This window comes from Chelon labrosus (assembly GCF_963514085.1).
Source record: "Chelon labrosus genome assembly, chromosome: 2".
Taxonomy (NCBI): Eukaryota; Metazoa; Chordata; class Actinopteri; order Mugiliformes; family Mugilidae; genus Chelon; species Chelon labrosus.
The window spans coordinates 14741296-14813384 of NC_140338.1; positions in this window are offsets into that span (position 1 = coordinate 14741296).

The window sequence follows — 72089 nt, forward strand, 5'->3', positions numbered from 1 at the left end:
GTTCTCAAGAGAGCTGCAAACTTCACAAGACGGACGGCTCATAACTTCAGGGAATCCCTGTCCTTGAGTTTGTTGACATCTGAAGGATTTATTCAGTGAGGGTGAATAAGATGCTCTAAACATCCATCTCCAAAAAATGTAAATATAACCCACAAGCCAGGTCCGTGACACTGAACACAGTTGTGTTTTAAAAAGGACAATGCCTGGGCTCAAGCTACAGGAAACGATAATTAACTCAAAACAGCCAGTCTAAAAAAACATCCAGTGCAAAGTGGACTGGCTTCACAAGCAGCAGACCCTGGCATTCGTTTTTTTTTTTTTGCCTTTAAGCCCATTTGCAAGGCCACCATGATTTTCCCATATTTGTCTCCTAATAGCCTAAGATCAGTGTGGCTTACAGCAAAATAAGTGTCTGCTATCGTACTTACCACTGTATGAAATTGTGCACAGCTCAGTGACAATGTTAGCAATAGCGGCATGGTCACTACAGTAACATGCTAATTTGCACCATATTTGCTCAGTTTGTTAGCATTAGGGGTTGTACAGACTAGTCGACTAATCGATTTTACTGCTGTGCCGTGATGCTTTAAGCATCAAGCTGACTTGGATGCCTCCGAGATGACAGGTGAGGAGCCCACTGGGTCATTGCAGCAAAGTAGCAGCGATTCATCAAGTGTGTGGAAATAATTCACTAAAGATGAAGCCGATGCAGAATATATAAGTCAGTCCTGAAATACAACAAACAGTACTGATAATCGCATGTGTTTATGTTCAATTCTTCATTCATCTTCTATACCCGTTTTTAGTCCTGTTAAGGGTCACGGGGGTCTGCTGGAGCCTATCCCAGCTGTCATCAGGGCTAACATAGAGACAGACAACCATTCACACTCACACTCACACCTACACCTATGGCCAATTTAGAGTCACCAATTAACCTAATGAGCATGTCTTTGGATGGTGGGAGGAAGCCGGAGTACCCGGAGAGAACCCATGCAGACACAGGGAGAACATGCAAACTCCACACAGAAAGGCCAGCCAGCCCATGGATTCGAACCGGTGACCTTCTTGCTGTGAGGCATCAGTGCTAACCACCTCAATTCAATTCTGTTGTGTTCAATTAGTTGACATTATTGCTGTGGTTGTAGACCATGTTTTTTTTCTCCTTGATGTCAGTGAATGCACCATGAGAGATATGGAAGTTATGGTAGAGCTGAGAGTTTGCCACGCGAGATCCACGTGTTATAAGTGTCAGGCTGACGGTGTGTATGGTGATGACTATGGCCGACACTAGTCTGTGTTCAAGCTTCAGAAAACTTGCAGAAAAGCCTCCGTAGGTTCTTTTGTGTGAAGCACTACAATATGTATTCAGGTCAAAAATATAGATTTCATTGTTGCAAAGCATTACTTTCTACTTTGTTTTTATTAGTGACGTCATCTGTGACTAGTCGACTTTAAAAATCTGAAATCGCTCAAACCCTAGTTAACATGCAAATGGAATTAAACACAGAGAGTGTAAGACCAATGTAACGTGGAACTGGTTAGAGGGGGGGACTCAAATGCATGACTAAGAATTCAGAAGGTGGTGGATAGAAAGTCTTTATTTCCCCAAGATTCCAAAGACAAAGTCCAAAAAAAAAACAAGAGGAAAAAAGGTACAAAGCACACAAGAAAAAGGCTAGAACAATACTGACATGGAGTACAATGACAAACTGGCAAAGATGGAAGGAAACAGAGACTAAATACAAAGGGAACAATGAGGCACAGGTGAGACACATCAGGGCGGGGCAAACAATCAGGGACAGCAACCACACGGGGGGAGGTGAAGACATCTGCAATGACAGAGAGTTAGTGACTTACAGGAAGTGCCCAAAACACGGGGAAGCAGTTAAACATGACCAGGTGCCAAATTGCTGAATGTGACAGATGTTTCAATAATATGTTAGATTTGTAAGTGCATGGTCTTAAAGCAAAATAAAATACTTGACACTTGACCAGATGATGCATTTATCAGAGTTTAGACCGTGGAGCTCTTGTGTCTGGCAAAAGTCACAGAGATATTTTGCTCTAAGTGCAAAGACCAGGCAAACAGATGAGGTAAGTGGAGCAGCTTGTCCAGACTACAAGCTCAGATCAAAAAACAAAAACAAAAAAACATGCTGTAGTCCCACTATATGGCAAAAAGAGAACCTGGAAGAGAAGGAATGGTGAACTGCAGCTATTTTGTAGGGGGAACTAACGAGTAGAGAGGCTGCAAGGGAATAGGGAGGTTAGGATGATCAGAAGAGTTAGTCATTCAGTTCTGGTTGCTTTTTCATCCATATTCTATGTGCACAAAACATCCCATTTTTTGCCCTTATTCCAAACAACAACTAAACCTTATTTTTTATTAGAAAAAAAGAAGAATTTCATTAATAATTCTGTTTCCACCTAACCCTTACCCTAATCTTAACTATAACCTAACTGTAACCTTTGTCCTAAAACCCTCGAACAGCCTTGTAAAGAAGTGAGGACAGGCCAAAATGTCCTCACTTTGCACAAATGTCCTCACTCCAAAGGTGTAAAACTCAAACTGGTCCTCAGAAAGAACACACACACACACACACACAGTATATGGTCCATTTGGCAAATGCTTCTTTCCTGCGTGGGGAAAATAACGTTGAAGAGGGGTTTGCCAACTGAGAGCTGGCTAACTGTGCAGAGGAGAAGGAGGAGGAGGAGGAGGAGAGGAGGAGGCTGAATAGCGCGGCCATATAGCACACCACAGCCCGCAGCACTAAAGCACAGAAAGAGGCAGTAGCCATCTACATGCTCCATCTGCGGAGGAGACAAATGAAGTACAGTTTTATAGCTTATCCTGCTGAGTTGGAACATAAGAATGCGCTGGAGGTTTTTTAGAGGCCCGATTGGTAGGAAAAATGGTGAGGGAAATGCTGACTGGTGAGGAACTACAACGAACACCAAATAAACTTTGCTGAGTGAAATGGATTTGGCCGCATGTTTGAAAGGCAATGAAACAGTATAAATAACTGACACACATTAAACAATCGTTTTTCTCTTAAGCAGACTTGACAGATATTACAGACCCCGGTAGTTAACGTTTCTCCGATACAGAGGAAACTGTTGATCATAGAAAATCCTTCCTGTACGTTTCTCATCATATTTCTGTGCTGCAGTCTCCAGTTTGTTGTAGCAGCATTTCTCATATCATGCTGCCAAATGCATCAAAGATTAAATGCAACAAAGATTAAATGCTGGCATCTCCTCAACGCTCACCTGCACAGCAATGATTTTAAAAATGATAGTGCTCACTTTAAAAACATGATTACACGGCCCCAAGCTGTTGATTAATTCTCACCGAGCCGGGGTGCAGCCTCGGATCCACAGGCTCCTTTAAACTAAAGGTGTTGAAAGGCTTTGAAACAAGCATCGTAAATCACAAAATTACTCCACATTTTAAAGACTAAAAGAACTTCTCAATACAGATTTTTTTTGTTTGTTTAAATATTTTATTATAACTTCTATTTCATTATTTATTTTTTACCTCTTAAGGCGATATAAATGAGATGACAGCCTTGTCTAAAAAGGCAAAAGCTAGAAGGTTTATTAATGAAAGGGAACCATGTGCCCACACGTTTTCTGTTATGCACTTTACCAGAGTCTCCCCTGGACTGTGTGGGAGTGTTTGAACATCTTTATTTTATTTTTTTTTGCTGCACATGATACGACTTAAATAAGTTTTTATTTGAGTTTCCTAACACCACGGACCTTACTCTCTCAAGTATTGGAGTCGATTTACTCTATTTTTAGGTCATGATGCAATATCAAATTTTGGAAAGGCGTTTACTTGCATTAGCGTCAAAGACAAACGTAAGTCTCATCCACTCGGTGGTTAATGCCGTTTGCATGCTAACAAACTGAACTACGGGTTTTGAGAGGAAAAAAAACTATAAATTACTTTTTTTTTAGCATAATGCCTGCAAGCACAATTGCGCTGCACAGCAAAGATTGTAGAGCTGGTGTGTGGAGTGAAGCTGAGACACAGCCCTGTTGAGCTCACGTCGTTTTCAGACCTGAGCAGTGGTCTAATCAGCCCTAAATGAAAACATCTGTGTGGGCGCAAGTAGGTCATTTAAAAAGCGATCCTCCACCCAGACTTAATCTCTTCAGCATGAAACACTCTGTCCTCACTGACTGACCTGGACGCTGGCTGTGAAACACTACGTAGCTCCCCTCTTGGGCTGCGATCATTTTGCTCGATACCGTGAGGAGTTTTGAAAAGATCTGAATATCTACGCAAACGTGCAGAAGCCCGTGTTCTCCACATTTCCTCAAAAGTACAAAATTTTCTTGTCAGCCCTGTGAAGCTGATACTGGACACGTCCACAAGGACACTAGTGTTACGCTACCAATCTGAATAAGTAGCCTAATGACTTAAAACTAATTCTGTTAGAACAGACCGGCCTGATCAGGAGGAGTTTGGACTGAGATGGGTGGCCTAAACCTTTGATAAATGTATTCAAAAAGTAAATATTAACCGCTAAGAATGCATGTAAGCTAATGATCTGATCATTTCTCTGTGGGTGGAATAAATACATTCTTTCTGCACTTCATGTGACGTGAAAGGTTGTTGTTTAGGCCAGATTCCTGTTGTCTTTAGCTATGGTTAGCTGCTGAGCGGGCCATACAAGCCAGCAGCATTTAGTTAGTTTATGTTTTACAATGTTTGAAGTATCCTCTGCTGCTTAATGGGCTTACAAGCCAGCAGCTTTTACTTAGGGCCCGTCCACACGTACGAAAACGATCTTTTCCCTCTCCGTTTTCGAGCATCGTTTCAAGAAATATCCGCGTCCACACGGATCCGTTTCAGCACGACCGAAAACGCTACTTCCTATTCCAGGCCTATAAGTGGCGCTGTTTCGGTTTCAGAAATTCACCAAAAATGGAGAGGAAGATGCGGAGCATGCGCATAAAGCTTGAGCGCTGTTTACAAATCGCCTTTTTTGCTCAGCGTGGTGGCACAGGAGCATGATATTTTGCCCTAGTAACCCTAATAGGCTCAACATCGTCTCCAGCATGAAAACTAGCATGTAGTCCGCCATTGTTGTTGATGTTGTTACGAGACGTCTCGCGGGAGGTGGAGGGCAGCTCGGGAGTGTGGCGATGACGTCATCGTTTTCCCCGTATTCGCCGTCCACATGAAAACGCAAGAGCTGCGTTTTCGAATTTCTCCACCCTGGGACCCGTTTTCAGAAAAGTGCGTTTTAGGGCTATGCGTTTACAGGATACGTGTGGACGAAAGGCCAAAACGATGAAAAACTTATGCGTTTCGGCGTTTTTGCGTTTCCGTGTGGACGGGCCCTTAGTTTATGTAGATTATAGGTTAATCGTCATATCACATGACCATAGGTTTGGCAGGGCCTCTTAGTTGAACAGGGCCTCTAAATGTGTTTTGCCTGGGATCTTGGCACAAGGGATTGTAACATCTTATCCTGTGTATTACTGAATTTCAGGGAGGAACAGAAACGAGTTTTAAAACAAGTGTTGAAAAGAGAAGCAGAAGTTGAAGCTATGTAGGCAGCACCATTGATAATGTGGGTCTATCTCAATCATCTTCTTTTACCATGAATTAACTGTTGTCGGTTAAGTTGGGAAAAGTCCTTCTATTCTGGCAGATTCAGTGGTGCAAATCATTCAGGAGTGTCCTGGGTGATTTTTGAGGGCATGCAAACATGCAGATCAGATCATTTTATATTAATTTAAACTGGAATCCCTAATTCAAATGATTTCTTTTGAGTTGAAGTAATATCGTCCGTTGATATCATCTCCAGCTCTGGTTTCTGCTACAGTCCCGAATCCCACTGTGGGATAAATTAAAGGATTATCTTTTGTCTTGAATGATCGCAGCGATATACATGAAATCATTATCATGTAAAACTTTGAACAAATCCAAGTGAAAAAATCCACAGAACATTTTTACAGAACTAAAGCGTTTGCAGCAAAACAAAAGCAGCAGTAACTCACACGCAACAAAACGCTTACTTCAGAATATACCTGAGCAAATGCCTGTGCTTAGAGTATAATTTAAAAACGCTCTGAATGCACAATAAGGCTCATTATCCATGCTTTTCACGGTTCGTTTTGATCAAGCGCGCGGCACCGTATCATTTCCCCCGTTCTGCTACATTTTGCTTTGAAATAAACAGGAAAAAAATAAATAAAAAAACTCCTTTTTGTCTGAATCGAGTTCTGAGAACATCAGACGTCAGGCTCGTTTTAATATTGTGCTGCAACTTCATGAGAAACTCTTTTTAAAAAAAACAACGTCGGTGCAGTGGTGTCCGTGGCTTATACTGGCACGATAACGCAAGGTGAGTGCGGGGAGTAAATCTTTCTAGAAGTACTTGGCTCACCTTCTTGGTGCTAGCTGCACACCTGCAGAGCATAGATTAGAGCTGAATTATCTGAAAAGCGACCCTCTGCTGCTCCTTCTCCTCCCTTAATCTCGGCTTTCATCTGAGCCCCGTTATTGCTGTTTTCCTCGTACCGAAGCTGCTGCTACTTCGCCGGACTGTGTCTCTCCCAGGATGTGGGTAGCATGTTAACGGCCACATAAAATTTCTGAATTACAACAACAGCAAATGCATTACGGCGAAGAGAAATGATAGGGCACCTCCGGATTAATAATAAGGTGTTCTCTGATGCCGACCGAGTGGAGGAGAAGAACACGGATCCAATAAAACCAGGGTTACAGGGTGACTTCTATGGATGGGAGGTCAACCACACGCTGCTGCGTTTCCCTCGGTAGAGACGTTTGGCTGGGGAACATGTTTGTAAGGTCAAGTAGATGTCGCAAAGCAGACAATAGTCGGAAAATAACCCTGCGTGCGCCAGATGTTACAGGTTCGGAAATATGGATAAGAAGTGCTTGATGCTGAGTCGGAGCACGCCCATTTGCTGATTGCTAAGCTTACCTCCGCATATCTCTCTGCTTTTCCTAACAATGCAACACGTGTCTGATTAATTACAGCGAAGCAAACAATAACCGTCACCCGCTGGGCTGAATCTGTAGAGGTGATGGCCTCAGCAATTGACTCATTATTGTTTCCTGTGCTTTGTGAACCTCTGTTTTCATTTCCCAGGGATGCATAGCTGCTGAATTATACTTATATGAATTGTACTTACTAATAACCCCCATTCCATCTAGCTGCGCAGTGAAGCTTAGGATACAACACAGATACCCCATTTATGACTTGTTGTGGAACGCTGCCACGGCCGAGCTCAGCAGTTCAGGGGTAATTGGACCCAAAGGATGACTCGGACTCGAGGCAGGTGCCGTTAAAAGCGGTCCTACCAGCACGAAATCCTGGCCTCCAGACGGCGGCGAGCAGGCAGGTCAGAATCGAGAAAAAACAAATGCTCAGCAGGTGAGCGAGGGGTAAAACTGAGGAAAGTGGTGTCGGGCACAGAACAGAAAATAACAATAATAATATAAAAAAAAAAAGGCTAGACTGCTCAGGTTCAGAAAGAACTCTGATTATTAGAGAGAGAAGACTGCGAGTGGTTCGCTAGCATGCTGGTGAGGATGAATAATGGAAAGCAGCTGTGCCGGCAGAGGATTAGGTCAGGTGGTAATCACGACGCTTGGCTGAGGGTGGTGAGGAATATACATTTTTCCACAGCAGATATTGAGACGTGTCACCGGAGCAAACAGCGCAAGTGTTACTAATTACATTAAAAATTCATATTCAAGCGTCCCATGACAGTGAGGCACCATACACAGTGGATACTACCGGCGAATACCATCACTATGTTTTAAAACGCATAACACTTAACAGCTATACTTTCACCCCCTGAAACTGACACTTGGAAAGGCTACTGACCCCATTTAATTTTGATAATGGTGGGATTGCATTTGAGTCGTTTTGTGTGTGTGCCTGTGTCAGGCTGCATCCTGCTGGGGATGGCTGCTGCCATCAAGGAGTGTCATTGCTATGGGGTGAGGGTGCCTGCTCTGGTCTAGGTGGATGGTACATGTCTAAGTAACATCCACATGAATGCCAGGTCCAAAAGTTTCCCAGCAGAAGATTGTATTGTCACAAGATGGTCAATGTTATTTACTTTTCCTGTCAGTGGTTTTAATATTGTGGCTGGTCGGTGTGTATATCTGTATGCGCGCTACAGGAAAGCTATCATAAGGGTGATTTGTGACCATAATTTGTAGAAAACCGTGTGTTTCTGACATGAATTTTAAAATGAAAATGTAGTCAAATCCATGTCGGGTCACACTTCAGGCTTCTCTCTTGACTTAACTACCAGTAGATGTGGTCACATGTCAAAGGTGATATTAGAGGGAGGGAGGGTGATAGTTGTGAGAATTAAATAATATCACATTATTAGATTATTAGATTCCAATTCATCTGACCCATCATGGTCCAAATGCATGTATTTTTACCCAACCGGTTCTATCAATGATGGACTTGGGACAGCTAGGTGTCCTAGAATGTGTTTCATTGGTTTCATCAAGTACACTGTTGTTCCAATAACAGAATGAGCGTCCTCCCAATCTGTACTTCAGGGTTGATCTTGAGAAACATGAGAAACCTACACAAGTACAACTTGGTATTGATAAACGTCCTTTGACTTGTCACAGCAGGGAGAGCATATGTGGGTTAACAATAGCTGCAGTCCACTTGTACATTTGTCATACATTTGTGCATGCTTGTTCCCTGTCATAGCTCACTGAGAGCCATCATTGATACACCAATACCGTGAAAAAGGTCTGTTTTTTTACTCGAGTTCTTTGGATCAACCAGTAGTGAGTAATGTGTCTGGGGCTTTTGTGTGATTTCTATGTCCGATACTGGATGTGCCAGATGTGTAGAGGTGATCAGATGTTCACTATGTGATCATCACTTTAAGGGCATTATCCTCAACATGTTCCCCTTTGTCTGGATCCGTTTCACAACACCAATATCCCCAGCGGGGTTTGTCCTGAGCTTGTTTCTTTGTTTAGATACCCCCAAATGGTATTTATTTTTTTCACTGAACGATCAACCCATTAAGAACTCCATGTGAGGCTGCATGAAAAGCTCGAGATCGGTCAGTATGAGCCCATACTGCTCTGAACACCCCCCACCTCTTTTTCAGCGGAGCATTTCAAGACACAGCAGGAGGCTGCTGGCCGTAATCTAGGGCTTTCAGTTGGCAGTCAGGTGTGAAGTGTCTGAAAGACTGAGAGGTCAACTGAAATGGCAGGGAACAAACCTCACTGCCCACTATTAGCGAACAGAGGGCAGACAAACGGCTGCAACAAATGGCAGAAAAAGCAAGGGGGGAAGAGGAAGTCACAGTTCATCAAGGTGAAAGAGAGAGAAGAGAGAGAGAATTTGGGAGTATTAGAGAAGTTCAAAATGAGAATTAAACCCTTTCACATTTATTCTAGCTTTCAGAGAATAGAGACGAACATAATTACATACGTATATAAGCATGCCAAATATCAAATCTATTGTCGTCTTTGTTATAATTGAGATACAACCTAAATGTCACTGCAGTAATTTATGAAATTCTAACAAGCGCATTGTTCATACATACGATGCCTTGAAACAGCACATCATGATGTACTACAGTCGGTATTTGCCTTTTCACCCGCTAGCTTCCTGTTTTCATGTTCCTATTTTCAGTGTATTCTATATCCATGCAGGTCTTGCACATTCATGTATTTGAATACAGATTCATGACTTTAAGTTTCAATGCGTGGCCAAACTAATGGATTCTAAAATGAACCCTTTTTCTATGTGCCTGGGTCCTTCCGCTAATGGACAGTTATTGTGCCATGTCCATGACCACCGTGTTCAGCAGCCTTTTAGTAAGAGAATATTTTAATGTTGAGAGTCATTTATCAGGCCTGATGGCTCCTCGTACAATGACTGTGATTTCAGGACCCCACTGACACAAATGGCTCTGGCAGCCTTTTCTCTGCAGGAACACATTCAGAGGGGATGGCCAGGCTCCGATCTTTTGGTCTTTTTTTTTTTCTTTCTTTTCCAAAGACACACTACAGCTCTGTGTTCTCAGCCCAATTAGGAGACGGAGAGGATCACGTGGACAATTAAATCAAATGGTTGTGGCTGAAGATGGAGCAACATTTTTTGTGGAGCTTTGCCGTTGCAACCATGTAACTGTTAAAATGTTTTTTACCTTTCTGAGCCTGTCACGTGATGAGGACCGTGGACCTGTACAGCTGTCGTTCTAAAAGGTCCGTCCATCTGCCGACTGGGGCCTTTCTGTGTGGAGTTTGCATGTTCTCCCTGTGTCCCTGGTTCACGTGGACCTAGGTGTGCATACGAGTGTGAATGGTTGTCTGTCTCTGTGTTAACCCTGCAATAGACAGAAGACCTGTCCAGGGTGTACCTCACCTCTCGCCCAATGACTGCTGGGACCCCCCTCGACCCTTCACCAGAGAAGCAGTTACAGAAGATGAATGAATGATTTTGAAATGCAGCTCACTTTTATTTAGTCACTGAGAGAACATTGTACATATCTGCATCTCTATACATATTTTGGATACCCCTGGTATGGACCAACATCAACTCATTTTGCATATTAATGCTAATATAACATTTTTATCCTAACAACGTGTTTTACTCCCTATTGCAAAAGAGAAATTGCTTTCTTATAATTTGAATAATCGTTTTCCATATGTTGTTCTATTGTGGGGAAATTCTGGTCTGTTTCTGTTCACACAGCAGTGTAAACACTCAGAGAAGTGGGCTGCCTTGCTGAATGCAGAGGGAGCAGTTTGCCGGTTGAACTCTGCTTCTTTAACAACTACTCCATGGCTCCCCCAATATATGGGTTTGGAATACCCAGTGCTTTTTCAGATAGCTGTATTTCTGCAGGGTTGGTTAAGTGCTTCTACAAAAATCCCCTCCAAAAAAAAAGAACTTGACAGAGCTACCGTGTTAGTGGCACTGAGGAACGTCTCTCATACAGTGGAGGTCGACAGCAACGCAAAATCATCTCCTTTGCTCCTGAGCTGTGGTCGTACAAGGACAGATCTGATACTTCCCACCCGACGCCTGGAGTTGCACTTGTAACAGAAAACAGTCCATTGTCAGACGGAGTATAAAGCAGCTACGACGTCTTCAACATCATCAATCACACCATTCGCTCGCTGTGGCTTCAAGACAATTACTTGCTCTATCGACACACAGGCTCAATCAGACATTACACAGACATCGTCATCCGGAGCGTAACTAAATTAGATGTTTGCCTTTACACGTGCTGCTCTTCGAGGCTCCGTTGTTTGTGTGAAATGGGAACTGAGAAAAACGCCCCAAATCTAATGAAAGCCTGGGATCATTTCTGTTACGTGACAGGGTGCCACTAGAGCGGATGTGCAAGTTGTGAAAGAGGATTCTCTTTGAATGTATTCTGTAGTCGCACCACTAATGAAATGTCCGATGGCTTTGGAGATAACGGGGTCAAGTTTATACTGTGGATAGTGAGGCAGTCCGCCAAACACGGCAACATTCGCAGCTTACGTTAGAGTAGATAAACGCATTGTCTAATCAGTTCCTTTACACATTTGTTTGTGTATAAACTACTTAGCATAGTACTTAGCATTTCCTAAAGCCTAATTCACTTTGACACGGACAGAAATGCAAAACTTGACAGTCCTGCCATTCTTAGCATAAGCTGACCAACTGAGCTTGAACCAACAGTAATTATGCAGAAGATTTCACTGCATGTTTCCCCCCAACACTTCTTTATTATCAGTATTCTCTTATTCCACTAACAACAATGAGAATATAGACTCTAGTAATAACTGGAAATATATATATATATATATATTACTACATTCCTTGGTAATACAAAAGGAAAAAAAAGGAGGAGGACTAAATTTCAAGATATGTGACCCTGCAAATAGTCTAGTCGTAAAAACCGTTAAAGTAATGATGGCTTGAAAAACCTTGCCGCATAAAAACAACATCAAAGTGCCAGCGAGCGCTGAAGAATGGACAAGACATACGACTTTAAGGATCTCTCGGCTCGGCTCACAGCTGAGACACTTTCTCCATCAGATGACAGACAATAATTGAATGCACCCGCCGCAAGAAAGTTTCCTCTTCACATTGTGACACTTTCTGAGTTACTGTGATGAATTACTGTCTGTGACCCTACACTGAGACTCGGATAGTTACTCAGTAAAAATCAAAACCAATAAACTGCAACAGGAACACTGCAACCGATTCTGTACTGTTTAATACTATTTAACGGCTAATATCCTCTGAGGGAAGGTTAAGCGGCTTGATGTACAACAGTTTGGCCAAACCAGACCTCCACTGACTGCAGAGTAAACTCGCTCAGTGGCTGAGGACTATCCTAATGACTAGATAATAACTTTAGTGTACCTGTGAACAGATTAGCCCAAAACAGAGTCTAATAAATCCTCTTTGTATCAACCACTTTGTGGATTTGCTCATGAGGAAGAGCCGACGTATACCTCTGTGGCATCCGCCGATAGGGCTTATGGGAGGTAATCAGGGCTGAGCTCCCAATCCATTTGTTTAGAAAGCTTTGCACCTGTTGCTCTGCGGTAGCTCACGAACTGCTGCATGCAGTATAAACCATGAACCAACGACAAAACTACTTTCTAAATTAATTATGAGCGCTTTATTCTAACAGATGGCAGAGCGATATAAACTTGTGAAATTTTTATTGAAAGTTTATGTCAATAAATGTGCTTTCCCAGTGGTTTCCAATTCCTGTGGTGGTGGAGAAGATTAAGACTCAAATCAGTCTTAGGTTGGGGTGCGGTTGCAGTGTAATTGGAGGGGAAACAAACAATCTAGGAGGAGTGGGTGAGTAGAGAACGAAAAGGAAAGGGTGAATAATTTTCCACAGCATGAGAATTTATTTCTTTTTGCTTGCTAAAATGTGATGATATGAGGTGTGGTTGTTGTAAATACAATCTGCATTCAGAATCTATGAGGAGGGGATAGAGGCATTGCACAAAGTCAAGGAAACAAAGCATGCTGCGGTTACTTCAAATAAAGAACACACCAGACAGATGGTTACAAAATTAAATTTTTGCTAACCTCACTGGAAACCCACCCTGCCATGCTGACACTTCTTGCGCTTTTAGCTTGCTGACTATCTCTCTCTTCGGGGCTGCTTAAATCACAGGAGCCTCTTGACAGTGGAGGGAAATGGACCTCAAGCATTTTGTCAAACACTTGTCATCTCACTTAGAAGAGTACCATGACTTAACACTCAATGAATGTTCAAATGTGATCCTCCGGCTTCCACAAAGAACCAGTGGATGGATTCTGCGCAGACCTACAATAGTACAGAGAAATTGTTTAGTGATAACAGTTAGCGTTGATTAGCCTGGTTTGCCTGCCCACAAAATGTTTGTAGCTGAAAGCTGGTCTGGGGTCACTCCACTGGGAATTGTTTATGCGCTGGCAAAGGTCTGGCAGACCAGTCAAATTGTTTAAGTGGGCTTTAAGTGGTGATGAACAGAAAAGTAACTGCATTTGATTAAAACAAAAGGGCACTGATTGGTTGAAGGACTATCTAATTGTGTGCAGAGTTTGTATTTTTCTCTTTATTGGATGACACCCCCCCCCCCATATTGAAACAAAACGTGCAGCAGAGTATGAGGGTATCCAAAAACACAAATCCAAAAACCAAAAGCTAGACAACAACTCTGGATGACAGGGAAGCACGAGGAACTCAACTGAACCATCAAAGGAGTAACTCCAGAAGACTTGACAAGGGACAAAGCGAAAGGCAGGTCTATATATACACATGGGGGTGAGGGGTAAATGAGACGCGGGTGACACCAATGAGGGAGGAACACACAAGGAGAAACCATTCATAAAATCAGAGGAAAACCAGGAGCCAGGATATGAAACACCAACTCAGTCCTGTCTGTGTCAAATATTGGCCTAAAGGACTCAGATCAACATGGACTTTGGAGGCATCACTAGGCCTAAACAACTTAAATTTTTGCAAAGCACTCTAGCAGTTGGTTCACAGAAAAAGCATTTTCCTGTTTTAGTGGCCCATAAATTTGACTATCGTCGACATAAAAATGTAACGCAATGTCATGTTTTTGGGAGAATTGATCCAACAGGAAGCATGCAGAGAAGAGAAGTGTGCCAAGTATAAAACCTTGAGGCACTCCGCACGTTAGAGGCACTGCATAAGACTCGGCGGCTCCAACATGGATGCAAATCTCTGCGTTGAGTAGTACCTGAACCAATCTGAATCCCCACCCAGTTCTCCAGGCGAGATTGGAGGATCTGATGGTCCACTGTATTGAAGGCAGCTGTTAGGTCCAACAGAACCAAAACAACACAGTGACCAGAGTCTGTGGCTAAAAGAACGTTGTTAAAAACCCTCAACAGTGCCGACTCAGTACTGTGATGGATTTTAAACCCAGACTGGAACACCTCAAGAATGTAGTGCTCATCTAAGGAGGTTACAATATAAAAACAGGAAATACAAGAAAACCCAAACAGGGTTACAGAAAACAATCTCAATTATTTTGACCATGAGGAATAAGGGCTCCTAACCTTAATGAAAAAGTAGCTCAGACCATGTTTTCCCAACCTTGGAAGTTTTAGGATAGTGCTAAGAAATCACATTATGTGTGGAGTAAACTTCAAAGAGCCCCTGCAGATATGCTTAAGACATAGAGAAATATTCTTAATTGAATAATGATGATTTGTGTCTGAAAATAGTTCAGTCATCCAGTTGACCCTGAAATTAAATCTTTGAGAACCCTATGAATATGCAAAAAAATGTTTATTTAAATAAGTTGAGAAGAGCTGCACGTTCTAAACTAGTTGCAGTGTCACACGTGCAAATCTTAAAATTTCATTTTAAGCATAGAGAAACTTTCCAACCTCAGCAGCAGAGAGGGAAAAACACCCATGTAGCATCAAACTCTGCACATACATCATTCTGCGAAGTGGAGGCCAAACATCCAAATGAAGTAATTGCACGTTAAGACACATCTTGAGCAGAGAGTGATTTATTTAGTGTACTCAGATAATTCCCTCCATTTTCCTAATTTCCCTATGTGAGCAAAGGACTGTAATAGTTGGTTGCTGCTGCATCGTGCTGAGCTGTTTCAAGTGACAAGTCAAGTGTCCAAAACAATTAAGCAGTCACTTAAGAACCATTTGCACTATTTTGACAGTTGTACCTCAATTAAAAGTTCAGAAAGGCTTTTACACAGCACATTCGAATTCAAGTGATTTTTTTGTAATTAGATGTTTCATTGTGGACTTTTTCAATTCTTTGTGTGTAAGTTTTGACTTTGCTTGTTAAGGTGTCCTGAATACTTGAGCGAGGCATGTAAAAATGACTCATGTAAAATTGAACTGGGTATGAAGACAAGCAGTATCATGAGTATCAAGATGCCATTTTTTGCACCAAATGTGAACGAGAGACAGGAAGTCAACATGTCTGATTTGAAGTGATCAAGCAAGATAGAAATTGTAAGAAGAGAGGGAGCGGTGTTGGCATAAACAAATCAGAGAAATAAAAGATTTTTTTCTGGTTGTTTTAATGGCAATTATGTTCTAAACTCAGCAAAATAAGAAGAAAACACAGGCAGTGTCTGCGGATACATAGACCACCAACATACTTGTAGTGGGTCATGAATGGTGATTCAGATTATTCAGTTACTTCTATACATTGTTTCCTAAGAAAGTGCTGCAACTGTTCACTGTTGATTTTCTTTAATCCTTCTGCTGACAACAAGAGTACTACTGAAAAAACTGTTGGAGGAAAAAGACTAATGAACTGCTCAGCAAAACCCTGCCGGTTTCGCAGTTTCTCACTGGGACTGGACGGAGTTCAGACAAGGCAGCGGTCTCTGATCAGTACTAATAGGCCTTCTCAAGGCTGATTAATGTATCGACAGCCTCGGGGAGTAATTGATTGCGGTCAAAATAGGACTGTAGTCATCAGCAATCTACAAAAACATTGACATCTGTGATTCATTAGTTCTTATAGTGAAAAGCACAGCCACGAGAAGCCAGGCGATATGAAGGAAGAAAAGGGGATTAGGCTGGTTTAAATGAGTTTATAGACACAACGTCTTGATGTAAGTGAAGCTTTATAACCCTGTTAAAAAGAGGGTTATACAGCTTGTCTCTAGAATACATTAAAAAAATCCCAAAACCTCGAGTGGCTACGGTTGATACATGGAGCATGAACTTTTGTCATTGTTTGCTAGTTTGTGTATTTAAATTGTGCAATTACCCTCTCTGTACTGACAGATATTTTTATCGTGAGTAGTGTAGTCTGCCATCCCAGAGCTGCATTCAGATTTAGGCTTTAGGGAAAAAATCCACATTGATATCAGCTTCACTGTTTCTTTACACTGTTGTCAGACTTGATGAACAGACAAATGATCATTTCCTCGTGCTTCTGGTTGGCATTAGCTGTTCTAAGCTAAGATACGATAAGATAATCCTTTATTTATCCCACAGTGGGGAGTACTGCTTAAACATGCGGTGGCTTTTGTTATGAAGCAGTCACTAGAAAAGCACGAGACAAATGTCTGTCACTGAGGTTAGCTCTGACCACAATTACGATTCAAGCTCAGTGACTGTTGTTGTTCCCTCCAGTCAAAGCAGGAGTTGCCAAGTCAACCACAGCTAATTTCTTATGCCTGACTTTAATGAGAAACCAATCTTTAACCCTCTTGCAGGAGTGAAAGCAGCACACAAACTGCAGTCAAAGCAGGTTTTTCCAAAGGTTCTGGTTAGCATTTGCCATAACTTGATATTTTTAACTTGATATTTTAACAACTGTTATTCAGGAAACAAACAATGACACGGTTTGACGGTGCTCGAAGATCTTGGCTAGCGATAGCGTGCCATATGTCACTGGATCAGCAGAACACTGGACCAAGACAGAAATAACCTTTGGAAACCACTAAACCAGTTGGCCTTCTCACCGAGACCAAGATTAGCAGCATAATCGCAGCCTAATAATGTCACATTCTGCAAGATCAGTATTAAATCACGGTAATCTGTGCGCGAGCAATGCTGCTTGTTTTGGCTGCGAATGATTATTGTCCCATTAGTGTGAGGAAGTTGGTTTAACTGTCATAATCACACACACTTTAGACCTTAAATGACTTTGGGTGTACTTGCAGACAAGAAGTTGCACTGTTGCTTTAATCTAATTTGTGAAATACTTTTGGCAGAGTGGCAGACTGCTGTGATAAAATCCTGATAGACATCAGGAGCGGTACAGATTATCAAACTAGGTTAAAGACATTTCAGTAATTCGGGGAAGTTAAAATGTTCTACTGGACTTGTCTCTATACTGACTGCCTCTCTCTGAGATCCCTGTAAAAGCACAAGTTTTCTATATAGTAAATTAATATTATATAAATACGTATATGTTGCAATAATGGCCAGGTTGGACTGCAAATGCTACCGGTAATATTTAGATCTAGACTCATATACGTGTTTTTTTTTTTTCTTTTATACTGAAGCAGAATAGTAGGTTATCCAAACACAACACAAGTGTATTTAAGTGTAATTCTATTTTTTCTTGTGACACTAGCTTCAGGCTGTAAATAGTTTGACAGAAAAGGTTGTTTTTTGATGACTTAAGTGTGGAAATGGTTCTGTGTGAGTATTTTGAAAGTATTTAATTGTTGGTGTGGATTAATATAAAGGCAATTTCTGGTGCTTAGTAAAATATTCTTTAATCTCTTATTTGATGCAATGCATCTTCCTTCTTATCATTTACCAGTATTTTTCATTTTCCATCGAGCTTAGTTTTTTTTTATTCTCTATTTTTGGAGCATCACATCAATTCTAAATGAATATATAATGACAACATAGTGTATTTTGAACCTACTGTCCTTATGCAGTTCATTTAGGTTAGGGTTAGGGTTAGGTTATGTTAGCAGACTATATCACGTGACCCTTCATGGGTGCTACCAGAATGTAAGTTTGCTCTCAAACACACAAGTTGTTGTTTCTCTTTTCTTTCTGACTAGGGTTTATTTTGGTCACGGGCACTTGTGTCTACTTTGTTTTTTAGAAAATGTCATACTAGTATGGACACAAAACAGGCAAAAGACTTTATTGTGAGAGAGAGTAGCTACCTCTGGCTACCTCTTACCCTTTATCTGGACACGTTTTCAAACCCATCAGCGTTTTCAAGCCCTTTGTGGGATGAGGAACCATATTTTGTAACTTCAGCACACATTTTAATTTGTGTCCCCGTGCCTCTTGGTGAGGTTTAGAAGCATCTGGTTTTCAACCAGCCAATCAGTGAAGATCAAGGAAACATTCTCAGGTCAGATCAGGGTCAAATGTGGTCTGCAAGATCCACCTCTGCATGAACCCTGAGCATAACTGCTTTATTAGGTACCACGAAGAAGTGGCCTAATGTTGTCTAGTGTGATAATGTTAAAAAAAGTGTGTAATAAAGTTAAAGTGACAAAAACTGATGTAACCTGATTTCAATTATTGTTACTTTAATATGTAACATGAGGATGCATTCATCCACAAAATGATTAAATAACTTGAGTTGGTCATTCAAAACTGTGAATAGGCTTCATGGTCATGTAAAAACAACAACCTGCGCTGTATTTATTCGACTGGTAATTGACCTTGAGACATTCTGAAATGCTGCGTCCTATTTCTGCTTTAGTACATGTTTCACTTTCATGATTTATTGGGACGCCTAATGGAACTATCATTAATCCTACCCGAGCCTTTGCTACTAAGTCAATATCTCTGCTGCCAAAAGGGTTTATTAAAGACGAGAGATAACCATCATACACATTTACACTTTCAGAGTATTATGTTTATTTTTAGCTGTTATTGCCAGGGGTATATTCAGGCAGCTAAGAGGCATGTGCGGTGTGCTCGTATGAATCTGGAGGTAGATCAGTAGATTCTGTCCACAAGAGGCCACGAAAGCAGACCAGGGCACAGCAAAAAAATAAAAAATAACATCAACATTCATGTTGGATTAATGCGTGTAGACAGAACAAAGAAAAGTTATTTTCCTGTGTGATGAAAAGTCAATGGAAAAGTGATGCAAGCATACCGTGGTAGACAACACAACGCAAAAGCAACCAAAAAAAGGGGAAAAGAAAATATATGCGTTGCCAACCTTCATTGAAATGAATGCTTATCATCTTACAGTTAGCTTCCAGATTCACATTCAGATCCCTTTTAGATGTAAGAAGAGGCACTGTGCAGGGAAAGGCCAAACCAACCAGGAGTCTGTAATGTAACAACAAGAACATGATCTCTTACCAGCTCTCTACTCCAAACACACCTCTCCAGCATTTCGATTATTAAAACAAGAAATGCGGCACTGTATAAAGTGATGGCTGTGTTCTACTCACACATGTTTATCAGCTTGTTTTCTTGTGAACTTGTGAAACTTGCTGCCTAAGTGCTCTTCCAGTTCAAAGTACGTATCTGACTGATGTTCAGTATGGTCCAAATGCTCGGACGCGTTCTCGCCCGTCTGTGTTATTGAGGTTGCACAGGGATGTAAGTTGTGCAGACTTTGTGCGTATCCCAGAACACTTTTTCAATAGCATCTTCAAGTATGCTGCTGTCCCAATTGCAGAATGATCATACTGCATCCTACCGTCCTCCAGAGTTTGTCCAGCAGAGTCAAACTCGGCAAGTTAGAACTACCCAAGTATGCAAGTCAGAAGTTCATGTACTTGGTATTGATAAATGCCCACAATGCCAGAGCCATAGCACTCCCACATCTGAAAGAAATGCAGTCACTGTCAATGTAATTAGTGACATCTATGATTGACAGATCCTGGCCAGTCCTTTGAGTGAATGTGCCCCACTCCTCCTTGATTGATTTGGTAATTTTCTATGTTTGCCCAAAACCAATTTTGCCAATGAAAAATAAAACTGGGATGTGAGTGCCAGTGCTGACATTTAACTCCTAATCTTCAAATCCTTATCTTAAATCTGGTATGTTACTATGAATATGAATCAGATGAAAAAAAATATATACTTCAGGAAGAACAAGATATAAAACTGAAGGATGGTATTTGTGACTCAGAGTTCGGTCAAGTGTGGCAAAAGTCTTAAACTGTTTTTGTCGAGGAGTATATTGCTGTAACTCATTTTTACTTGTGTAAATCCTGTGATTTCTAAAGGAATTGGGTAATATAATACAAAATAACACGAAATGAAGTGTGTGTGTGTGCGCGAGTGTTTCAGAGATTCGAGAGAAGCTTGAAAAGCTCAATTTGCACTTGAATGACCTTTGATAAAATCTTGCTCTTAGAGGAGAGCTCATTTTAACAAGTGCTCCACAAAATCATGACATCTGTGGCAGCCTCTAATAAATGTTTGAAATATTTAAATGGAGATTTAGCCAGAACTGCCAGAACCCATTGGCGTTTGGTAGAAATGCTACTAAATACATATCCCCTCTTTAAAGTGCGGGAAATGTTGCATGAACCACAATCATTTTGACATATTGGCGTCGACAATACCAAGTCAGCATATTCTTGCCATTATGAAGGGTGACCGTTTGATTGAAATGAGCGTTAAGGGTGATTAAAGCCTTAATTGCGTTTGCAAATTCATCACGCATGTAAAGAATACTTAGCAATATTAAAAGAGGCTGATACTTTAATTTTCTGAAAATGCAAATGACTCATGCCACATTCATCATGAACCACCATGGTACCATATGGCCTGTGACACCGAACTGTAATTTCACTGTGGATTACCACAGCTAGATTAGCTGCGTCGGGTCGTTTAATGCCTGAATGAATGATTGTAACCGACTCGACTAACTTTTAAATGAGTTCAATCAACATCTTCAGTCATATAGTAATCTTTATGAACATAAGATTTTTACACTGTAGTTATTCTTGCAAGTGGGTTTGCACAAGGTACTTCAGTCAGTCAGTGTTTCACCTACAGTTGATGATGGTCAGCACGCTCTCAGAAACACAGATGAGTACTTGTACAGAAGCTAAACAACAAACTGCTGTTCTGATGGGATCAGCAGAAATATGTACTTTATCCACATAAAACAAGGCCCAACTACAAAAACAGTATCACCATATTATAATTATTATTATATTTATCCTATTATCAATGCTTGACCTTGCAAGCAAGTTGATAGCAAGTTGCTGTCGCTTACTGAATGACAGGTAACGGAAGTCGTTTGTATAGATCTGTGCCAAAGCCACCAGACTCCACTGACAAAAACTGTAATTTAGACTAAACAATCAGTTTTGAGGACTGATCAGGCATAACATTATGACCACCTTCCTAATATTGTGTAGGTCTCCATTGTGACTCATCAGAGACATGGACCTTCTGACAGTGTCCTGTGGTGTCTGGCAACAGAATATTTTTAGTGGATCAGGCTTGTTTCAGTGCATCCCACAAATACTTGATCAGTTTGGGATCTGGTGAATTTGGAGGCCAGGTCAACACCTTGTGCTATTGTTCCTAAAACGTTTTTGTGTATGTGCCTGTATCAGCCTGCATCCTGCTGGGGATGGCTGCTGCCATCACGGAGTGTCATTGCTATGGGGTTGGGATACCTGGTCTGCTCTAGGTGGGTGGTACATGTCAATGCCAGGTCCAAAGGTTTACCAGCAGAACATTGTATTGTCACAAGATGGTCAATGTTATTTACTTCTCCCGTCAGTGGTCATAATGTTATGCCTTATCTGTGCAGAATGCAGTGGTAGTGAATAAAGTAGACTTACTTGATTTTTCATTATTCTTAATCACACTCAGGTGAGAGTTTACACATTACTGAGGTGTTCTAGTTTTGTGATTTTACACAGATGAGTCTTGTTTTTTCAGACATTCTTGTGGACCAGATCCTTACATGGCAAATATATATATATATATTGGCTTTTAATGATCAAAAAGTCTAACAAAGAAAGCAACTGGATTTGCTTTGTATTTGATTTGCAGGCACAATTCCGTCCCTGCATTGTGTTGTCAATTCATACAGCTTCAGTTTCTGCTTTCAGTTGCGCTGAGCCATAACTTGATGTACCATACGGTTTGAGTTATAAAAATAATTACAGTAGACGCTCTGCCCTCCAGCGTTCTCCATTAGGGAGCCACTCCCTCAGTCTTATCTGCTACACATCTACACTGTAGTATAGGTCATTCTACTTTTACACTAATTACATTTCTCACCACGAGTCAAGGAGGCGAGGCTTTGATGGTTTGTTTTTTGCAGATATAAAATTGTCTCCTACAAACCATTGTTTTTCTGTTGTTGTTATTTTTATCCAAGTGAGGCTTCAGGGGTCAATTTATTTTTTCCCCTAAATATATTTAGAAGATATTTGGACTCCACTAACTTGAGCATCTGTGCTGCTTTGCCTGCAGAGAGACTCCACAGTGGATAATCCATCACTCCTTTGTGGACATGTCAGTGTGAAGAGCTGCCAGAAGGCTCTCCACCACACTTTCCCTTCATGTTGTCAGTGTATTGTGGGTGTGTTTATAGCCCACTGTGGCTTATTTGTTCTGGTTTTAGCGGTTTGCTCGTGTTGTATCCAGATACATCGGGGAAAAGCTGCCTGTAAGTCCTCATCACCAGAGCTCAGAGGTCCAGCTTCTACTGCAGTTCTGATTGGAGTAACATGTCTTATCTCTCTTCTGAAGTTGCTATTACTGACACTATTGATTAGTCCCTAGGAACACCTTTGACCTCTGATATAGATCTTTCCAGCAAAAAAAAAAAAAAAATTTTTATTGTGCTTAACCTTTGTATTGTGTTGAGTTAAATAGCCATAATTCAGATTTCAAGTCAATCAAACTGATCTGCTTAAAGTTCCTGAAGTTCTTTTTCTTCCTAGTATTAACACTCTGCCTAAACCTTTCACTACAGTTTCTTCAAACTCAAGTCCATCTGAATGATGCGGTTCAGTAGTCGTGGGACTGGATGGTTGTAGAATTTACAACAAGGCTTTGAGCAGTTGTCACAGAATCGCACTGGAATAGAAGCAAATATTGGCGCCCCTCCCCCCTTTGTCATGTTCCCAGCCGTACCAGCTGAAGGCAGAGCCACCAGTTACGTGCAGCAACTGCAGAGTCATTTGACCATCGAAAACGAATACTGAAGCCAGATGTTAGTGGTTGTTAGTAAGTTGTTTCTGTCCAGTGTGAAGGGGGCTTAACTGAAATGCTCAGTCTGACTTTGCAAAACTCTAGCATCTCCAGTATTACACATACACAGAGGATGATACGAATGCCTTAAAGATAGAAAGCAAAACATGGGACTGTGCATTCACACCTGAACATGTGATATGTGTGTATACGCCCCAGGGAATACTGTGACAGACTTCTTCAGCAAACCATTATCACACAAATAATCAAATAGCACAAATCAAATAGATAGCTAAATAAGTCCACAGTGTAGCCCGGCGACAGACTGGAGACACTAGAGAGAACCATACGGGAGACACAGTAGAATACACTGATCAGACATAACATTATGACCACCTTCCTAATATTGTGTAGGTCTCCCCTGTGCCTCCAAAACAGTTGTGACTCGTCAGAGAATGGACATGGGCCTTCTGAGGGTGTGGTGTCTGGCAACATTCTGTTGTTAGTGGGGGTCTTTGGTTTGGTTTAGGGGAGGGGCCTCTGTGGATCGGTCATGTTCCACTGCAACCCACGGATACTTGATCAATTTGGGGATCTTGTAAGTGTGTGATGAAATCTGATTTCAAAATCAGGCAGGATTTATAAACTCCTGAAGTCTGAGTCCAGCTTAAAAATGGACAGAATAGTTTTTAGGTTGCTCATGCGGCTTGTAGCTTTGCTGTTTCTTTTGAAAATACTACTCTAGTCTGGGTCTCATAGTATGATGGATATGACGATGAATATGATATTATACTGTGCATTAAGTCAGATCGCATTCCACTCAGTGTGATAATTGGTGGCCGGCCCATTACACCTAATTACATCAATCATCACCCGTAGATTTGAAATGGCATTTTCACCCGCTGGGAGCGTTTATGGCCTTGTTTTCATCAAATTGAAATTCAAAGCACGTGAAGCGCAAACTCAAATCACACCTCCCGCATCTCTTCTGAATATGTCTTTTATTTGCAGTATCAGTTTAGACAGAATGAGTCCTATAGGAACCAATCCAAAAGCTTCTGCTGAAATACATCAACCCAGTTAATAAGTCTGGGATACTTGTTATGTAGTAACATACCACACAGTTGGACTGGTCCTTTTAAATTACCTGAAAGGTAATTTTTATTCTCCTTTAGACAATTTAATTCATACCTCTCTCCACCTTCTTAAAATAATTCAATTTACAGGAGTATGTTCAGGAGATTGTCAAATCATTTATATAAGTTCTCACCATATTAGAAGAAATCATGCACCAAGAAGAGCTGATGGAAAACTCTTGCAATGCCAGTATGAGAAATAGAACTAGAACTAATAGCATTATAAATATAAATTATTGTTATTATTGTTGTACAGTATGCAGAGATGCTAATATGGATGTGGACAGACCTGTTAGTGTAGTGGAGTAGATCAATTTGACTACGCAAAATGAATTACCCACTCACACAAAACACAGTGAAATTTATCCATTTGTCTTTAGGAAATTGGTGGTTTCAGATGCCTGATATGGTTGAAACCCGTAGGGCTACTTTGTTAACTGCTGTAGCCAAGATGCTAACTGCCAACGTGTTTTCCTGCCAGGAACATATCAGTCACAAACACAATGGTCGCAGTCGCTCTTCAAGCTTCCCTCGTTTTTGTCTGGGGCTTTCTATTCCCTCCTGGCTGTTTGTCCTCAGAAAAATAGTTACAGAAAGTTGAGTCATGTAGCATGTTCGCTAGCTTGGTTAATGAGCACAGGACAAGTTTCTCACAGTATGAGTGGAGTGCTACACAGCTTTTAAGCTATGTTTTAAGCATCCTCCTTTTTGGTCTCTCCAGCTTTCTGTTCTATAAAATATCAAGACAAACAAGCTTTCTGATGGCCTGGTACAAATTTGCATTTTTTCAATGTTTTAACTTAATGCAAAACATTACTTGGTGCTCCCACCAAATCCACTGAGTACCGCTTTTGCAGAAAATGTTGCATTTTAAATGTTTTAAATAATAGCCCGCCACCTTTTTATAGATGTAGATTACTCCACACCATTAAATCCCCGTTGTACAGCTGATTAAGTACCACAGCTTGTCGACAAATACCATGGTAAAGGAGTGATTGTACAATTCCAGCAGAGGGAAAACTAAATTGACTTTTATGCCAGTGCAACAGCTGTTCCCTGAAGCATTATGTATTGTCCGTAAGCCTTGAAGAAATTTCTGAGAATATGGCACAAATGCAGAGGAAGCTCCGGTCCAAATCTGTCATGGAGAAAAATGCTGGCAATGTTGCAATAATTTCTAAGCAAACTCTTTTAACGGTAAATAGAAAGCAGGCTAACATTGGGTGGAACAATTGTTCTTCGCTGCTCAGTACCACCAGTTACCACTAGACGGTTGCTGTATATCAGTTAAGCAACTTTGGGTGTAGGCTCTAATGTTAGCTGACCGACAATCATCCGATTCAGCACGCGATGTACGTTTTAGGTGAAGCAAATCCAGAATAAAGAGCTGTGGCGCTGAGGTTGTAAATGTAAAAGCTTTGCACTGATTGGACTATATTCAGACACACGAGGACAAGATGTCAACAACAGCGACAGTCGCTGACGGCAAGCCAAACTCTGCGGTTGACTGCGGTAGAAAAAAAAAATCCCCTTTGGCCGGGCGTCGCCCAGTATGCCCAGATGGAGAAACTGCCTGTGCGTAAACACTGACTCAGACTCTAAGGTGAACTGATTAGAATATGGCGGTCAAAAGGCAGTCTTACACAAACGTGTCACACAGATGTCTAAATTATAACATTTTATGTGCTGCAGGTCAAAGATGAATTTTACTGGGACATCTTAATGCTCTGCAAAATTCTTCATTACATGTATGTACTTTTGTAAGACTGGACAGACATGTGGGTAAACTGCAACTGAGTTAGTAATCAATTTTATAAAAAATATATATACATATAAATAGTACTAAAGACAAAAATGCTGTATATGTATATGTTGTTGAGTGTATTATTTCTCATACTTGTTGACGCAACACCCCAACTCCGTGCAATGTAAGGCTATGACTTTGGTTTTCCCACCTTGTAGGTTCAAAGTAGGACTGTGTTGGACTAAACTGGACTCTGCTTTTCAGTCAACATGTTAAAAAATGTCCATTTAAATGGATCTGGTGAGTAGTAATAAAGGTGGCTTTTTTTAGACCTCACCACCCGTCTCATGAAGAGCTTCTTACCAAGTGAACTCTGCCATCTGCTGAACTCTGCTGCTGCCTACACACACTGACACAGTAAACACACAGTGTACCCATAACTTTCTTATTTGTTTTACTATTGCAGTTCTTATGCTAAGATTTGTCGTACCAGGTCAAACATTTGGACAGACAAATCTCAAACTTATTCTGATTTATTTAAGACTTTAAGATTACTACATAATTCTGTATGCATTCATTTGTAGTGTTGACGTGTTATTAATCTACTAATGTAGAAAATAGTAAAAAATAAAGAAAAATCACTGAATGAGAAGCTGTGTCCAAACTTTGACTGGTTCTTTGTTTAATTTATCATCAGCAAAAGACTTTTTTTTTTTTTTTTTTTTTCACATTTTGCAAAATAGTCAAGGTGTCAAGGTGTCCTAATTTGTGAAATTTGTCTTGGGCAGAGGGCTCTGCTGCACAGACAACACATTAAACACATTCCACTCATGTATTCAGAATCAGTAAAAAGAAACGCACGATTACATAGTAAATAAAAATACACCTAACCTCAGACTGCTCAGGTTCTGCTCATTAATGAGCTTCACTGACAGCGGGATGAACGAGTGCTTGTATCTGTTGTGTTTACATAGAGGAACTCTGTACCTCCTTCCTGAGTTGAGTAAAACATATTCAGAGTGCAGTACACGAGCCGCATCAGATAGAATATTGTCTGAGGGTTGTTTGTTCAAACAGATCTTGGGGAGTTACAGGTGCTGTACCGCAATGGTGTACCGTAACACAGACTCAATTGTTGCTCTGTAGAAAATCAACATAATGTTCCTACACACACCAAACACTCTGAGTCGATGGAGAAAATGCACGCGCTGGTGGATTCGCGCACAGACACTTTCCACTTGCATGTGCCAGCTTAAGTCGTTATCAATATGAACCCCCAGATATTTGTATGAATTGACCTGCTCAATGTTACGTCCATGTATCGCTAGTGGTCCCCAGTTGACCTGAGGTCCACCAGCATCACCAACAGTAACTTCAAAGGGAATAATCTGAAACATAATCTTCCATTATTCATAAAATCAGAACATCTATACAACAGTATACACAGAAAGGTATTAAATGCATGCAATGTCATTACGATGAGATCCACATTTCCTTTCTTTGACTGCTGAGGAATTACATTCAGTTCCTAAACTGACACCAGTTTCGCATCTTAAATGGGAATCAACTTCAGTCATGGGACTGTGACACAGATTCATTTTGTAGCATAAGTAAGTTCATTTCTAAAATACTTCATGGATCTAGCCACTGCTATGTCGTCTACTCGACAAGGCTTCTTCGCTGAGTTTTAAACTAAGAACTACTCTCCTATTTTACAGTTTTCCAGGTTTAGTACATTCCTTTAAACTAGTGCCATTGTGGTGCCCTCTGGTCAGCCACAGAAAATACATGTCTGCCACATTCCTGTCACAGACGGATTTGGAAAAATCTAATTTAGAAAGTAGGTTGTCCCCACACACACACACACACACAAACACACACACACACAAGCATCCATGTAGGCTTGACTCCATGCATGCCTGCGTGCGTTGTGACTTCCACTACATCTTGGTTTCAGGTTACCAGGCCTCCCTCACTCGTCTCTCCCGTATTTCAGTCTGCCTTTTTCTTTGCCGGCTCCAGGAGTCTGGCTGTCTGCTCCCCAAATAGAGTTGACCTCAATGCAAACTCGCTGCTGCGGCTGTCCTGAACTCTGCATGGGTGGTGGTGATGCATTTGCAGTCCCTGTGCATGCATGAGCCTATAAGAACAGGAATAAAAGAAAAGAAAATGCATAAAATAGGTGACGATAAGCACGGCCATAATTCATTGCCTCACTTGTGGAATTCGAGTGTGCTTTTACAAACATGCAATTGTGCTAAAACTGTATTCTCTGCTGCTGAGGTTTTGTATGATGCAACAAAATGTAAACTTTGTCATTCTCACCACAACACCATTGTGCATTCTGAAATACACACACACACACACACATGCACACATAGTTTGAATAAGCCAGCAAACCACTGTAACCAACAGTCGGCTTACATACAAATCACAAGCTTTGACCGAGGACGAGTTTACACTGATCTGTATGCGCCTAAGAAAAGACACTGGACATGATAAAGTTACTGGAATGATACAACCTACAATGGCATTGGGGAGTTTTGTCCTTCAGGAGCTTGTCCTTGCATTTTCTTGCCAAGGAAAGTATGCACTGAACTGAATGAATATATATCATGAATGGGCTCGTGCTATTATTTGCTGAGAAAAAAGTACATAGTGCATTCTGGAAATAGGATTCGGCACAAAAGCTTTCTTTATGAAATAGGAAGTATGTGATAAATTTACCTTTGCACACCCTATTATAGATACAGTACGTTCCAGTAATGAATCATTGCAACTCTTTAGTTACACAGGGCTGAAATCCTCAAGGTTTTGCACGAGTGAAAGGTCTGAAAGAATACATCACAGTGATACTGTTGTTTTTCTAAATACTAAATTGCTTTGGGATGACACAGGATGACCTTTTCATTGCTTTATAGTTTGCTCATTTGCCCTTTAAGCCAGCCTCAATTCAAAAAGTACATTTCAAAAAAGTGTGAAATTGAAACATTTCATGGCGTACGGACTTCGGGATCCACTCTTATGGGAGCAGATTAACACAAAGCTGTCCTCCCTCTCCTCATGGTTTGCTAAAAGGAAACTCCAATCAATACAGATCAAGTTTGTGGGGCAAATGAAACGGGAAAGCGGGCGCACTAACTACAGCTGATGTGAGTTCAGGCAAAGGGGCTAATTAGGTTTAATTCAGAACTGTTATTCACTCTCACTTCCTCCAGAGGTGCTTATTCAGCAAAACAAAGAGAGGTGCTGCCACCGCTGCAGGATCGATAATGAGAACTCTGTAAATCTGCTCATATTGCAAGACTTATAGAAGACAGAGGCAGTTGCCAAAGATGGAGGTGCCATGGAGAAGAGATGTCCAAATGATCCTCAGAAGCATTCACAGTATAGGTGTAAAGACCTAATTAGCAGAGGAGTGGTTTCCATTGAAGACTTTCAAAATGTCAGACTAAAATGAAACAACAAAAACTTGACCTTAGATTCAGACGCTAAAATGTCATGTGGTAACACATCCCCCGGTATGCTTCATTGTCCTTTTGGTGTTTGAGAAGCCGCCTAATTATTACGTCCATTAAAACTAGCCAAATAAATTCTGTGTTACTTGTGACACGCTTTCCTGAAACCGCACATGGACAATTCTGACCCCAGAAAAGAGGCTGCCGAGGGCCAACAGCTGCTGCTGTGAGCTGATAGAGAGGTCACAGGGAGAGATCAGCCTCCCGAGGTTTCAGGAGTTCATAATTAACACATTTCCACCTGGTACATTCTCCATCCTTTAGGTTGTCAGACCACAAGGCTTTGAAAGCTCCACATAGCTTTGGCAGATCAAAGCTGTGGAGGGAGGCTCCCTCAGACTGAAAGACATCAACCCAATTAACTTTTAAATATTCGCTCTACACATGTTACCAATTAGAACGGACTGGAATTCCTCCAGGTGTATGGAGCTAGAAAATAAAACGGATACAATGCTACTACTACTTGGGTAGGTTAAGTAAATGAATGTAAAGGCTTTTAGTATTTCATGCGAGCTTCGTTGCTTGTTTTGCTAGCAAATAAATCAATAGCACATTAATATCCTCCTTTTGAATATAAAGCCACGGCAGTGAGCCAAGGTTAATATAAACCAAATTACACTTTGTTGTTTTTATGTATATTATATAATATCGCACTGTCTATAATGTGTTAATAAGTTTAAAAAGTGTGGGTGGGTGTTTGATTAGAGAGAGCTAGGAAGGCTATTCCAAGCTAAGCTAATTTGCTGCAGGCTGTAGCTTCATATTCGCTGTGCAAGTACAAGAGAGGTGTCAAGCTTCACGTTTCAATTTTCGGCAAGAAATTAAATCAGCTCATTTTAAAACATGTCAAACTATTACTTTAAGTTGTGAAATGCTCAAATGTGCATATGCAGTGGCAAGGATGGCAGATTACAATACCTATATTGCTGATAGATAAGAGTAGTTTTTACGGAAGCTGAAAAAGATTGTCGGACAAATTGTTTTCTATTTTCATGATTCTCCAAAAAAGGGAAAAAGAACCGGACCACAAATGACAGTGTGTGCGTGGGGCTGTAGAAACGTTAACAATAACTCTTCAGTCAATGGAAACGATGACAACGGGAAGAAACAGACCACTCAGAAGGCATCTCGGGGAAAATATATGAGTTGTGCCGCTGTTGCATGTCTTGTCTGATTGCAGATGATTAGCAAGGACTCTGTCAACGTGGAGCTAAGCCTGCATAAAACCCCTCACTCCAGCTTCTCCCTCCTGCATTAAGCCACTCTGGAGAAGACGGAATCACTCGCTGCGCTAGAGATGTGCCAGCGTGCTATCAGTGTTTGAGAAATGGATTTTGAATATTTGGATCGGAGGAGGCATCTGGGTGGAGTAATGCCTGATCACACTGTCACCAAGGTAATCACCCCTGACTAAGTCTTCCTCGGCTGAGAAGTGGACAGCCATGGATGCTGGGGGAAATAAATGTTTTTGGAGGTTTTTCTGGGGAACTGTCAAACCAGCAGTTAGTTGGCTCCAGTGGCATGCGGCTCACACAGCCAGACTTTCTCTGAAACCTTCTGGTAGCAGAAAAAAAAAAAAAAGCAGAAATCCAACTTAATGATTCCAGAGCCTTCCATTGGTTCCCTTTTTGTATTCTGGCCTTTGGCGTGCAAATTTACTTTTAATTTCTCTTAAATCGCACATGCATCTTAAATTAGTTTATTACTTTCGCTACATTTAGTAATAAGACTGCAGAGCATAGCAGTTTTAGACATTTAAAGCTGTTGGCACGCAGGTACTGTGATTTAAATGCATACGCCAGATTGGTACCATCCTCTCAATGTGGTGACAAATAAAGGATTATCTTGTCTTAGCTTAGCTTAGCATCTTTGCATGCTGATATTTATCAATTAGCACTAAACACAAGATAACAGATGAGGGTGATAAGAATGTGATTATTTTGCAAGTATGTCTTAAAACATTTATTAGTATCCAGTAGTAGCCCAGATTTCTTAAGTCTGAGAGTTTGAAAGCTCAGTCTACCATTTCATAGCAACCCATACTATATATCTGCAGTGATACCGCGTAAACAGCATGGCACTATCAAGGGAAGGTCAGGAAAAGCCATCCTCCGTCAGTTTCATCCTTGAGTGGCTGTGTGAAATTTAATTTTTGTAAGATTTTCTGTTTATTTCTTTCGACATACTGCAGTAAAGACCAAAAAGGGCAGGGCTAAGCTCAAGGTCTTGTTGGGACTTGTGGTACCACGTCCACACGGGGCCAAAAGCCTCAGCCGCCTCGGCCAATAACAGTAAACTGTGGTGTGTCAGGTGAAATTTGAAGGCACTTTTTTTTTCTTTGTTTGGGCGGGTTAGGGGTCAGCAAAAACAAAAATCATAATGTTACACATCCAAAAAACTTCCAGTTCCCAGTGAAAAATGTCAGGTCACTCAGAGCATTGCAGATGAAAGAAACTGTCCATGCCTATCCATCACTTCAACTCCAATAACCCCACTTCGTCACTTTATTGTTTCCACATAGAACGACAGACAGTTTATTTCTTATTATTTATTTTCACATTATCATTGAAATTACAGCAAATGAAACATAAACACATCAATATATACCAGAATGGCAGTGGCACGGCCACCCTTCTCACCGTACCTTGCACGTGTTTAAAATAAAAACATGAATATGTGAACCTGTGTATTATTTGAATAGCTTAGTATTGAATGCATCATGCTTCTTGGCCCCTGTTAAAGCATTTGAGGCTAGCACAAGCTTCAGTTGATAAGATTCAGTTCTCGTTAGTAAAAAGCTACCCTGCACTTCTCATCCACAGTCCGACATTGTCATTTTCTTTTTTCCCTGTAATGTATTATGAAGCTTCAGCAAGTTATTTTTCCTTATCTTGCAGTTTTATTGGGAGTTGGCAAACCAGCTTGCAGGTGCATGCCACCGCCACCTAGTGGACTGGAGTGTAGATCAGCGAGTTGTTGAAACACATTCTCCCCTATTGTTCTTTACGTCCACATACATGTGAGATTGCGTGGAATGGGGCATTCCCTGGTCTGACACGATATTCTAGCTTATATCCTGTTCCGTGTGTTGGACTTTTATTTTCAAATCAGATTTAAGTCAAGCTTCTCCTTAAGTGTTTGATGCAACCTGATTTCACAATTAGGTAGAATTTCCAATCTCCTGGAGTCTGAGCCCACCTTAATGTAACAAAACATTTTCTATTTCGGTTGAAAGATAAAATTAGGTTGGGCTTGGCATTATTTGCGTCACTGTGCAAGCCAACAAATCGAATTTTGTAACCCGTATTAATCATTCATTTGCTTGAAATTGACATCAAACTTGGCGTGACCTGTGACTTGCATAAATCCAGATGCAGTCGATGACCTGTTCAGGTTTCTGGCATCTTGGAACGTGGATAAAGGCGTGTGTTTTTAAGAGGTACTGTACTCTCTACTTTACCGTAAGATCGAATCATTCTTGCACTGCATTTCATCGAGTCAAGCAAATGGGCATTGATTGGCTGCAAGAACATCTATTTGCATCCAGACGGCTATAATTTCCAGTTCTTACTCATTTATCACATCACTCACAGTATCCCTGAAACTCTTTTTCCCAACTTTGCAACCCTGCAGAAATGATTTGCCAGCTGAAATGTGGTAAAATAAATCAAGCTTGCTTATTCGGTCTATAATCGCATACAGTCAGAGCATATTGATTTTTGTCTATTTCACATCCTCTATATGAGAAATAATTGCCTTCTCTCCCTCTATTCCCCTTACTTCCATTCTGTGTAATACTGCTGACATACCATTAGACTGAGATAATATCATACATTTACATATATTGTCAGCTCTAAAGCAAGTCTTTCACTGTACTGTAAATCAATAAGATGATGCCCCCAGTTCAGCAAATTAGGGTTTCATCTTTTAATATGTCTATCTTAAAGGCATCATAAAAGCAACCTTTCACACAATACATTGACCTTCATCTCATCGCCACTCTTGTTGTAACCGAGTCTCTCAGAAAGTTTCGCTCTGCAGCCTTGGTTCATTTCATATTAGACTCAAGGGTGTTTGACAAAGGTCTCTTGCTGCTGTGCACTTCCTAGTCAGGATTTGCAGTGTGGTAATCAGTGGCGATCCTAGGTTTTGGGGATTCCTAGACAAAGAAGCATGCGTGCTACCCCCAAAATATGTCACAGGGCCCTCGTTGATACACTTTAGGGCTTTCATAGGTTTTATATCCAATTTATAGTACTGCTGCACATTGACACGATAACTATGGCATTCCTCCTAAACCTATGCTGGACCCTATGCCGTAACCTCCTCTGAAATGTAACTACATGCTGCGGCGATGTGGACCATAACGGCTGTGATTGGTCCAAAATGTATTTCCTTGTTCACGTGACTCAACAGCTGGACAAGCACACAAAATTCTTCTATGTTCAGGCCATAGACTGTATATAATATGGACAATGCATCCCCACTTCCTTGCATTGGCAAGGAACAACTGACACTATTTTCCCAGGGATACGGGCGGTGCCATCTCGCGAGTTTGGGGTCAGAGTCTGCACAGTACGGTCCGAGAGTGGAGCCACGAGGAGTTGCGTTATCGATGACCCGACCACACTTCCGTCAGACTCACTCGCATTTTTGTCTAATACTGTGCTCTGCTCTACCTCCAACAGTTTCAAAGAAATGTTGGATTATACACTATACTTATTTTTTTACAACTCGGCAGCACGGGCTGCTTTACGGAGCGGTTGGCATCTGATCTTAACCCTAACCCCAAACATAACGAAAAAATTGACACAGGAACATTTAGCATACAGACACATAACTGAATGAATGAACAGGGACTGATGAATCCTTAACACGTTACAATATATAATGGTTATAACCTCTATCATTATACTTTTTTTATTCAAATATTTTACCTAATTACCATGAACTCTTTGAATGAAGAAACCCTTTTCAGAAACTTTTACCTAATGATACTATTTGGTTGGTTTATATAGGCTTTTAAATCTAGCCCTAAATAGGAAAAGCAGTGTACTGTATTTTTGAAATGATTAGCATACAATGCATAATGTTGCATATGATTTAACTTCCATGGCTTCCTCTGATTTTAATTGGCATTCACCAACTTTCAGTGTAGTGTTAATAAAAATGTAATTTCATTTCATGGGTCTATGTACGCATGTACAAACTGCTTGCGAGTGGAGAGCAGTGTTGCCGTACTAGCCGTTAGCATCTGCACTAGGGAGTCTTAACTGAGTTGTTGTGTGAAAAATAACAGATAATGACACAAAGATGACTCCCAGGCACTGAACACCAACCAACAATCGGACAAAATGTCATTTTCACTGTAATAATCCAAATTCTAACACTGCTGTCTTGGTTTTTTGAGGTTGGACAGCTGGCAGATCTTGTCTGTTGCCATGCTTGTGCACCGTATCGTACTGATAACCTCAGACTGAGACAGCCTGGATGCACACTGATATTAAATATTTGTTTCTGAACGTATTTTTTGACTCATTTCACTTGTTTTCAGATCTGATAGTCACTGCTGATGTTTTACTTCTCAGACAGATAATTTTAATGAAATTTCGAAGAAGGAAACAAGTAGCATCAATCTTAAAGACTATAAGCTATTATCCATGTTATCTTTGTCCAAATAAATCTCTTTGTGGCAGACTCATACATACATCAGTGGGTAGACCTATCAAGGTTTTACATTTGTTCATTCTAAACACCAGAAAATATTAACAACTCCTGCTCCTTTACCATCAGGTCCTTGTCAGTATGATAACGGAGGCATAGACGATTTAATCTGCAGTGAAGCAGAGCACAGGCGTTGTCAAAACTGTCACTGACTGGCACTTTTATAGAGAGAATCGGAAATATTAGAGGCGACATGAGTTCACTTTGGTTGTTTAATTGTGGCTTTTACAATCTGTTATTCATGAAGTTAATTAAAACAAGGATCAGTTTGTTTATAATGGAAGAAAACATCAGTGTATTATCAGTGACATGTTGACTCTTCTGTAGTAAACTCAGTCACGGCTCGCTGCTGCAGGTGTATTAACTCAAGGTCAGTTACTTCAAGGCCTCCATGGCGACTCATTTATCCATTTCAAGCTGGCTGTTACACCTCTATCGGTATACAGAGTCCCATCGAGCAAACTGGCCCCACCGCTCTTTCTTATTTTGTTCAATTTGAACTGGTATTTGCTGGTGTGCCCTGTAAAATGCCTTCCATTTAAAGATATTATACTTTTGTTAGAGATAGTGGGAGCATACAGAATTGCGAGATGGAGGGATACTGGTAGCCTGGAGGGGCCTTTAGGCGGGTGATTTTATTTCTGAGAACACTTTTCTTTAATGTGATCTTTTTTTTATGTCCCTCCGTATCAGTATTCTGCTTAACACCGACAGGAAATTAAGCAACTCCAGTAATTGGTCCAATTGAAAGCGGAGCCACACTGGGGATAATTAGGAAGGGGTAAAAGAAAAAAAACTTCCAGAAAACTCTGATGTAGCCAAGTAATTTCTTCTGATCCAGTAATAGTCCAGCAGACTGTTATGTTTTATGTGACACCTCAAATGACAGCATTTCCCCTTTAATTTTCTATGGATTACACACTGAATCTTATTTAGTGAACTTTAATGTGGTGATATGTAGATTTGTTATCGTTGGATAGTTCTACTCTAGTTGGTTGCCCTGAGTCAAGGTCTCCTGGCTATAGCTAGCTAGATTAATGTTTGATGTAAGCAGCAACCTCCGATGTACACACCACCAAGTGCCAAAAGTTGCAATTCCTCAATCTGCCACTTGAGGCAGACTCCAAAACTGACTCACTCCTTATGAGCTCCATGCTAATGTGCAGGGTTGGGTAGTAACTGATTACATGTAATCTAGATTACGTAATCAGATTACAAAAATCAAGTAACTGTAATCAGCCCAGACTACAATACAAAAATGCGTAATTAGATTACAGTTACATTGTTGGGGATTACCTGATTACATTTTATCATGCAAACAATGCAACTTTTTTATGATAGCCTAGCCAGTGTTTTCATTTGACAAGCAGCCCATTTGTTTGTTCACCAGATGTCATTATCATCCATTTGCCTGTGTAGTTTCTTGACAAGAAAAAGGTTCAAATCAAAACCCAAGATGGAGGCACCGTCAACGTCAACCAACCCAGATAGCAAAAAAACAGATTGGCAGATAGCAGACCGCTGGTGGCATGCCACTTGTGGTCCACCATCTCTTGAAATTTAACTTATCATGAATATTAAGAAAATACATGAAATGTTATTAAAGTGATGGATGAAGTATAACTGAATAAATGAAAAAGGTTTTAGACCAATAGTGACAAAATATTGGGGCATTTGACGACAACTCGCTCGCGGACCGCCAGTGAACCGATGAGCAAAACTCCAGCGGACTGCCAGGTCTATCCCCAGTGGGCTGACGGTGGTCCGCCAGCCTCTTGCTATCTGGGAATAGACCTGTTCCAGTCGGCAAAAATACGTTCAGTACTTGGCAACATCGCCACAACTTTGAATTAAAGACAGAGGAAAATAAGATTGTGTATGTCTTGTACAAGTTGTGTAAAAAGTAATCCTAAAGTAATCAGATTACGTTACATGTTTTGGGTAATCCAATAGATTACGTTACTGATTACAAAATTTGCCATGTAATCTGTAATCAGTAATCGATTACATTTCAAAGTAATCTGACCCAACCCTGCTAATGTGCCAGACTTTGCAAAACAAATAAACATGTTTACTGCCTGATACAAAACATGCTTTTCTTCAACTAATTTGCCATTCATAAAACAGTTCAGAGTGATTTTTATATTAAGGCTTAAAGTTATGCACAAAGAAGGGAACCCACCAGTCCCAGGCCACTGCAAAGATGTCAACAGCTGGAACCACACACTCTGAACTTTAAAACTTTAAAACTTCACTCTTTGTCCATCTGTATAAGCACTGATCAGCCACAACAATAAAACCACTGACAGGAGACATAAATAACATTGACCATCTTGTGACAATACAGTGTTCTGCTGGGAAACGTTTGGACCTGGCATTCGTATGGATGATACTTAGACGTGCACCACCCACCTAGACCAGACCAGGCACCCCCACCCCATAGCAATGACACTCCTTGATGGCAGCAGCCATTCCCAGCAGGATGCAGCCTGACACAGGTGGACACACAAAAATGATTTAGGAACAATTAAAAAAAGAAACGTGAAAAACAGCACAAGGTGTTGACCTGGCCTCCAAATGGGAGGGATGATCCACAGAGGCCCCTCCCCTCAACCCATAGGAACCAAAAGGCCCCCCACTAACAACATTCTGTTGCCAGACACCACAGGACACCCTCAGAAGGCCCATGTCCATTCTCTGATGAGTCACAACTGTTTTGGAGGCACAAGGGAGACCCACACAATATTAGGAAGGTGGTCATAATGTTATGCCTGATCGGTGTGCAGCTATTTGACATGAAAATGGTATTGATATTCCAGGCCAATAAGCAGGTTCCCCAGTATGTCACATTATTTCTTTAAGAATTTATTTACATCCCAGTAAATCTCATTATAGAGCTAAATGCATGATGTTAATATTGTATGTAACAGTGACCTCAATTACAGAGGATACCAGGCCTTTATTTGAAGCAGGCTTCTCACCTCAGGCATTTATTTCTAATTTTCTAATTTCCCCAGATTGATAGAATAATATTTCAATAAAATTTCTCAACATTTTAAAGTGAAGCCCAATACATTCACATTTCCTGTAACCAGTTTAAATTAAAAAGCCCTGTAGCGCTTCAACAGACTCAAACCCTTCGTTTTTTAACAGGGCTTTGACTGTGAAACATTTGCAGGCAGACCGCATGCAACAACAGACGCACGGCACTGATGGACAACAAAGCAGACACTTACGTGACTGACAGAGGGCCATGGCACTTTAAATGAGTAATCCACAACAACAAAGTGTTGAAAATACCATGTTTGTGTTGTTGAGAAATTCAAGCAGCAGAAAGGTTTAAGTACAATGCATATTATGTTTATAACAGGCACCAGGTGTTGCGGGTCCACCTGTATTTGTCCGTGTCGACCATGACTCCGGCCATTGTTCTCAAACAGACTGATGTTTACAGTGGTTCTAAAATATGAACAGGTGGTAAGCACAGTGGTGACACGCTGAGCGCTGACTGATTTTGACGGCCGAGGTGAAGGCGGCGTATTCAGACCCATTTCGGTGAAAACGGCACCAGGGCGAGCGTACGGATGGTAGCAGAGAGGTGGATGAAGCTGCCGTAGAGGTTGGATGAGTCTCCATTGATAATTTAACACTTTATTCCACCGTGACAGCCACCTTTCAAGTCTGCAGTGGCTTTATGCTTGAACGGTTCTGGATGGAGTACCACTTTCAACACGTTTGTGTGCACACACTGTATCTTTCACTGGGTCTGTGCAACAAGTCAATAAAAAATGAAAAAAAAAAAAGAATGATAAAAAAGGCTTTGCTATCTGCCGGTGATAAGCTTGCACACCACCGCTATCTTACAGCCATTTATCTCTTTTTTTTTCTGATTTCTTAAGCTGTCATTGCTGGTTAACAGTCTGACTTCTCGGATTTGAGTGTTGAACAATCGAAAAGCAACTGCTCGGGTTTCTCAACTGCACTGCTGCTCTGTTTGGAGGAGCCTGCATCATTAAAAATATTTTTATGGATTTTCCTTCCCCTCACAGTTACGAGCACTTAAGCCAAAGCTTAATGATGTGAGTGATTCTGCTAACAAACACAAGACTACACAACACAAGGACTCAAGAAACCAAAAAATAGACCCGAAACACCAAGAAAATAGGCTATATAGCATATTAAACTAAAAATATGGGAAAAAGCCTTGTCTGTCTTATGATTCATCAATAGCCTCCCTGCTGTTTTACTTTCCTCTTCCTATTCATTATCTTTTTCTTTTCACTTATCTGTCTGCTTTCCAGTTATTCCCTATTGCGTAGGCCAGAATTTGGGTCACATTACAGCCCACAAAACACAAAAACTGTAGAAGACAGAAAAGAGTTTCAAAACTTGTACTGAAACAGAAACAGACTGAAATATGGTATAATACATTTGCCTTTAGAGATGATTAACACGAACGAACACAACTGCATGTGTTTCGACCGAGACAGACAGATCAAAATTCAGATAGCTAATGAATGAGTCTCAAACAATAAGTGCGACTGTAATATGAGCCGTCTCGTGAAGTTAGCTGCTGGGACAGCTGAATGACAACACTGCTCCATTATTGTCAGCCATATTCTGGCTGAAGGCCACAGTTAATGTCAACATGTTAATGAGGCATTACAGAAGCAGCCATGTGTACAACCGCAATGGATTGCCAACTGTCAGACAAAGACAGCTGAGTCATGTTATAATGATTTGGGTACTGGCCTTTAAATCGGGCAACAAATGAACTGTAACTGAAAAGGTCCAACTTTGTAATCCGCAGCGAGTTATTATTCAACCATACAGAGCTGGCTCTAGGGGACGCTGCTGCAAGTCCTCAAAAAAATAAATAAAAATAATTAATAGTAATAATTTGACTGGCACCCTTTCCTCGTGCTCTGTCTTGAAAAAAAAAAAAAATAACAAACAAATACAGAAAAGATAAACAACAGCAACCCCCCATGTTGTTTCTCATTATTTGATTGACCTGGCGCTGAACTTGTCCTGCATCATGCACTGTGGAAAAGGCAGATGGGACAAGTTATCATGCGCATCTTAGGTAGCGGCTCCTATTGACAGACATCAACAACAAGTCATATTTGTCATATTGATATTGGCATCATGAAAAGGCCGTCCTAGCCCTTAGGTGCAGCTTTCAGAAAGCAGAGAAAAGGGGAGGCAGAGAAGAGGTCCCACTGTAGAGGTATGTCGACTTTTCTAACATTAACATTTGGTTTGTGTTAGCTAGAGGCTAGCTAAGTTGGGGCACCAAAGCAAAATCTTGCCTAGGGCACCAAAATGGGCACCAAAAAACAGAAAGTTTAAGGTTTGTGACTTCATAGGTTCTTAACTGTGTATTCAAGTCCACCACCCTTGTAGACATACTGTACAAGCATTCCAAATCTCGCCTCAAAGCAATCTGGACAATGTTAGGACGAGGGCAGGTGGCAGAGGTGCGACCAAGTTAGTCATGAGTAAGTCTTTTCACTCAAGTCCCAAATCAAAACAGGCATATAAATCCAAGTCAAGACCCAAGTCCTAAACATTGGGTTTTGAGTCTCAAATAACAATAATAATAGTTTTCACATAATTTATCATGTTAGAAGCTCTCAGCCCTGCTTCACAAAAACAAAGATTCACCGTTTTAAATAGCAAACATGTATTTTACAGGTAATAAAACGTAATAATAAGTCAAGTAGTGGAGAAAATAATCAGATGACTAATGCGTAATGAAAATTATTGTTAGCTGAAGACAAGACCTCAAGCAACTACAGGATTAAAAGCGTGCCAGTCTATCACAGAGACAAACAAGAATGTAGAATCAGCAGTAACACGCATGTCTTTGGTCTGTGTGAGGAAACTGGAGCACCCGGAGAAAGCCGGGTAATAAACTCCAGGTCCTGTTCACAGTTTGTCAAAACAACAGATTACATTTATTTATTACTGTTTATTTCATGAATGAAGGTCCTTGAGGCCTACTCGCATTTGCTGAGATTAGTATTCTGAGCGTGTCCCCTTGCACGTATTTTCATCAGATGTCTTTCACTTCTCTGAAGACCGTGCCTCCTGCTAAGCCCTGATTTAATGTCTTTATATTTGAGGTCAAACTCGAGATAAGTCTGGTCAGTTAGGCACCGTGAAATGGAACTACTATGGAATACAAAGTTGTTTTTATTCTTCAATGAAAAACTATTCAGAAAAAAAAAATCTCTATCTTTCTTTCTCCCATGTCTACTGGTTTTACTGTGGAGAAAAATATCAATGAGCATACGCAATGAGTAGCAATACAATGTCCCACTGATAGTTTCATGCCAGTCTTTAGATTTGATCAACAGCACATAATAACACATTAAACTGAGAAACAGAGAATATAAAACTAACTGGGCTTACTGGTAAACAACTCTGAAACAAGACGCCGCATCTTTTCCATCTTTTAGACGTCTGTAGATGTGTACACCAGAGCCAGATGTCTGACAAACACATTTCAGCAGCAGGGTGCTTATGATTTTGTGATTGTAGGAAAATGCAGTAATCTGATGTGCAATTGTGTGACTGTGGCACTTGTGACAGTTACGTGAGAAATTAGCAATCAGAGGCAGCAGGACACAATGTCTGCAGGTAGTGTTGCAGGGCTCAGAAATGGTTGTCAGTGAGGTGCAGAAATGTGTTTGTCTTGCACCGCTAGAAAGAAACCAACCAGGATTCCGGGGTACATCTTTACGTAAGTGAAGGATAGACTGTCAGTGCATGTCCTTCAGTTTGATCTGAGGACAACTGTAGCTTTAAGGGGAATTACCGTTTTTTTTACAACCTGGACCTTATTTCTGGCATAAAATATGATCGTTTACTCACCCATATAATTTTGGTGTCATTTGGAGTCGTTCGGACAATATTTAGATCTGCACATATCCATATAGTGGGAGTGACTGGGGCACCGAAACGCAGCCTCTAAATAACGCATTATCTGCTGCAAAACACGTTCATTTCACCAATATTTTGTTATGATACGCTAGGGCTATTCCCCGTTGAGTCCGGAGTCACCTATATTTCATAAAATATTGGTGAAATGAACGAGTTTCACGGCAGATACTGCGATATTTAGAGGCTGTGTTTCGGTGCCCCAGTCACTCCCACTATATGGATTACGCAGATCTAAATATCATCCGGGTGAGTAAACGATGGTAAATACTTTGTAAATAAAAAACAGGGACAGTTAAGTAGTGCCACTGTGTGTGTATGTGCTAACATGAGGCCGATTAAAAAAAAAAAAAAACAACTCATAATTAAGGCCTTGAGCAGCGCTTATCTGAACCAATTTAGCCAGAAGGAGCCAGTGTTGTCTGTGCTGTTTAGAGTATAATAGAGTGATATTAATAAAACAGTAATCACTGTGGAGTGTTTAAAAATGACTGTGAGGACATTTAAGAGACTGTTTTATGTGCACTGTGTTGGCATCATCAAGATATACGTACATATGCTTTTGACAAGACGAACAACCTGTGTGTTTTTACCCTTGAATGTATAATTTTTACAACTACAATCCCAAATCATTTATCAGCAAATTGCACTGTCATCTGCGGGTATGGCTTTTTGCCGTGATTGATTTGCTTTAACACAACATGTAAACACTGGTGTGTCAAACAATCAACGAGGCTTTCTCTACAGCCCACAAGCTTATCCTGCGTGTTATAGGCTACAACTAATCATCCCCCAAGACATTATTGTCCGTATAATATTCACTTGTTTATCTCTCCCCTTAGATCTGGATGAAATATTTTCTCCCAGTAAAAAATCTCATTGTTATTCAGTGAATGCAGCGAGGCTTTGATGCATTCACGAGAGGCTCGGTAGATAAGAATTCAGTTCCATTGTAATCCCAGTTAATAGGTTTGAGAGCGAAGGAATGACAATTTAAAGAACATAAACAAATAAAAAAAAAAAAAAATCTCTCCACGCTACTGCATCTGACAACCTCCAGAGTGTTTGTCTGGGTGATACACATGATGCCTTTGCGCAAAGGTCAAAACTGGAAAAAAAAAAAAAAAAAAAAGGTTCGCTAGTGTCAGTGGGTAATAGACTCAAAAACTGGCATGTTCAGGATTTAAGGTAAAATATTAAATGTCAACCATAATGGCATGTGCAAAAAATGTTTGCATCAAAATCATATTGAAAGTATGCTGCCTTTGAAATGTATCGCATACTACCATTGGTTTTCATCCTTGTTTATTTCCTTTCCATATTTCCCTGGAGTTTAACATTCTCTTGACTTCATTCTCTGTGTGTAATTGTAAAAGCGTTAAAGTTAAATCAGACTATAAAATGACCTGCTGCCAGAATAGAGCTTTTCTCAGTTAAAGGATAATTCAGGTATTTTTAAACATTGGCCTAGATTTCAAATTTTTGGTGTCTAAATGATTAATAGGGACAAAAATGTATGAAAGCAGTTCTGAAACACTGAAAGGCAAGAACACTACAATCAGCCATCACATAACAGGTGCAATACACTCAAACGGGGCATTTGTTGGCAGTCCACTAAAAGTGCCATGTTTTGCCACTGACAGTTGCAGATTGTTTTTATAGTGTGTCTAACAGGGTTTGAACAGACTAGTTGACTGGCCAGTTTGTCAGCTTCACTGCTGTGCCGTGACGCTTTAAGAACCATGTCGACTAGTCACTGATCACGTTACAATAACAACATGGACGCCTCTGAGAGGACAGGTGAGGAGCCCAGTGGGTTGTTGTAGCAAACTAGCAGTGGTCCATCAAGCGTGTGGAAATACTTCACTAAAGATGAAGTCAGTCCTGAAATACAACAATCTGAAACGGTCCAAATCCTCTCAACAGCCGTCAATTAACAATTTCACCAAACGCCCTGTGGTAACGGAGAGAAGGAGGCCGCAAATCAACAATGTGTTGGTGAATTTCATTTGCCGCAAATTATTAGACCTTTAGCTGAGGTACACGGAGAAGGCTTTAGAGAAATACTGCATGTCTTTTAACCTGGCTACGCTATCCCATTTTACAACACGCTGTGGGGTACTATTAAATGCTAGTGATAGTGCTGACTATCAACCTGTTTTTATACAGACTGTACATATCTGCACAGTATGTAGCACATGAGCTGTCTGCTCTCAGCTTATGTATTCAGGTCAAGAATGTCATTGTTACAAAGCATTACTACATAACATAAAAATCTGAAGTTGTGCAACAACATTATTAAAATGTTTAATCTGTTATGACTCGACTGATAACTTCGAGAACACTACTGGTTTATACTGGCTTATTCTTGGAACACAATTTGGTGTACAGTTAGTTATCTTATTTGACTTATTTGAGGAGTCATCCTAGTTAAGATACTGTCACATGATGGTCTGCAAGGCACGGCTATCCACAAACTCCTTAAAGGCAGCCTGTGAAAGCTTTGCCCAGTGTAGCACGTCATTTTGTTCCCACAATTCGGTGCACAAACATGAACCATTGCTGGATTTTAAATTTTTTAATACGAAACAGTTGCTTCACTCCAGTACGTTCAGTAGTCTTCTTGCAGCAACTCAACTCTTCCTTAAGCCAAAACTTACACGATAGATGGGCACATATATCTCTGTAGGAGTTCTGTAATCTTGAGACGCATAGATTACAATAACAATCTGAGTCTGTCAGTGGCCAAAACGAGCACTTTCACTGGCCTGTGAACAAATATCTGCTCTACATAAAGCACAGCAGAAAAACTAAACAAAAACAGCAATTCATCATTTCCTCTGAAACATCAAGCTTGTCCTTATAATGCCTGAAGGATAAGTTCCAGACACAAACACACAAAAAAAACAAGGACACAAGGACAAATGGAAATTTAAAACATGTTGGCTGCAAATCAGAATGCATAACATGATAATGTGAATGACGCAAATGAAAAGTGGGAAATCTGAATATGCTCACGAGTCATTCCAACGAATGTGCTCGCCGAGTACATGAAAACATTTCTTTCAATTTTTTATCCTGGGTGCCAGTAGTGCATTACTGTCCATCGCTGGCTAACGATAACTGATTTCCTGGTACAAATGTGGGTGGAATTAAAGGTACAGGGAATCATTAAGTGCTCAGATTGTAATAATTGCAGGAGTCCTTTCTGAATGTACAGTACATAATGCTCAGGAAATTACGTCATTGACGTGCCTGACCTTTTGGAGTGCATGCATATATATATACTCTTCCCATGAGTTTTTCATGATGTAAACTCCAAAATACTATTTTTTATTTCCTACTGTTTGCCATGCTTCATTATTATGACTGGTGAATCAAGTTTTTATTGATATTATTAATATGTTTTTGTTTAATTCTAATCTTCATTGGCGTCCAACGACATTACACTTGCAGACTTTTTTTTGGCTTCTCCGATTAATTTCAGTAATCCAACTGAGTCATATTTAATTGCAGCAAAGAAGCGTGTCATTAGTCTCAGCTTTCACAAGACCCAATTTGATTTGCAGAATTTCAGTGTCAGATTTTTCTGTAACCCCGACTTCATGCAAAACACAAATTCAGTAATTCACAAAAACGAGCCGTCTGTTTTCCACCGGATCAGCCATCACTGAATTAAATTCTCTGCTTGTGAGAAACGGTCACATTCTCTCGCCAAACAATACCGAACAATCTTAAGAAGTTCTGGTCTCTCTTTCTCCAGCTCTCCTCTTTCCCTCCCTGCAGCTCAGTAACAATTTAGGTTAAATGAGGAGGCATGGGACACAACTTAATGAGAATTTGCTTTTACTGCTCTACCAGTAATTAGTTTGTTAAAGCAGAACGGAATGAGCATGTCTCAGGAAATGTAAAATTGAATATTAATTAAATTACAAATGGAAATCATGCTTGAACTCTAAGCGCAGCCGTCAGACTGTGGATATTCGTCGGTTCATATGTTTTGAGATTAAAAATGTTTAATTTCTGGTTGCGTATCACTAAGCTATGCAAAAAAGTTTTTATTCGCTTCTCTAATTTGGTTTGTTTTCAAATGAACACTGGCAGTCAGTGGCTGTTAGTGCTACACCCCAGTTTTGTGGCTTGTAGACTTTAACTCTCCCAGACTTGTATGTGTCAGATGCATGGAGACAACCAGGTAATGAGATGTAGATATGCCACCCGCACCAGTTTCAAAGCCTGTGTTTTCATCCCATAGCTGCCTGTCATATCTGGAACAATGCCGCGCTGCATCAGTATTAGCTGTCCTTCAATCAGCGGGAGGTGGGAACAAGGAGACCGAGTCCATGACACGTAACACGGAGGGAGAAGACAAGGGCAGGAGGGCAACAAGTGTTGAGTTAATGCTGGAAAAATCAACAAACACAGGCACCGAAACACCGACTCGGATGAGTTCGCCATCAATGCAAGGTTAAAGGATCCCGTGGTAGAGCGAAGTGAAATGTGTGTGTTGTCAAAGTGTGTGAACTCTGTGTTGCTGCTAATGCATCCGAACAGGGGCTCAGTGTTGTGTAAGCACAGAGTGACAGTTTGGACTGGATGAATAATTCAGCGTCCTCACTCCATGATCTCCACTGTTCAACATGCGCTGGCTGTTTATAGCGTTCATGGGACTTAAAAGGTGACCAAAAAAAAAAAAAAGACCCTCACCTAATCATGCATATGATTATGTTTGTGTTTGTTTCAATTTACATCTTTCAGATCAGATAAAAACATATCCTCCGGGGGGAATTTACCTTAGATGCAGTGCTGCCGGTAAACATCAAAGTGTTCTGTGTAAAGGCTTTAGGAAAGCTGGATGTTTGGATTCTTGGTCGTCATCCCGTACCACTAGGGAGGCATGCTATCAATTCTAAATTGATTACTCAGCATGACAATGACCTCAATCACAGTACCAGAGAAATATCTATCAGCTATTGTGTTGATATATCTATCAAACACTATGGTCCCCAGAGCGCCCTGATCTCAGCATCATGTCAGAGTGGGATTACAAGAAGAGACGGAAAACACTGAAGCAGACTAATGCCACAAAAAAAAAAACTGAAAAATGCTCGACAGAACCTACGTGCCACTCACCTAATCCCTATATGTTTTTCACAGTAGAGCAATGTACAACACACAGACAGCAGGTCCACATCTCATTCTCTTTTATTCTATGTGTCTGTATATTTGAAGGCCATAAGCAGACAAGAATAATGTAAAAAGTATTTTTATTTTTCTTGGAGCTTAACCTTTAGTCAGGTGTTCCGTGACACTCGCCTGCAGAAAAGACTGATACTCTGGGTGGAGGGCATTTGACAGGTGAGAGATTATTTTCTGAGCCGGCCTGCATCCTGACCACAGACTCTCAGTGGCCCAGGGCCCTGTGCCGCATGACTCCTCCAACCTTCAGAGCTGAATGCATCAAATTAGATCCCCTTGCCATTTTCAATAAGTGGGGCTCACAGGGACAGAAGTGACGGCCCTGTATTGCAACCCTGTTTCTTTGACCACATGATACGCTCTTTAACAGGTCTCGGCAGACTAAGGCTCTCAGCGCAAACAATGTTAATGTGGGCATTGTTGCCCATTTGTGTACATTTATGTGCCCACATGATTTGCCAGTGATCAGTGTCTAAAACAGTCTAAATTCCCAAAGGTTACACATTAGCATGGCACGGGTGCTATTCTTGTTCCATTAACAGTGTTGTGTTTTTGACTACCTTCTCCTACTGACAAACATAAGACCCTGTGTTGGTACGTCAAATACTGAACCCCGTTCCAACTGCCCAATGGTAATCATGTCTGGGAGTCTGGGAGATAAAATGTAATTGTCCAGTAGTATTCTCACCGTATACACAAAAACAGGTTTGAGCCAACAATGGCATCAGTATTCAAAAATGTGATGGAGGGTTTATGCTTCTGCATCAGTTGACGCCTGTTATGGCCGCTGCCATTTCTGCCCTGTCAGGTGTGCAGATTTTCCTGTGCTGTCCCTCGTCGGCCATTGGACTCATCACCACACCCCTTCGAAGGACCGATTGGTTACGGTGACTGGAATTGAACTCCAACAGTTTGCCCGACACTGGTGTCCTGGACTGTGTTTTTAGACTTGTGCTTATCGTTAGCACGAATTACCTTAGAAATCTTTAGTTAGTGAGAACTTTGTTATTTAAGCACTTTGTTTTTGCTGCCCAAGAGCTCAACTTCTCACTTAAACACCTTTTGCTTCACTCTGGCCAGACATTGTTTGTATAGTCACATTTAGGATTAGGGTGTTCTTTATTGGTGTGTTCTGATTTTGGTTAAGGAGTTAGGGTTTTCTTTTGAGATTTCATTTTTAGAAAGGACTTGGTCTATATGTTTAGTTTTAGTTTTGTTTTACTAATTGCTTGCTTTCTGTTAACCTTGATCTTTCACAATAAACCATAACAAAAAGTCAGTTCCATCTGGTTTAATGTTGCTTCCCTCAACCTTAACTGAGCTGGGTCATAACAGCGGCGTAGGCAGCCCAGAACCTACACAGACCCTAATGCCTTAGCCTGACGTACCACCACCTCAGAAATGTAACTACACGTACCGTCCACGCAGACTGTAAGTGTGATTGTTTTGCTTGGTAGTAGCGTGTTTCCGCTTTAGTATTTCCATCTGCTTCTCCATCTCCGCAACTTTCAAATTGATTGTTTTGGATCAATAAAGATGGAACACATCAAGAAAAGATTGACTGAGGAAGTTTGGAGGTACAAACATTTGTACGACTCGTCTTTGGTGAAATTTCGGCGAAAGTTTCAGTTGCCATTGTTGAATGTGAAGCAGGAAGTGGAAACAAAAATTAACCCGACTGGCAAAAACACAAGTATAAAATGGCTACACCGCCATAGGCTACATGCATAAGTTACATCATCTATGTCCCTCAGTACTTTAAATGAGCCTTAAAGAAACAAAAAAAACAAAAAAAAAAAAACACAAAGACAATAAATACAGAAACACTGGGAACCTTAACTTTCTCAGCTTTCTTTCAGCAAGTCCGTTCGACCTATTGTAATATATCTTAGCTGCCTTCCAGAATTCCAGAATTCTACGGGTAATAATAAAATAAGAACAAACTGTGGATACGAACAAAAACAAGATGAATTTTGTTTATATATTTGTTCCTTCCTGTGTGAGGCTCATTGTCTGGCGATGCCAGGGTAATGAAAAGACGTAGTATGCTAAGCAAACTGGCCAAATCTGGTGGTATAAGCACCACCTCCACAACCCTAAAGAGAATTCTACAGGGGGGGATGAATGGATGGAGAGATTCACTCAGCCAATTAAAATTTGCTTAACCAAAGGGCGACGACCTCTCTAGTTCTTAAGTGTCTGTGACAAGGGAAACTAGAAAGGTGACTAATTAGAGGCCTTGACTTCTGATGGTGATCTAGGGTTTCATTATAACGCCATTTGGCTACTTCACACAGCCTTTACACTCAGGCCTTGATAAGTGCTACCCCTGGTGTGACACTAACAAGACAGCAAAACATCAAGACCTGTAACAAGTCACCCCAGAACCAAACCAAGCTGTGGAGTAGAGGCTTGAAGGGCAAAGAGCACCGCAATCTGTGACTAAAGACCCGCTGGGCGTGTCTCTGTGGGTCAACAGGTGAAAGAAAGAAAATCACCAGTGAACAGCTGTGGAGTAGATGGGAGCAACACCACATGCACATGAAAATTCTCGTCATGCCCCGCTTCACAGGCTGAAAATAGTGGTGGAAACAGGCAGCGGGAGAAACCTGGGACAAATCATCTATCCAGACGGCTAAACAGAGGGTGGCAGACCATACTGTTAACACATGCAAGTAGTGGCGGACTGTTGCGCTGTGGTCAGCCACACCTACAGCTGCTAAGAAGTACATTAAGACTAAAGTGGACTGCACAGTGATCACTCACAGGTCACTTTTTAGACCTGGACTCTGAGGGAGACCAAAACAATAGTAGATAAAACAGAATAGTCCAGCATCATTCAGTTGGAAGAGGTTAGTTTATTTGGATTTAGTTGAGGTTTTCTAGTTGTTTAGCACTGTGGCCATATTGTAAACATGGGGGCAGATGAAATACCTTGAAATTAAAAGTTGTTTGTGAAAAGTTACGATAAGTGAAGGTCAAAATTAGTCGGAATCTTTAAATGGTGATGGGTGTTTACCATAATTTCATAATTTCCATTAACTCTTCGTTTAGTTAAAAACACCCATGAATTCATTCATTCATTCATCCTCTGTACCCGCTTATTCCTGTTAAGGGTCGCGGGGGTCTGCTGGAACCTATCCCAGCTGTCATCGGGCGAGAGGCGGGGGTACACCCTAGACAGGTCGCCAGTCCACCCATGAATTATTAAGTTGAATTCTTGGATCTCACACATAAACTTGGTTAGTACAATCAGCACTGCTAACGTTGTCCATAGGGATAATAGGGGTCACTAGTCTGACATTGAGATCCATATTGTTTGAGGTCTGGCTTAAAATAAAATGCAGATGCACACAAACACAATGCATCTTAATGTTTTGGGGAGAATATCTAATATCTAATATCAATTTTTGAACCCAATATTGTAAATGGACAAGATAAATTTGTAGGCACACACACAAAAACAGTTTAGGGACAACTCAAAAAACATGAAGAACGGCACAAGGTGTTGACCTGGCCTCCAAATTCACTAGATCCCAAACTGATCAAGTATCTGTGGGATGCACTGGAACAAGCCTGGTCCACAGAAACCCCTCCCCTCAACCCATAGGACCCAAAGGCCCCCACTAACAACATTCTCTTTCTTGACACCACAGGACACCCTCAGAAGGCCCATGTCCGTTCTCTGATGAGTCAAAACTGTTTTGGAGGCACAAGGTGAAACCTACACAATATTAGGAAGGTGGTCGTAATGTTATGCCTGATCGATGTGCAGCTATTTGACATGAAAATGGTATTGATATTCCAGGCCAATAAGCAGGTTCCCCAGTATGTCACATTAATTTATTTACATCCCACTAAATCTCATTATAGGGCTAAATCCATGATGTTAATATTGTATGTTATGCCTGGTCGGTGCTGAGGAAACTCCATCTATAAGCAAAGTTAAGTTTATTATGGGGCAACATAATGACAAACTGCTCGAATCACTATTGGACCAACAAATAATAGTTGTTGTTAATAATGCTTTTTGTGGATATGTTTTTTACGAGGATCGTGTTCTTTGATTCCTCCAGTGCTTTTAACACCATTCAGCCCTCTCTGATGAGTGAGATGCTGCTCAGGATGGGTGTCAGCTCCTCCACTGTCTCCTGGATTGCTGATTACTTGTCTGACAGGCCCCAGTTTTTGTGGTAATGTGGGGGCACCACAGGGGACTGTCTTGTCTCCATTTCTGTTCACTCTTTACACCTCTGATTTCCAGTACAGCTCGGGGTCCTGCCACCTGCGGAAGTTCTCTGATGACTCTGCAGTGGTTGGGCGTATTAGAGATGGACAGGAGGTGGAGTATAGGACACTGATCGAAGACTTTTTTTGAGAGGTCCCCGGTTAAACCACCTACTCAGGAGGAAGAGGACACCAGCGGATCCCATCACTATCCAGGGCCACGTATGCAACGTATGCAGTTAGTTGCTGGAGATGTTCTACCAGTCTGTTGTTGCGAGCATCCTGTACTTTGCTGTGGTTTGTTGGGGGAGCAACACCAGCAAAAAAGAAAACCAGTAGGACCAACAAATTGACCCGAAAGGCTGGTCATGTTGTTGGCGGTGAGTTGGCAAACTGCTCCCCATCATAGACAATCCATCTCGTCCACTACACCAGACAATAGAGGGGCGGAGCTCATTGTCCAACGGATTGATCCAGCTCCGCTCCCACAGTGAACGCTACAGGACGTCATTCATACCATTTTCATTCCAGCTGTACAACAACTCACCTTTCTGTAACAGATAAGTCCATGTTAGTCATGTTAATGGACACTGTTGCACCTTACTGTCATTCCTATGTATATAATATATATTCTTTGGTCTCTATTTCTTGTACATTTGTTCATATGCTAATTCTGTACATTTTTGCTTATACTATTTTATTTTATTTAATCTTTCTTTTACTTGTGGTTCTTATGAGTGTTTTTTTATGTGCAACTACTGTGACCAAGCAATTTCTCTTGTGGATCAATAAAGTGTATCCAAGTCTAAATCCAAAATTGACATTTGGATATAAAAATGACATTAAAACACAGTCTGTGTTACTGGGCACATGCTTTTGATTCCACTGATGAACTAGTCCTGTAGTCAGGATAAGGCTGTGTTGGGAATGTGATCTTTCCAATATAGATATAAATGAACAAATACTGATAAAGATGTAAATGTCCCACCTTACCAGAGAACGGAAGGAGCTGTCAGTAAAGTGCAAGCCCAGGCTTGAGACGAGTTCTGATCAATATGAGTGAAAACAATTGTGTTAATGGACTGTAGGTTTATGAGCGCCTTACTTCTCATGTTAAAATACAATATGATGATGATAAAATAACGATTTCTGCCAGTCCGCGATTATATTCCACACCAGTTCTGACATTTTGCAAGAAAAACTGAAAAATATGTAAATGAGAACGAGTTTATGATGATATCAGCTGCATTGAATCACAGAGTACAGTGAGCAGGATCATTGACGTGCCGGCTGAAGATAACGGAGAGTGGAAAACAACCCAGCGTGCAACCAGCAACCCTGGTGGGAGCACATGCAGCAGCTAATATGGCAGCCTGCTGTCTGAACAGAGAATACAGATCAGCCTCTTTCTGAAGACGTTGAGGATTAAATGTTGTAGGGGTTTAACTGTTCAGCACAGATCCTTCTAAAAAGTGGTTTGACTGAACAAGCATCCTGCAGCCAAATACATAGACTGCACTTATTTCCTGATGAAACGACTTCTAAGGCGTCCTTAGGTTTCTGTAGTGAGACTACCATGCAGGCTGTTATGTCTGTCACGTCTGCATTTATTTGGTCACACCACCTTTGTTTCATGGATAGGCTCTACCCCCTCAGCATATTCCCCTGGGATCTTTTGCACTGTATTTACACTAAAGCCACATTTTGTCACAACCACATTGTTAGGATTGTGTGTGTGTGCTTGTGTGTGTGTGTTTGCATTGATTCAGCTGTAACCTTCTCTGTCTTTTCAGCAGGCTTTCACGAAGCCATACACAATAGCTGCGACTCCATGTGATAGAGTTGTGGAGGGATTCATTAGTTGATTCCCCGAAGACAACGACTGCGAGAATGTCAGCTCATACCTCTATTGTAGCCCCGTTTCAAACCCACCAGAGAACCCCACACTGCCATGTTTCTTTGTTTTTCTTTTTGTTTGTATATTTGGGTTTTTCTCGACAGGATGTCAACCGCGCGCTTTTGTATTCTTCACCAAAGCTCTTGGAGGAAAAAAAAACAACAAAAACGAGTTACGAAGCGATGAAAGCAATATCGCTTACAAAATCCTCTTGTTTTGTTTGTGTTTTCATGTTACGTGTGCTTCTCGAGATTTATATTTGTGTATGAATCCCTGTCTGTCTGAGGACGCGCTGATGCAACCCAGCAAAAGTACACATCCAGTGTGTCTGTTTTGTAATTTTAAATCTCCAAAGAAATAAACCATTGTGCCGATTTGGGTGGTGCGGGGCAGTGGAGGTTGTGTGTGTGTATATATAGGTGACTCACCTATATACACACCTAACCTAAGGTGAGGTGGCAGAGAGCAATTGTGGTGTGAAATTATGCTTCTATTTTTCACTGTTCAGACCACCCTGCTGCAAATGCAGTTTTAGTGGGTTTAGTTGGAGTCACGCACACACAGACCTCTTGTACTTCTATCCCACCAGTGCTGTGCACCTTTACGCATAGTGACGATGTCAACGGGATATGTTACATTTAAAAAGATAAGGTAATGGATGTTATTTGGAGTGCTCAGTACCCTCAGAAGGTGCATAACCATTCTCTGATGAGTCAGAACCATAGACCGTATAAAAATATGGACAATGTGTCACCACTTTCCTGGGGATATGGGAGGCGCCATGTTGTGAGCTTGGAACCAGAGTCTGCGGAGTATAGTCCGAGAGTGGAACCAGGTGGAGCTGCGATATCAATGACCCAACCACACTTCTGCCAGACTCACTTGCGTTTGCATTTAATTAATACTGCACTCTGCTCTGCCTCCACCAGTTACAAGGAAATATTGAATTATACACTGTACTTGTTTTGGTGGTCGCCATTATGTCACATCCTGTTTCTAAAACCTGTTTTCACAGTTAACTCTCAGGTCCATTCCTACAATACAAGACACACTGATAAACTTCATCGTCCCTTTTGCCGCACTACACAGTCAGTTTTCTTTTACCTACAGAGGTTCCTCACTCTGGAATTGTCATCTTCATGTAGCAAAAATATCTTCATCCCTGTTAAATTTTAAGTCCAGACTGAAGGCCCATCTGATACATCAAGACTCCTAATATTTTCTTTCCCTAATAGTTTCTTTTCCTAGCACAGTTTTGATTAGATCATCTTTTATCTATACATGCTCACCCACTCGCACACAATTATTTTTCACTTATACATATTTATAATCATATTTATAATTATATATATATATAATATGTAAATTGAACTGTGAATTGTTTTTGATTCTTTGTTTATCTTTGGGGAGGTGTTTTGTATAAGCCCATACAGGTTTTTTTTTTGTTTTTTAAGTCTCCCGCACTTATTATTCTTGTTTCTTTTTTTTTTTTTTTTTTGTTCTTTATTACTTTTTTATGGTGCAAATAAATAAATAAAAAAATTAAACTTATCCAAAAAATTCACACTTGAACCTGCGTCAACATTATATTAACTACCTAAATTGTCAGAAACCATACTTGAAAAAATGTATATGTATTTAACATGTATTTTAGTGTTTTAGTTTGGCACAAGTCCCATCCACTAACATAGAGGAGGTGGAGCTTATGACCTATACTGCAGCCAGTCACCAGGGGGAGCTCTACTTGCTTTAGCTTTTTTCCGTCCATCTTTAAACTGTCTATGGTCAAAACGGTTTTGGAGGCGCAAGGGAGACCTGCACAATATTCTGTTTTCATTTTGAAAATGTTTAAGTCACCAAGTTTCATCAAATGAGGCGACACAGTGTTGAGAACGTCGATGACCGATTGAAGGTATCTTAGGCTTAGACACCAACTGGGTGTCTGTTAAACATTTGTGAGAAAAATAAGAAGCAGTGCACCATTGATGAGTCGTGTTACACTACCAGGCAGTTATCTTCACGCCACAAAGGTTAGGCGGAGCTAATGAGACGACTCGCTCTTTAACTCTCCAACGTGTGAAGCAGTGTAGTGCTTTTTTCCTCTGCTAAAGTTGAAAACGAATGTTATTATGGCCGAACAAACAAAGCCGGATGACTGTTTTGTTACAATTGTATAAAGTGCTGGCCCAGCTGCCAACTCTCAACTGTTGACAAAGTCACACAGGTAACACGGAACGAATCTCTCGGAAGGGAGGTTCAAAAGCACACCTGTAATTACTGCTTGTCGCCACATGTGTCGCCAAAGAGAAATACCATAACCATAATCATGGTCACCGCGGTAATTGGGGGGGAAAAGAGGACAAGAAATCCTTCCTAAAACACGGTTTCTTTTGACGTGTTACTGGATTTTTCCTCTAAAATTGGACAAAAAATACAAGACATTTTTCTAGCTGTGCAAAGCTGTACTCAGTTGGTGAGTACTTGAACTTTCAGATTCATAATTTTGGTAAATGGTATCAAAATCAGCAGAAGAGTACGCTGCTCCTCATCACACAGTGTGAGGTACAGACATCTCAGCAAGCTTCTCTGTAACTCCACAGCCCCAGGTCTCGTAGCCCCAACTGACACCACTTTTTTACATTACTTGTGCCAGTTTATCAGACTTTATCAGAAGGCTTTATGCAAGAGTACTCCCCAAGACTTGTAAACAGAGTTTGATGTGTAAAATCTGTGTGTATACAGACACACACACGTCAAATAAAACAATAGCACTGATAATTAAGACTACTTCTTGGTTCAGCCTTAGTGGCAGTGGCTTGGTTCAAAAGTTCCTGAAGTCACACGAGGACAAAAAGGAGATCATGGTTTTGATTGAGTTGGTAGATTAGAATCTATAACTGTCTGCAGAGGCTGGTAACCATGCCACGGCTGCTGAAACCTGACACAAGCCACGTCTGAAAGCAGTCGTCTGTGAAATATGTTGAGTAATGGACAGAAAAATGGAACATGCACTTTCTTGATAGCCTGTCACTCTCCACGGCTGGTGTGCTTAGATGTGAATTTCACTGGAATCAGCTAAGTTTGCCAACTACTACGATCAAATTTGAACTCTGTTTTGGTTTCATACCCTACAGTTATTCGAGTTATGTACATGGTGGACACTTTTGATATGCCCTTTTAAGACTTAGTCATAAGGTCATTGTTTTCTTGTTTTGGATTTGGTCATCAAGGTTGATGTAGGTATGGAACTGTTGCTTCTTCTGGACTTGGATTGGTTGTGGGCTAGTTAATGATGTCTTTCTAGTCTTGCCCCCTGAAGGACAAGCTTCAGGTCTAGACAGGGCTGAGAGATAGTTTGTAGGTGAGGAGTAGAACTTTAATATTGCCATTCGGTGTAAACATGGGAGAACTAGTGAACCACACATAACAGGCTTCAGCCGATCAGCCAAAACATTAAAACCACTGACAGGAGAAGTAAATAACATTGACTATCTTGTGGCAGTTCAGTGTTCTGCTGGGAAATGTTTGGACCTGGCATTCGTGTGGATGTTACTTAGACATGTACCACCCACGTAGACCAGACCAGACACCCCCACCAAATAGCAATGACACTCCCCAGCAGGATGCAGTCTGACACAGACACAAACACGAAAATGCTTTAGGAACAACTCAAAAAAAAACATGACAAACAGCACAAGGTGTTGACCTGGCCTCCAAATTCACTAGATCCCAAACTTATAAAGTATCTCTGGGATGCACTGGAACAAGTCTGATCCAGAGGCCTCTCCCCTCAACCCATAGGGCACAAAGGCAAACCTCCACAATATTAGGAAGGTTGTTTTTATTGTTGTGGGTTATCTGTATCTTTTTAATATATTTTGCTGGCATCTTTTCACTGCAAAGTGGTGTGTCACTCACTGATCCTCCGACATCAAAGCAAAAAGGACAAAAGATCGGACATCGGTGATTAAAGGTCAATAGCGTACAGGTCCTTCCTCTCTTAACTTACTGTGCTCTGGATTAAACTGTCCGCATAAGTGACAATCACACTGACCAGAGGAAATGAGAGTTATTTCAACAGTCTGGTAAGCCTCCCCAGTGGAATAGCTCACCTTGGAATCACATAAAACCCTTACGAGTTCAACAGTACGACGTTAAAGATTTAAACCTCAAATCTTACCCTGCCAGCGGCCGTGTCCCAGTTCCGCCAATTTTTTTCTACAGTTCTTTGTAGTCTGACCCTTTGGTCGAGCTTAATGACTCCCCTCCTCTCTAGATTTTATAGTAATGTGGTGAGCTGTGTTGCGCTACTGGAGGCTTTACATCAAAGGCTGACAGTGGCAGAAAAGGTTAGAGGGAACCATGGTGTGTTTTATTGCGTGCATTTATATAAGGGATAGGAAATAATTTTGGAATCAAAAAAGTACCCGGAGTACCCGGAGAGAACCCACGCAGACACAGAGAGAACATGCAAACTCCACACAGAAAGGCCCAGTCGGCCCACCAGCCCTTCTTTTAAAACATAATTCAAGACTTGATTGATGTATGACTGTCCCGATGTTAGAAATTAAGAGCAGGTGGATGCTTAAGACCTCAAAGAACTGGCCCTGACAAAAGGAAATAGAGGTCAAATTAGTACTTTGAGGGGAAATGAGGATTTCTTTCCAAGGAAGTAATAGTCCTGAAGTAGGGAACTGTGCATTCTCCACTTCCTACCTGTGTGGAATCAGACCAGCAGTTTCCCCTCTTTACTCAATGTGTTCTTCTATTTCTTTAAAGTATATAAATTAGAATCCAAAACAATGGTCACACAATATTGGAGATGCAGATACATGTTTTTATATTTTATGTCTGACCCAAAGAGACAAGTGAGGGTACAGAGAGAGCAACAGGCTAAGCTTTGATCCTTATCAACAATGAACTGAACATTAGACTAATTTTAGACAAAAGCCCTATTCGCATGGGACTAGTACTACCCGATGTCTCCAAACAGAGGTCCTATGGTAATGCTAATCAAATATCCATCAGTATCTCTGTGATCTGGTGTGTCTTTGTTTTCTTTCCAAGGAGATTTGCTTCCTCCACAAGCGTCTTTTGCCTCTTGTCAGCACTTATGGAAAAGAAAGTGTGGACAGGTATTTGGGAGCAAAGTCAGAATGTTGCTGCACAGCATTCACACTCAATCACAGAAAAATCCAGCTCAAAACCATCAGAAGAGAGAAATTTTGAAGGATGATGAGATGGATGTTTTGCCTAGTAGGGGTTGAACGACTTTCGATTTTTTAAAGTCGACTAATATGTGGTGAAAGTAGAGTCGATGTCTACTAGTTGATGACGTCACACATAAAAACACAGTAGATAGTAATGTTTTGCAGCAATGAAATCTGTATTCTTGGACGTGTACCACCCACCTAGACCATATTGTAGCGTCTCACACAAAGGAAGCTACGGCGACTTTTCTGCAAGTTTACTGAAGCTTGAACACGGGCTACTGATGGCCGTAGACCACGTTAACACCATAAACACTGTCAGTCTGACACATCTAATATGGGGCTCTTGCTCAGCATACTCTCAGCTCTACCAAAACTTCAGTCTCTCGCATGGTGCATTCACTGACATCAAGGACAAAAAAACACGCTCTACTACCACAGCAACAGTGTCAACTAATAGGACATAACACTGAACATAAACACATGAGCTTATCAATACTGTGCGCTGCAGATATGTATAATCTATATAAATCAACACCGTCAATAGCATTTAATAGTACTTCACAGGGTGTTGTAAGATAATGTAGCTGGGATAAAAAAAATGCGGTACATCTCCGAAGTCTTTTCCGTGTGGAGCAGCTAAAGGTCAAATAACTTTGACAATGAAATTCCAGCATATTGTTGATTTGCAGCCTCCTTCTCTCTGTTATTGCAAGACGTTTGGTGAAGTTGACTGCTATCCAGAGGATATGGACCATTCTTCCACTAGCATTGGCAGATGCCTTTTCAGATGAGTGTGTAACGCAGAAGTACTTGTGTTGTATATCAGGACTGACTTCCATAATCTGCATGTCACGGTAGTATGGGCTTAATTTTTAGTGAAGTATTTCCACACACTTGATGAACCGCTGCTAGTTTGCTGCAAGACCCACTGGGCTCCTCACCTGTCTTCTCTAAAGGCATCTGTGTTGTTAAGCGTCATGGCACAGCAGTAAAGTTGACTAGTCGGTACAATCCCTAGAGCCTAGCAGCACATTTTTCGATGCATTGGATTTTATTTATTGATGCACTATTGTGGTCATCACATCAGTAAAGGTAGAGCTGATTTACATACTGCTGGGTAGCTTATAAATGATGATTTTTTCTGGATATATTTTTTATTTTTAACACAAATCTGCCAAGTAAATAAAGCTGTAAAAAATGTGCGGTGGTGTAAAAGGTACAATATTTACCACTTACATGAAGTGGAGTGGAAGCACAAAGTAACAGAGACTTGACATTATATCTGGGATAATGTCAGCAGATTGGAGCATCCTGTGCGAATGCGCTGCACATAACACAGACGTGAGGTAATTCTGAAATCACCTGATGTCCTCAGGAAAACCTAATCCCGTGCGAATAGTGTAGAAGATTTAGACCTTCACAAATTCATACTTTTTAGAAATTGCAGAGCAATCATATAAAAAATAGAAGACTGGAAATAAGTGAATAGAGGCAAAACCGTAATGGAAGCAAGTTATTCAGCTGAAAGAGGTCAATGTGAGGTACTTCTTGAAGGGAAAGGTTCACATTCTTTGATGGGAAGCAGGGACTGACTGGTTGTCTGATTGGAGTGAAAAGGGTAATCACAGCACAGAAGTACAGACGGTAGCAGAGTGATCATCGTTGGCAGAGTAGGAAGAGCTGTTTGTGTGTGGGTCTGGATAATAGCCTGGGGACAGATCACCTCAATGCCTCAAAAACAAACAGGCATTTTGAAGTTCATCCAACAAGAAGGAACAAGACTAAGAGTGAGGCTGGATTTTGGCACAGTATTGTTTTGCCATTTAAAGGTACTTTGTCATAAATCCATATATTGGATGAGTTTTCACTCAAAACAAGAAAAGAGGATGAGCAGAGATCATCCTCTGGGAACCATGAATGGCTCTACAACCACTTCTCTGAGACGGAGACCGAATCCAAATAATCTATCACTTCCATTATGATTTTTCAATTACTTGTGTGTGGGGTCAATTCTTCATTAGTTTTCGTCCTTTCAACGGTTATCAACCCAAAGAACCATACACAAAATCACAAATTTTATCCTCTAGAAGCAATGTTTCTACAAATGCCCAGTGCATAAATCGGTGTTGCAATCATCACTAAGCCTAAATTTATTTCCAGAACATCTACTCCAAATTAGGGCTGTCTAATTTTCCATAGTAAACATGTGATTAACTCAAATTAAATCCTACTTTTAAAAAATCTGTTTTACCCCGAAGGGATATACGTTTTCATTACTCTTAACATCTGATCTGCTCAATAAGAACTCTCTGCACTCAGCTATGTGCTTGATCCGATGGTAATGACAGTAAATAGAGGAAAAACTTTATCTTGTCAACAGAGCCATCTGTCCGGGCTTAGAAGTCGAACTTGCTGTTAAAAAGACCTGTTTCTCTCTCCTTCCTTTAGGATTTTTGGAAGTTTTGACACAACAGGGTGTTATACTGCCTGCACTTGAAATTCTGCTCACTTTATTTATTCTGCACACTTATAACTGAACGTGCATGCTCAAGTGTTAAAAAAATGTTTGGCATTTTAAAGGAATTTGCCGTCATTTGTTATTAACGCATTGATTTTGACAGCCATGCTCCATATATATATAATATGATTACCAAAGTACCTGGTATATCATCCGATGCTACTGCTATTGTAGTATTGTAAACACATGAGGGAATTTGGCTCAAATGTTCACAAGGATTCAAAGATAAACTGATTAGATTTAGATGGTCAAAATTCACCAAATGTAATACAAATGTCTAAGAAGAGGCCAACCTCATACTGGCTGGATAACAACCTCGGCAGGAAGCGTCTTGTTCTTACTCCTTGTTAGTCTTTAAGTGAAGATAGTATGTTTTATTCCTGGAAATTATAAAGTGGAATCATATCAGTGGGCGGCACAGTGGAGAGGTGGTTAGCGCTGATGCCTCACAGCGAGAAGGTCCCGGGTTCGAATCCATGGGCCGACTGGGCCTTTCTGTGTGGAGTTTGCATGTTCTCCCTGTGTCTGCGTGGGTTCTCTCCGGGTACTCCGGCTTCCTCCCACCATCCAAAGACATGCTGGTTAGGTTAATTGGTGATTCTAAATTGATCGTAGGTGTGAATGTGAGTGTGAATGGTTGTCTGTCTCTCTGTGTTAGCGATGCGATAGACTGGCGACCAGTCCAGGGTGTACCCCCGCCTCTCGCCCGATGACAGCTGGGATAGGCTCCAGCAGACCCCGCAACCCTTAACCGGAATAAGCGGTTACAGAAGATGAATGAATGAATGAATGAATATCAGTACAGTGATCATTTCAGTTTTGCCAAAGACATACAATTTTTTATATACCTTTTTTCAAATGCCATCAAAGTCACATCCAGATGTAGATGTAAACTTCAACTTGACTGGTTGGTGGAGGCGGTAAAGCATGAGGCGTTAATTCTAATTTGTATAAGCAATTATAATTATCACAAATGTGCTAATTCACTGACTCTGCTGTGTTGTAGAGTCTACTGCGTCAAACACAAAATTAATAAAATTTGTTTAAGCTTCACACACCCATGCCCCAATTGCGCTGTTTTATTTATCGTTCTGTGTTAAACTAATTTATCCCCATATTTCATCAAAAATGGGTGTCATACGAGTGTTCCTATAAATAAGTTAAATGACCTACACAAATTAAATCCACATGACAACTTGGTACTCTCCAATAATTACAAATTCTTGTAAACTTCCAAGCTTTTCTCGAAGTAAATCTATTCTGGTTGTAATCTAAACTTCTGCTATCCAACCACATATCTCTCTGCAGCCAGTTATCGTGTGCCTCCTGTATACAGCCCGAACACCCACACACCTCCGTCAGTGTCACTATCTGTAATTGGTTTGGAAAGTGATTTAATTGTGTGGACATGTGTTTCATAAACTGCCCAGATACTGCTCTACCTTTAGCCGTTGTATCTCCCGCTTGCTGGGATGTATTATTACACCACAGTATTTCACCACAGTTTCATCAGTTCCTCCACATTCGTCATCAGTTTTGCTATCTAATTGGGTATCACTTACTCCAACCTCCCCATTCAGACCTCATGATGGCACCTTAAGACACACTGACAATTTGATATTCCCGCAATTCAAAGACAACTGATGTTAATGGAATTCCTGTCAGTTTCCCCATCAAGGCTGTTCTTGACAAAATCTCCCCTAATGACTTTTAAGGGAATTGGTTATGGCTTTACACACACCTCTTCCCTGTCAGCAGGTGGCTAAGTGTTTTAGTCCGAATAAAGATGTACTGTCAGTGAAATTAATGTACGATCTGAAAATATTATTCAGGTCTGTAATTCAGTTAAAATATGCTAAAATGCATTGACTTGCATGATTATTAAGAGGCTGGTTATGTTTCACTTTTTAGATTAAGTGTCAAGAAAAAGAATAAAATAAATAACGGTTTTACAGTGCTGCACCAATGCACTTGCAGCCACATATATTGATTTGCTAGTCTATAAACAGACTTTATACTCCTGTTCAATTTTGGTCTTGGACATACACAGAATGAAAAGTAAAAGGAAGTTATGAGGAGATAAATTAAGTCAATTTATTTCATCTAACAGGTGTATCAACATGTACACCGATCAGACATAACATTATGACCACCTGCCTAATATTAGGAGGATATTGAGGGGAGGGGCCTCTGTGGATCATCCCACAGATACTTGATCAGTTTGGGATCTAGTGAATTTGGAGGCCAGGTCAACACCTTGTGCTGTTCTTCATGTTTTTTTGAGTTGTTCCTAAACCGTTTTTGTGTTTGAGTCTGTGTCAGGCTGCATCCTGCTGGGGATGGCTGCTGCCATCAAGGAGTGTCATTGCTATGGGGTGGGGGTGCCTGGTCTGGTCTAGGTGGGTGGTACATGTCTAAGTAACATCCACACGAATGCCAGGTCCAAAAGTTTCTCAGCAGAACATTGTACTGTCACGAGATGCTCAATGTTATTTACTTCTCCTGTCAATGGTTTTAATGTTGTCACTGATTAATGGTGTGGTGTACATGTACATGAAAATAAGACACAGTAGAATTACAAAATGCTGTTCTCTACTACATTTGTTGCCAGTTTCATTAAAATAAGTAGCAGTATTGTGTGGGCGTTAATACAGTCTGAGCTTTCATGTCATTTACTTTATAATTTGTTGTTCAGCTCTCTATAAAGTAAATAAACCTTGCTATAATTTTCCGTTGACAACATTAACCATCAAAAGTGGTGCTATTTACTGCCTACACAACAACAACAAAAAAAAGAGGCCACATTGCTCATACCTGCTGTCATTCCACCTTGATTTACTGTTTCAGCGGTGGTTACAATGGCAAGGTAAAATTATTACCTAAAGAAAACTCATTACTGAATTTAAGAGTTTTTGCTGCTTTTAAATCATCCATCCATTACTTGCACCCATTTGTCCTGTGCTCGGGCCTATCTGAACACCTGTTCAGGCAAGAGACAGTTTGACAGTCTATCACTGTCTAGAACACGTAAACACGGTCGCAGTCACACGCAGAGACATAAGAAGAACAAACTCCACACAGATGGACACGGCCAGGAAACAGGTTTAAACAACCTTCTGGTTGTCATAATGTATTCAGTATTCGATGTGCAAACACGGGACCTTATCTTTCCCAGCAGTGTGTGTGAATCCAGACGAGACAGTGGTGCTGTGAATCGTGAGTCACACGGCCAGGATGAAAGATGGCACTGTTACCTGTTCAGCTTTAAAACTCATCCTGCTGTGGATGGTATCACATAACGTGATCACAAATAAATGACTTACCTGAGTCAGGACTTTTCTTGATAACAGCCCTTCTAATGTAGTTTGTCTGTCTCCAGATTATAAGACGGAAGAATAAGAGGCAGTCAGAAACCATAAATGAATTATGAAATCGTTGGTCTTCGGAAGAAACTTATAAACTAATTCAGAAGTTGCCTTAGCAGATTTATTTCCGCTGCCTTCCAAGAACCAGAGAGACTTCAGACCTACAGTGGACTGGTTTGAGACATCATGTTTGCATGTACACAGAATCACAACCTCTTTTTTATTTTACCCTGCAATGTTTGAATCAACTGAGATGTGCACAAGTTTAAAACCTCTGCACGTCTCAGATGGAAATCACCGGAAAAACAAGACGCCCATCTCCAAAGGGTTTTGTGCTTGTTATTACAAGATGTTTCCAGACCAGAGGAATTTCAATATATAGCAATCTATCGGGTTCGTCAATCATAAAACGTAATGTTGCCTAGAAGCTGCACTCAAATATCTGCCTGAGCATGCCCACATTGTCACAGTCAGATCTCTGTTTTCATCAGTGGAAACATTCACAGGATGCTACATTTCCATATCAGAAGCCTGTGATTTCCCCCCTCATCTCACAAATGGAATACTTTTGCGGTTGCATAGAAATTAGGTGCCTGGTATCTTCCTGTGTTGTATCTATGTGATTCCCCCGAAGGTCATACGACACATATCTGAAGTGAGAACGGAAAAATGCATTATTCCATTTGATATTCCACGATTTTCTTTTTTATTATTATTGCATTTCAAGTCACATGTGAAATACTTTGATTACAGCTACAGCCACAGCTGTTCATAATGAATGATCCATTCTCCTGACAGGTTCAGTCTCGTGAAATCAGAGAGACGGATTCTTGATTGATGGCATTTGTTATCTGGACCTTCGGCTGCCAAACTCTCACCCATCAGTTAATAAAGAGCCAATTTCAATTTCACATACGGTGCTCATATGGGTTTCAGCTCATATCCTCACGACACGACAAAGAATAAATTATTTTTGTTTATCTGTTCATCGTCTATTTATCAGGAGGCTGGTTGTATAGCCTCAGCTTACAATTTATCTTAATATGCATCTCGTGTAGTTAAAGGGGAATTACTGTTTTTTACAACCTGGATCTTATTTCTGGCATAAAATACGATTGTTTACTCACCCATATAACTTTGGTGTCATTTGGAGTTGGATTTAGATCCAGTGGAATGCAGCATACATCCATATAGTGGGAGTGATTGGGGCACCGAAATGCAGCTTCTAAATAACGCATTATCTGCCGCGAAACTCGTTCATTTCACCAATATTTTGTTATGATACGCTAGTACTATTCCCTGTTGAGTCCGGAGTTACCTGTTATCATCATCCGTGGTCTGTAGACTGATCTACTAACCTCTGACCTGGATGATGTCATCTCTGAGCGCCGTGTGCACCCGCGACGGTCGGCTTGTTTACATGTAATTTGCTACTGCTAATTTTTTGCAACATGGGTGTATATTTTTCCAATTCTGAGGTTGTGGATGATGACTTTGTTTATGATGAATGTCCTTACCGTTTGGAGCCAGAGTATACGGATGAGGAGCTCATTGTAAGGAGGATGCGGAGGCAGAGAGAGGAACAGCTGGCCAAAGAACAACAAACCGCTGCACGTCCACAAATAGATAGTAACTGGTGGTGTTCTTGTGGACGATGTTCATCTATGACAACAAAGGAGGAATAGCATTAGCGCATCATAACAAAATATTGGTGAAATGAACGCGTTTCGTGGCAGATGCGTTATTTAGAGGCTGTGTTTCGCTGCCCCAATCACTCCCACTATATGGATATACGCGGCACTCCACTGGATCTAAATATCGTCCGAATGACACCAACGTTATATGGGTGAGTAAACGATTGTATTTTATGCCAGAAATAAGGTCCAGGTTGTAAAAAACAGTAATTCCCCTTTAACATGAATTTCTTTGGTGGGTAATTTTACTGTAGCATCCTGTAGAGCTTTCTTTTCAGCTGAAGGTGCTCTGGAGTTAGTCAAGCCTAACGAACACGATTGGGGTTTAATGTACTGTATCAGTGCTGGGAACTGGGAAATGGCTGGGACTGAATCTCGATCACAAGACCGTCTGGAAGGCTTCAATTCCATGTGTCGTTTAAAAATGTTTCAATTATTTGTTCATTTTCCCAATCTGCCTTGATTTGCTTGCCCAACCACCCCAATGGAGAAACTGCCCATGTCTGAAACTGTGCTGAAGTTTGCCAACTCCAGATCTCTGGGTACATCAACAGACAGACCGATAAACACCTCCTTTGTCTTCCATACCTGCCAAGTCTGGGGAAAAAAAATGAAGATGAAATGGTAACTCGAACCATTTTTCCCCTATTTTGCATTTTGAATACATAAATAACACATCACATTTTTAAAGTGTGTTATGTATGCTGGAAGTAAAGCTGGTAATAAAATTATTTTAAGCTCAAACCACATGATCCACACCCTTACTCCTCACATCAACTGCTAGAGCAATTAACCCACAGTTAATTAGAAAATTCCCTCCCTCCTGTAGTTCAGTTGGATAAGACGGAGTTGCAGAATGGTACAGTGGATGATTCATGGCCCACTGGTAATCACACAAGAGCAGGAACCAGGATACTTGAATTAATCACACCTTCATTTACTTCACAGAAATTGCCCACCACAGCTTTATGATTTAACTGTGTTTACCCACGGAATATATCTTCCAAAAGACATCCCACTGGAGCTGTTCAGTATGCTCGTGGCATCCCACGTTGAACAGTTCTGAGGCTGTGTTTAATACCTCTGAGTGTTGGGGAGCACTGAGGATTTGGATGTGCATTACAATGACCAAAACATTTTTCAAATCCTTATAGTACAATGGTGGCATTTGGGGTTTAATCTGACGTTGTGTGGCTCCATCCTAATACTGTATCTCTGTACAAACAGCCTTTTATATTTAACATACATAATCGCAGCCGTGCCTCTCAACTATGTAGGCTACCAGTGACACCAGTGAATGTTTGTTTACACTAAAATAGCTCAGGCTTTTGGTGCAGGAAACTTTCATAAGGCAAGTTGCTTGTTGAGCATGGCAAGTTGACTGTATTACTTCAGAGGAACACTCCAGCAATTTAGTACTGTGAAGAGATCCCAGCTTTTAGCCCACAGAATGGGACTTATTACTTATATGCTAAGTAATACTTGGCAAGAAGTATAGGTCCACAAATTGATCCTACCACCTTTTTGTAACTACTTTAATATGTCACAATTTGTGTGTTATGAAACTTGTGAAGTGATGTGACACTGATGTTACATAATTACCACTTAAATGTGAGTGCACAATGAGACCTCCTCCAAACCATTCAGGTCCCAGTAGCTTCTAAATTAATTTACTATTGTAGAATCACATGGATTATTTTTAAAAGTGCAGGCTGTTGGTTCATGGTTTCTTCTTGTGATTGGTGTTCACTCGTAGGTATTTCCCAAGAACGGTGGTCCGCATCAGCTCAGCGTGTGTGGTTGACCATTAGTTTGTTTCTTAAGAATTAAACCGTTTGGGCAAATCTGAGGAAGGTAATTTAGTTCATGTATTATGGTCCTGTGACAAACAATTCTGGGCCAATGTTTATGATAATCTGTGTAAGATTACAGAGATACAAATCCCATTTAACTTTAGATTATTTGTTTTGGGTGATCATTCAGCTCTGGCAGGACAGGATAAACATATCAAAAGTTATGTCCAAACTAATATTATGATTGGTAGACAAATACTTGTCCTCTCTACAAGAGAGGGCTGTGGAGATGGCACGTGTTGCAGTATTTGAAACAATGTCATATTAACAATTGGGTAGACTGGATATACAGTATATGAAGCAAAGAGCAAATATTTAAATTTCTTAAAGGGCTCCTGAATTGGGGTTATATAGTGGAGAGATGCAAGTTTCTAGTTATGGTGGATACATACATTCCTGTGCTGCTTCTTTATATTTTTATGTGTTTGTATCAATTTAATTTTATTAGCTGTAGTAGCCGTACATGAAAAGCACAGCCATGAAGGCTGGCAACCAGAGAGGGATCAGCATATGACTTGGGGGGGTTGTTGTTGTAAATAAGAGGATGAATGAAAATAAAAAATGTTAATCACAAAAAAAAGAATTAAATCGTTTGGGTGGACTTTATGTGGTGATGTAAGAAGAGCAACTGCAATATAGTCATGCACATCGTCTGAGCACTGTTAGGGTTGTTTTTTTTACAACAAAATGTCTCTGATTGGTTGTACTGGTTAAAACCCTGCATGTTAAAACCATCCAAGTAGTAGTAGGTGAAAACATTTGTTGCATATTTTTGACACAGTGTTTGAATTCTGTGCCTAGGCACACAACACACCTTAACACCAAAATGGAGAAACTGAATTGAAGAAATCTGCATAGATGTTGTTATTTAGTTTACTTTAAAAATGCCATGCAGTTGTATCAGTGATATGACTGTTCTGGGAGGAGTCTAAAACTGACAGTAGCTTAATGCTTCCAAACAGTAGAAGCAGAATTTGTTTGGTAAATACTGTGCTAGAGGGCTGACATTTTTTTTTTTTTACTAAAGTTCCTCCGTCGTAGAAGTCAGTTCTAGTACACCCATTTCTCATGTCACCGACCACAGTGAGGAAACTGATGGAGTGTGACAGCAGTGTGAAGATTTTACAAGAGGACCTGGAGGATCTCTGTTTGAGTGGCATGACATGACCTCCCTGCCTGAGATGCAGAGCAGATCCGGGGCCGGACTGTCACAGAAGTAACCATCAGTGGGTTGGATGTCTGTTGGCAGCTCAATTACCACACTTCCAGAGAGATGGCATTCAAGTCTCTTATCCGCTGTTCGCTCATGCAGGTGATTCAGAGTGAACTCTGAAAACAAAGGGGGGTGGGTCCAATTACAAATCTAAAAAAAAAAAAGACAACCCTACCTCCCTCTCCTCTCAAGCCAGTGAACATATAACAGATAACGATTATCAACCATTTCTCACCATACGGGCCTGAGAGATATGCCACACTGGATTTGTAAATAGTGTAATTTGTCTGTAGCTGGTGTGACATTAATGCGTTTAATACGCAGATGTGCCCTTGTGGTGCTGAGATAAGACTGGCAGAAGTTACTTCAGGATGAAACCTGTCACTTTTGATGACTGTGCGGCACAACAGTATATCAGCGCCCTGTGTTGGTACTTTGGTGTTATTTTTAGGACTCTTATTGCTTAAATCCTCTCCTCCATATCACAGGATTAAAGGATTCCTAGGTGTGCATGTATGTGTGTGTGTGTGTAGTTGGACTTCTACCAATGCCCTCCAGAAGCAGCGCCTTCAGAGTCTGTCTGAAGTATCTGCACCACACTTGACATACATTTACAGATTCATGCTTTTTAAGGTACCAGTATATTCCTACAAACTGCAGTCTTCTGCTAGTCCGTATACAAACACTGACAGATTTGAGCGTGCAAATGTATCAAATATTTGCAGTTTTTCAATTCTGTGGATTGCTCACCTTTCACACCACAACAAAATAGATAACAAATATCTTATGTTAGTATGTGAAGGTTAATCATTCATTCATTCATCTTCTGTAACCGCTTATTCCTGTTAAGGGTCGCGGGGTCTGCTAGAGCCTATCCCAGCTGTCATCAGGCAAGAGGCGGGGTACACCCTGGACAGGTCGCCAGTCTATCACAGGGCTAACACAAAGAGACCACACCCGACCACACTCAAATGCATTTTTGTTTAATTAATACTGCGCTCTGCTCTACATCCACCAGAAATGTTGGATTAAACACTATACGTACTTTATAATTTTTTTCCCAACTCTCACAGTCCCACAGGACCGCTTTACGAGGGGTTGGCATGGCAAGTGGTAGTCCTCATGATGTCACATCCTGTTTCTATAGCGTCAAATAATGAACTAAAACGAAACTTATGTGTATGTTAGTGTTTTAGTTTGGCCCAAGTCCCATCCACTAACATGGAGGGGGTGGAGCTTATGACCTATACTGCAGCCAGACACCAGGGGGAGCTCTACTTGCTTTGGCTTCACTCTTTTTTTTTTTTTTTTACTTTTTTGTCCATCTTTATACAGTCTATGTGCTAAACAAATAACCTAATCTGGTTAGGCAGGAAGTTGCTAAACAGTAGTCTTTGGCATACAGACTACAATTATCCTGAGCAGTTAGTATATATGAGAGGTATCGTCATCATCAGTCCAGTCGAGTAAGTCATACAAGTTTGTATTACTGAAGGACTGAATGGTATCTGCAGCAAATGCATGCACCTCTTGTGCGCCTGCAGGCAAGCAGGTGGTGATTCAGCCAGTCACCACCAGAAGGGTGAACACTGTCACATTGTACTCAGGTAAGTTTGCCATCACTGTTGGAGGTTGTTGTGGTCACATTCCTATATTTGCCCACTCAAATATAAAAGCTGAACGGGCTGGAGGAGACGAGGGCCTTTGATATTGTTGTGCTTCCTGCAGGGAAGCTATAATACACACTGGTAAAAGTACCACTACAACGATGGTCACTTGCATTTATCCAACAACAGACTAGCGTAGAAACCCATATCCAAACCAGCTTCAGATCAGACAGGATGCTTCTTTTAGTAACATTCCTTCAATGCCCTACTTTAAGTACACAGTTCCTAAACGATATTCAGCGTGACACAGAGACACAGGCAACCGTCAGAGCCGCTGTGTCGTGCTCTGATCATATAGAGGCGACTTTGGTCTCAGGGGAAAATTCCAACACAGCGGCTCTCAGCTGGGGGCTCATGAGTGTCCCCACAGGGAAATAACCAACATTTGCTGTTTCTTTAGACTGGCTAATTAGGCTGCACATGAAGCTTGCATTCTAATTGGAATTACCATTCACGCGTGTGGAGCTCTAGCATGTCGGGTAGTCCTGGTTTTATCAATATGAGTCATCAGATAGGATTGTTCTTACAACCTTGGCTGAATCTGCCAAGGTTGTAAGAATAAACTACAACTGTATCTGATTTGGTATTTCACACTTCCACACTGCTCAACTCTAAGTCTAAAATAAACATTACTTAAGTCAAAATAAGATAAATTATCATTGCCTAGTCCCTTCTAGAGGTTGCCTCGATGTTCTTTATTCAATGGTAAGCTGCTAGCTGTACAGCCATGTTATATACCGACACTAATAATCCCATTTGAATTTCTAAAAGAACGAAGCCATACTTCCCAGTGCACTGTTTATGTTAAGGTGTAAAATCCTGTATAAAGGACCTCTCTGATTCAGACAGGATTCACATTATTGAGTGGCAGTGTAAAAAGGAAATTAACTGACCCAATCAAGTGAAGGTAAGCCTTTCCAAAAAAAAAAAAAAAAGGGGCTTCACACACTTTTGCCTTTCTTCATTTACCGTGTAATGAGATACACCCAAATAGATGGGCTGGCTCAGTGATCGAGGCTGCAACCATAAAGTAGCACTGGATGC